The sequence below is a fragment of the Zea mays genome, chromosome 3, assembly GCF_902167145.1.
Source record: "Zea mays cultivar B73 chromosome 3, Zm-B73-REFERENCE-NAM-5.0, whole genome shotgun sequence".
Classification (NCBI taxonomy): Eukaryota; Viridiplantae; Streptophyta; class Magnoliopsida; order Poales; family Poaceae; genus Zea; species Zea mays.
This window is the reverse complement of record NC_050098.1, coordinates 9,838,455-9,908,499: the sequence shown is the minus strand read 5'-3', so window position 1 is coordinate 9,908,499 and position 70,045 is coordinate 9,838,455. Positions and strand designations below refer to the sequence as shown.

Below are 70,045 nucleotides of genomic sequence, written 5' to 3'. Positions count from 1 at the left end.
CGCGATCGAAGAAGAGAATGAAAGACCAGCTGGGTAGCATTAATTCACCGAGGGAATGGAAATGGGGAGCGAGAGGGGCATACCAGCTGGAGCGGATGAGGTCCCTCCAGCCGGGGCTGGTCAAGTTGCGAGGCCCCGTCGCGTGGAACTCCCACGACACAGCAGCAGCAGGAGGAGGAGGAGGCTTGCCGGCGGCGTTGCTCCCCATCTCTTCTTCTCGCCGCTGAGAAGAGCGGATGGATTGGCGGGGAAGGAAAGGCGAGCCGCGTCCCCTGTGACTGTGAGGGCACGGGAACTGCCGCCGATCCGAGGGGGAAGGAGGAGAAGCCGGGACCAAATCAGAAAAGTCAGAATTAAAACAGATCATAAGAGCATGATGAAGGGAATGTATATGGTGCCACCAAACTACCTGGCTCAATCGAAACAACTAAGGCACAAAAATAAAGGTGGAAGAGTTATTTTAAAAAATAATATTTTTTTAAATCGGAACAACAAATCATTTCATAAATTATTAGCCGAGTTACTTGTTCAAAATAACTAATTTTGTATCTTAATTATTTTTGCGCAAAACAAAGAATGAACTAAATTCAGGTCGGGTGCGGGTCACCCGTGGATTGAAATAGAAACCCACACCCGCAAAACTCTAGATCAAGTGTGGGTGCACCCTTGGTCAAAATCTTCACCCATACTCGCATCCATCGGGTCGGGTGCCTATTAAGTTTCGGGTTTGCAGGTTCAAATTGCCATCATATTTGTCATGTTCTCTTCTAAGACTTTTTTTTTGCACGCATCTTATCTTGGCGACATGATTTTGATTAATTTCTATCCAATCTAGATCTATATCTCAATCTATATTTATATCTATATCTATATCTATGTCTTATATTTCTAAAATTTGTATAAGTACTATCTAAACATACAAGCCACTTACAACATCTTTGACTTATTTCTATATCTACATCTTATATTTTGAAAGCCCACTGCTAGTTATATCGTAGCATACAAGCCAAATATACCATCTTCACTAAATACCATATCCTTCCACTGACTTTCAATCTCTTAATCCAAGTCATCCATATCATCACTACTAAATGCAATTACTGTTTTTAGTATATAATAAATATACGAGGTATCTATATATTTCTATTTATTTTGTCCTTCCATCAGCTTATGAGTTGATATAATTCTATTATTTTATTGGATTTTTCCATGTCATGCCCAATTTTAATAAGAGCGTAAGTACACACATATAACTCATATATATAAAAAAACTAGTCGATTGCCCGTGCGTTGCGACAGCTTACAACAATACCCATGTAAACTATCCACCAAAAAAATTTCAAGATTTTTTATTGATTGTCTTCGCCCTCCGTATAATATTTTTTGATTTGGCTAACTGATGTTATTATTTACTTCATACAATATGTCTTGATGCAACACGGCCAATGAAGTGAGCGATGAGAAGAGAGTTCACAACGACTGACTGAACGAACAGAAATTATAAAATGACATAATTCCACGATACATAGACCAAATAAGAGAAAGTTTGTGAGCTCAAGTTTCTAAAATAAGTCACTTGAACTCAAATTTATAAAAAAGATAGATCAAAATATGGAGTGATTGCTAAAGTCACACATCAATAAAACTGGATCGCTCCATATAAATTATGCTACTTCGTAGCAATTACTAACGTTTAAAACCAACAAATAACCTTTCATTTTACTGTTAGTGTGACAAATCATTGTTGTCACATTTAATTCAGCAACCTCAAACACCATGGAGTCAATTGCGCTAATGTGGTCTCAGAAACGACCTAATGCTTGCAAGAGCCAAGAACGTCATGTCGTGTTTGGGTTGTAGCCTCGGCCCGTAGTGCTGGTCCGGCTTGACACGATTATATTTTTTATTTTAAAAAAAACGTATATACATATACATAATCTATATTCAATATTAAAAACATCTGAGTATGATGTTTTACTGGTTAGACAACTTTACCTAATGTATGTCGCCCTTCTTCAATCACGGCATGGGTTCAAACCCCACTTCTTGCACCATTTTTTAACATTTTACGTTGATTTAATCAAATGGGCCGATGTGAGTTGTGGCCCGCGGGGGTTTGGTTCGACCGCCGTTTGGCCATCTATAGGCGTGCAACAGATTAATTTGAAATAGTTGTAATGGGTTATTTGTAAAAAGATGACGCGTGACGACCGTTGAAACTGGTGAAACTGGTGGTTTAAGTATAGTATTATCGGCGTTTCGACCCCGGGGGTCCCTGGACCGACGAGTAAATTGTCGCTGCGTGTCCCAGCCCAGATGGGTCGGCGCGAGACAGAACACAAGGGGAAAAACAGTAAGGGGAAACCGCGGCCTCGTGTTGTCCTACGCCTAGGGCGGATGCACTTGCAGTAGGGGGTTACAAGCGTTCGAGAGGGAGAGAGAGAGAGAGAGAGATTGTCCACCAGCCCGTTCTCCCGCGCGGCCACCTTCTCGTACGAGGGCCCTGGACCTTCCTTTTATAGATGTAAGGAGAAGGCCCAGGTGTACAATGGGGGTGTAGCAATGTGCTAACGTGTCTAGCAAAGGGAAGCCAGAGTCCTATGTACAGGCCGACGTGGCTATCGGAGAGGTGCTAGAGCCCTGTTCATGTGATGTCGTGGCCGTCGGAGGAGCGCTTGAGCCCTGTGGAAGCACAGCTGTCGGGGCTGTCGGGTCCTTGCTGACGTCTCCTTGCTTCCGTAAGGGGCTGAGAACCGTCGTCGTCATGGAGCACGCGGGGTGCCATCATTACCTGTTTTACCGGGGCGAGCAAGATGGGACGCCGGTCTTGTTCCCCGTAGCCTGAGCTAGCTAGGGGTAGGGTAATGATGGCCCCCCTGTGACGTGGTCGGTTCGAGCCCGAGGTCGGGCGAGGCGGTGACTCCTCCGAGGTCGAGGCTGAGTCTGAGCCCTGGGCTCGGGCGAGGCGGAGACCGTCTTCCGAAGTCGAGGTTGAGTCCGAGCCCTGGGGTCGAGCGAGGCGGAGTCCGTCGTCCGAGGTCGAGGCTGAGTCCGAGCCCTGGGGTCGGGCGAGGCGGAGTCCGTCGTCCGAGGTCGAGGCTGAGTCCGAGCCCTGGGGTCGGGCAAGGCAGAATCCGTCGTCCGAGGTCAAGGCTGAGTCCGAGCCCTGGGGTCGGGCGAGGCGGAGTCCGTCGTCCGAGGTCGAGGCTGAGTCCGAGCCCTGGGTCGGGCGAGGCGGAGTCCGTCGTCCGAGGTAGAGGTTGAGTCCGAGCCCCGGGGTCGGGCGAGGCGGAGACCGTCATCCGAGGTCGAGGTTGAGTCCGAGCCCTGGGGTCGGGCAAGGCGGAGCTTCCTATGGCGCCTGAGGCCGGACTTGGCGGTTGTCAGCCTCACCCTGACGGGTGGCACATCAGTCGGAGCAGCGCATGCGGCGCTGTTTTCTTGTCAGGTCAGCCAGTGGAGGGGCGAAGTGACTGCGGTCACTTTGGCTCTGTCGACTGAAGAGCGTGCGTCAGGATAAGGTGTCAGGCGGTCCTTGCATTGAATGCTCCTGCGATCCGGTCGTCTGGCGAGGCGATCTGGCCAAGGTTGCTTCTCCGCGAAGCCTGCCCGAGCTGGGCCTCGGGCGAGTCGAAGGTGTGCCCGTCGCCTGATGGGACCCTCGGGCGAGATGTGAATCCTCCTGTGTCGGTGGTCTTTGCCCGAGGCTGGGCTCGGGCGAGGCGAGTTCGTGTCCCTTGAGTGGACGGAGCCTTGACCTGAATTGCGCCCATCAGACCTTTGCAGCTTTGTGCTGATGGGGGTTACCAGCTGAGATTAGGAGTCTTGGGGGTACCCCTAATTATGGTCCCCGACAGTAGCCCCCGAGCCTCGAAGGGAGTGTTGGTACTCGCTTGGAGGCTTTTGTCGCAGTTTTTTTGCAAGGGGACCGACCTTTCTCAGTTGTATTTCATTCCGGCGGGTGCGCGTGAGCGCACCCGCCGGGTGTAGCCCCCGAGGCCTCGGAGGAGTGGTTTGACTCCTCCGAGGTCTTAGCGCTTTTCGTGACGCCTCGGCCGGTCTGGTTGTTCCCTCATGCGAACTGGTCGTTGCCCGGGTGCATAGTCAGGTTCCGAGTTCTCGGGCTGGTATGTTGACGTTGTCAACGGTTTGGCCGGAGCCGGGTTTGCGAGAGAAGCCCCCGAGCCTCCACACAGAGCGAGAGGACGGTCAAGGACCGACTCGGCTTTTTTCATACGCCCCTTCGTCGCCTTTTCGCAAGGAGGAGGGGGGAAAGCGCCATGTTGCCCTCGGAGGGCGCCGAACATGGTGTCTCCAGTGAGTTGCTAACGGGTGATCCGAGTGGACGCCCGTGCCCCGTTCGATAAGGGTCGGCTAGTGGCCCAGAGGCGCGCTCCAAAAGTACCTGCAGGTGATTTGCCGGACCCGGTCCCGTTTGATAGGGTCCGAGGGCTCGATGCCTCCCTCTGATGGGATTCCGTTACAGAATCGTTCCTGCTGGTCTCGAAAATGTCCTAGGGTACCTCGGGAGCGTAGCCCGAGCCCCGGCCATGTATCGGACGTACCCAGAGTGATCCCTCGCTCTGCGTGCTCTGAGGCGGCTGTCGAACCCTTCGGGGGCCAGCCTACGAACCCCTGATCAGTAGTGGGCGCGGAGCCCGAGTGGCCTGAGGCGGCTGTCGAACCCTTCCGAGGGGCCAGCCTTCGAACCTCTGACCAGTAGTGGGCGCGGAGCCCGAGTGCTCTGAGGCGGCTGTCGAACCCTTCCGAGGGGCCAGCCTTCGAACCTCTCATCAGTAGGAGGGCTCGGGGCCCACTTCCTTCGCGGAGAAGGATCCCTTTCGGAGTATCCCCTTTCCCGGTCCCTGTAGCAACAGAGAGAAAGGGGAAGAGGAAAATGTTACGAAATTGAATGACGTGGCGCACCTTTTTTGACGCGGTCATCATGGCGGAGGTGAAGCATCGCCCGCTTTGCTTGCCAAAGGTGTCGCCTGCCCTGCCGCAGAGTTAATGCGACGGGACGAGTGGTTCGCGGGGCAGCCGTTGCGCGAGCCGTTCGAGGAACGGGCGTTTCGCCATCGAGTTTTGAATTTCGCGGCGGGTTCGGGCGAAGTGTTGAACGGGTCTCGCCCGGGCCTTTATATATTCGGAAGAGGGACCAGTGGTGGTTCTTTACTCTGCTGCTCGCCTCTCGCTTAGGTTTCCGCAACCTGAGGGAATAGCTAGAGAAAGAAAATCGTGCACCTTGTCCGCTCCGCTGCCACCTCCTTCGCTTGGGGATGGCCGACCGGGTAACCGTCGTTCCGCCGCGCGACCCGTGGCCTTTCTCCACCGTCACGGTGGATGATCTGGAGGCCCTTGTTGCCGATGGTTTGCTTCGTCCCCTCTCCGGTGACCCGCAGCCGGAGTGGATGGCCCCTCCGAGCGGAGCCGCCCTGTCCCCGTCGTCAGGGTATGTGCTGAGTTTCGTCTCTTTCCATGAGTGGGGGTTCGGAGTGCCAGCAAGTCGTTTCATGCGGGCTATTCTGCATTTCTACGGGGTGGAGCTGCACAATCTCAGCCCCAACTCCGTCGCGCAAGCAGCCATCTTCACGGCGGTTTGCGAAGGGTTTTTGGGGATTGACCCCCACTGGGATCTGTGGACCCATCTCTTCTCCGCGGAGCCTTTTGCCTTGACGACGGGGGAAAAGAGAGTCTGCATGGCGGTGCGGGCCGGTGGCTGCATCCTCCAGTTGAGGCAGGCGCGTGCGCCACAGTACATCCCCGCCATCCTTGTGTCTTCGAACAAGGGGTGGCAGCGCCGGTGGTTTTACCTTCGGAACGACGACGGGAGGCTCCCGTCGTTTTCTCAACGAGTGGTAAACGCCGCCGGCAGCAACTGGCGCTATGGGGCCCCGCACGACAAACAGAAGAATCTCCAGCCTCTTCTGGAGGCCTTGCAGGAGCTACGAGACGAAGGGCTTACCGCCGCGGGGGTGGTTGCCGCCATCCATCGCCGGAGGGTGCTCCCCCTTGACGGAGCGGCGACTGCTGCTTTCGGAGATGACGCCGGGGGTTGACTTGGAGGGTTCGCAGATGTCCTCGGTCCCCCTCCTCGCCGATGACCTCCACAGGCGGGTAGCCGGCACGGTAGGAAGGCTGGACGCCGGTGCCCTTACCCATCCCTCGATGCGTCCCGAGCGCGGATGCATATCCCTGGTGAGTGTCCGCTCTTTCTTCCTTCTTGTGTCAGATTGCCCTTGGATCTCACAGCCGAGATTCCGTCCGTCCCCAGGAGTTGGGGTTTCACAAGCCTTCTCTGCCACTGGTCTCGGAGGACGCGGTGGACCGAGTCGCGCGGAGGGTCGCTGCGGAGAAGAAGAAGGAGAAGAAAGACGCAGAAAAGGCTCGAGCCCGCGAGCGGATGCGGGCTCGGGACGCCTTGGAGAGGCGTCGTCGGAAGCAGGAGAGGAACGGGCTCCCGAGGGAGCCATCGCCGGAGACGCCTGGCGACGATGATGACGAAGATGACGACATGGCGGCCCGCCTCGGCCTCAGCCCAGATCTGCGGCTGGGCCAGGGGTCGTCGATCCAGCCCCCGAGTGGGCTGGCGCTGTCAGTATCCAGGGCCGGGGCATCAGGGTCCCGGTCCGAAGAACAGGGGCAGGCCGAGGGGGTACTTGACCCCTTGGCCGAGGTGGTCCCGGTCCGAAGAACAGGGGCCGACCACAGGGGGTGCCGATGCCTTGGAGGAGGGGGGCGCAGAACCGTAGCCTGTCCTGGGGAGCGGCGACCTCATCCTCGCGCGGCGAGGTCCCAATGAACGGCGTGGGGAGAGGCTCCAGTTCTGGACCCGTGGTGCCTCGAAACCCCTCTTTGTTCTTGACGATGAGCGAGAGGAGCAGGCTTGGGACGAGCTTCGTGAGTGTGCCGAGGCAACGGTGGGGTCGCTTCGGTTGACCCTGGAGGTCCTTTCCAGGGACGTTCCCAGGATCCTCCAGGTAAGGATTTCAGGCATACCTTTCATGTGATCAAGGCATTCTTTGTGACGCCCCGCTTCCCTTCCTCAGGATCTGACGGATCTGAGCACCGCCAAGTCGTCGTTCATCCGCCGCGAGGCCGACGTCTGGGGTTCGCTATGGTTCCTGAGGACCACGCTTGTCGAGGCTACCGAGCGCCTCTCCCAACGGAGCGCCGAGGCGGCGGACCTTCGGTTGCTCTGTGATGAGCTGGGGGCAGAGGCAGCGGCGGCGCATGCAGAGGCGCAACGGCGGCAGTTGGAGCTTGGCCAGGTCATCGATGAGCGGGACCAATCTCGGGGCCGGGCCGCCGAGGCTGAAAGCTAGGCTGAGGCCCTTGGAGGCCAGCTAGCCGAGGCGTCTGCTCGGGCCGGAGCCCTTGCGGCGGACCTGGCCGTGGCTGTCGGGTCTGCTCAGTCCGCCCAAGCCGCAACCTCGGAGCAGCGTGCTCGGCCCGAAGGTATGTCTTGGCTGTTTTTGAGATTTTGATTCAGCTTCATTCTTCAACTCATGTTTGAAGACTTCTGCTTTGGCTATTTGCAGAGCTCGAGTCTGCCCTCAACGAGTCCGCTAAGGCACTTGCACAGGCGGCTGAGCAGAAGGAGGCCGACCGCGTGGCCATGTCCGAGGTTGTCTCGGCCTTCTGCCAGATCTTTGGTCTTGACGACGTCCCCTCGGGGAGCTCCCCCCAGAGTCGCCTGCAGGCCTTGGGTGACCACGCGCGCGACAGACTTCGCGAGGCGCTGCGTCATGGTGTTAGGTGGGCCTTCGTCGTGCTCGCTTCCCACTACGATGTGGATCTAGAGCGGGTCAGCGAGGGGTACTGCCTTTCCGACGAAGATGAAGCTGCCCTGGCCGAAGTTCAGAGGCTTGATGCGGCCGCCACGGGCCCAAGCGTGGTGTTGGCGTCCACTTTCGAGGCAGAGATCCTTCCGCTTGCGCCACCGTCCGAGGGCGGGGCGGATCTCGCCGAGGGTGGAAACGAAGCCGAGGGTGCAGCTCCTCCCTCGGGCGATGCATGATTCTGCCGGAGCAGTTTATTTTGAATATGTATGTGTCTTTCGCGGCCGCCGAGGCCTGAATACTTTATCGTTGTGATATAAAGTTGTGTCTCTTTTCCTCCAGTTTCGCGTATCCGGACTTGTTCGTCAGTAGCAGGATCGCTTACCCAAGTAAGAGTTATTTTTCGCGGTAGGTGACGAGTGAGGTATCCGTATCCCGGAGGCATAGGAGTCCCTCGGCTCGGTCGGCCTTGCCATTTACATGCACTCTTATTCGTTTCTCGGGGTTCTGTTACTGATATAGCCGGAAAACACGAAAGTCGTTTTGGTGGAAGACTTTTTCCGAGGAAAATCTTGACGCAGAGGGGGTTCCCCCCTTCTAGCCCCCGAGGGAGGGTCGGGCTTTGCCGAGGCAAGGCTGACCCTTCCTTGATGGTTAGACTTTATTTGCGTATGTAAACGAGGTGTATGAACGACTTGAAAACATCTTAAGGGTAGAAGCGACGTAGTTGTCGGATGTTCCAAGCATTGCTGTAGACCTCGCCTTGACTGTTGGCCAGCTTGTATGTTCCGGAATTCAAAATCTTGGCGATGATGAATGGCCCTTCCCAGGGAGGCGTGAGCTTGTGGCGCCCTCGGGCATCTTGTCGTAGCCGAAGCACCAAGTCCCCCACCTGGAGGTCTCGAGACCAAACCCCTCGGGTGTGGTAGCGTCGCAGGGACTGTTGATACCTTGCCGAGTGTAGTAAGGCCATGTCCCGAGCCTCTTCCAGCTGGTCCAGTGAGTCTTCTCGGTTGGTCCGGTTGCTTCGGTCGTCGTACGCCCTCGTTCTCGGGGATCCGTATTCTAAGTCTATGGGCAAGATAGCCTCGGCCCCATAGACTAGAAAGAACGGCATGAAGCCCGTGGCTCGGCTTGGCGTCGTTCTCAGACTCCAGACCACCGAGGGGAGCTCCTTCATCCATCGCCTGCCGAATTTGTTGAGGTCATTGTAGATCCGTGGCTTGAGTCCTTGCAGAATCATGTCGTTGGCACGCTCTACCTGCCCATTCGTCATGGGGTGAGCTACGGTGGCCCAGTCCACCCAGATGTGGTGGTCCTCGCAGAAGTCCAGGAACTTTCTGCCAGTGAACTGGGTGCCATTGTCGGTGATGATGGAGTTTGGGACCCCAAAGCGATGGATGATGTTGGTGAAGAACGCCACCGCCTGTTCGGACCTGATGCTGTTTAGGGGTCTGACCTCGATCCACTTGGAGAATTTGTCGATGGCGACTAGCAGGTGCGTGTAGCCCCCGGGTGCCTTCTGCAAGGGACCGACGAGGTCCAGACCCCACACAGCAAACGGCCAGGTGATGGGTATTGTTAGCAGAGCCTGAGCGGGCAGGTGGGTCTGCTTTGCGTAGAATTGACACCCTTGGTAGGTGCGTACAATCCTAGTGGCGTCGGCCACCGCGGTTGGCCAGTAGAAACCTTGTCGGAAGGCGTTTTCAACAAGGGCTCGAGGTGCTGCGTGGTGACCGCAAGCCCCCGAGTGTATTTCTTGTAATAACTCCTGACCTTCAGTGATGGATATGCATCGCTGGAGGATGCCTGAGGGGCTGCGGTGGTAGAGCTCCTTTCCGTCACCCAGCAAGACGAACGACTTGGCACGTCGCGCCAATCGTCGAGCCTCGGTTTTGTCGAGGGGTAGCTCTCCTTGGTGGAGATACTGCAGGTACGGGGTCTGCCAGTTTCGATTAGGCGGGACCCCATTCCGCTCTTCCTCGACGCGCAGTGCCTCACCCTCGGGGGCCGAGGGTGCCTCGGGCTGAGCCGAGGGCGCCTCGGGCAGGGCCGAGACCTTCTCGGGCTCGAGCGTGTCGTCGGTCTTGACTGAGGGTTGATGTAGGTCTCGGGAGAAGACGTCCGGAGGAACCGTTGTCCGCCCCGAGGCTATCTTAGCCAGCTCGTCTGCAGTCTCGTTGTATCGTCGAGCGATGTGGTTGAGCTCGAGCCCGTAGAACTTGTCCTCCAGGCGCCGAACCTCATCACAGTAGGCTTCCATCTTCGGGTCGCGGCAATGGGAGTTCTTCATGACTTGGTCGATGACAAGCTACGAGTCGCCCTGAGCGTCGAGACGCCGGACCCCTAGCTCGATGGCGATGCGCAACCCATTAACCAGTGCCTCGTACTCGGCCACGTTGTTGGGCGCCGGGAAATGGAGGCGCAGCACGTAGCGGAGGTGCTTCCCGAGGGGTGAGATGAAGAGTAGGCCCGCGCCCGCTCCTATTTTCATCAACGACCCGTCGAAAAACATGGTCCAGAGTTCCGGTTGGATTGGAGCTGCTGGAAGCTGGGTGTCGACCCATTCAGCCATAAAGTCCGCCAAGACTTAGGACTTGATGGCCTTCCGAGGAGCGAACGAGATTGTCTCGCCCATGATTTCCACCGCCCACTTTGCAATCCTACCCGAGGCCTCTCGGCACTGGATGATCTCTCCCAGAGGGAAGGATGACACCACAGTCACCGGATGAGACTCGAAGTAGTGTCGCAACTTTCGCCGCATCAGAATTACCACGTACAGTAGCTTCTGGATTTGCGGGTAGCGGATTTTGGTCTCGGGCAGTACTTCACTGATGAAGTAGACCGACCTCTGGACGGGCAATGCGTGCCCTTCTTCTTGTCTCTCGACTACGATCGCGACGCTGACCACCTGAGTGGTAGCGGCGACGTAGATCAAGAGGGCTTCTCCGGCAGCGGGGGGCACCAAGATGGGCGCGCTTGTAAGGAGCGCCTTCAGGTTCCCGAGGGCTTCCTCGGCCTCGGGGGTCCAAGTGAAGCGCTCGGCCTTCCTTAAGAGGCGGTACAGAGGTAGGCCTCTTTCGCCGAGGCGCGAGATGAAGCGGCTCAGAGCCACAAGGTGATAGTCGCCTAGAGGGGGGGTGAATAGGGCGAAACTGAAATTTACAAAATTAATCACAACTACAAGTCGGGTTAGCGTTAGAAACAATAATGAGTCCGAGAGAGAGGGGGGCAAAACAAATCGCAAGCGAATGAAGAGTGTGACACGCGGATTTGTTTTACCGAGGTTCGGTTCTCGCAAACCTACTCCCCGTTGAGGAGGCCACAAAGGCCGGGTCTCTTTCAACCCTTACCCTCTCTCAACCGGTCCCGCGGACCGAGTGAGCTTCTCTTCTCAAATCAAAACCGGGAACAAAGCTTCCCCGCAAGGACCACCACACATTCAGTGTCTCTTGCCTTGATTACAAGTGAGCTTTGATCACAAGAACAAGTGAGAAAGAAAAGAAGCAATCCAAGCGCAAGAGCTCAAAAGAACACGACAAATCTCTCTCGCTAATCACTAAAGCCTTGTGTGGAATTGGAGAGGATTTGATCACTTGAGTGTGTCTAGAATTGAATGCCTAGCTCTTGTAAGTGGTTGAGAAGTGGAAACTTGGATGCTATGAATGGTGGGTGGTTGGGGGTATTTATAGCCCCAACCACCAAACTAGCCGTTTGGTGGGGCTGACTGTCGTATGGTGCACCGGACAGTCCGGTGCACACTAGACATGTCCGGTGCGCCAGCCACGTCACCAATGTCGTTGGGTTCCGACCGTTGGAGCTCTGACTTCTGGGCCCGCCTGGATGTCCGGTGGCGCACCGGACATGTACTGTAGAGTGTCCGGTGCGCCAGCATGGGCGTGCCTGCCTTCTGCGCGTGCTGGCGCGCATTCAATGCGCTGCAGGTAGCCGTTGGCGCCGAAATATCCGTTGCACCGTTGTTACACCGGACAGTCCGGTGCACACCGGACATGTCCGGTGAATTATAGCGGAGCGAATTCCCGAAGCTGGCGAGTTCCTGAGACACCCTTCCTTGGAGCATCGGACACTGTCCGGTGTACACCGGACAGTCCGGTGAATTATAGCGAAGCGCCTCTGGATTTTCCCGAAGGTGACGAGTTCGGCTTGGAGTCCTCTGGTGCACCGGACACTGTCCGGTGGCACACCGGACAGTCCGGTGCGCCAGACCAGAGGTGCCTTCGGTTGCCCCTTTGCTCTTTTGTTGAACCCAATTCTTGGTCTTTTTATTGGCTATGTGTGAACCTTTGACACCTGTATAACTTATACACTAGAGCAAACTAGTTAGTCCAATTATTTGTGTTGGGCATTTCAATCACCAAAATCATTTAGGAAATAGGTGTAAGCCTAATTCCCTTTCAATCTCCCCCTTTTTGGTGATTGATGCCAACACAAACCAAAGCAAATATGGAAGTGCATAATTGAACTAGCTTGCATAATGTAAGTGCAAAAGGTTGCTTGGAATTGAACCAATATAAATACTTAAAAGATATGCATGGATTGTTTCTTTCAATTTTTGACATTTTGGACCACGCTTTGCACCACATGTTTTGTTTTTGCAAATTCTTTTGTAAATCCTTTTCAAAGTTCTTTTGCAAATAGTCAAAGGTAAATGAATAAGATCTCGAGAAGCATTTTCAAGATTTGAAATTCTCCCCCTGTTTCAAATGCTTTTCCTTTGACTTAAACAAAAACTCCCCCTAAATGAAATCCTCCTCTTAGTGTTCAAGAGGGTTTTGAGATATCAATTTTGAAATACTACTTTCTCCCTCTTTTGAACACAATAGGGTACCAATTTGAAATTTCCAATTGAAAACATTTTTAAAAGTAGGTGGCGGTCCTTTTGCTTTGGGCTCTTACTCTCTCCCCCTTTGGCATGAATCGCCAAAAACGGAATCATTAGAGCCCTTAGAATTACTTTCTCACCCTTTGATCATAAATAAATGAGTAAAGATTATACCAGAGGCGGAGTCCTTTTGCTTGGGACTTATGCTCTCTCCCTCAAAGATGGAGAGTTGCCCGGAGTGACGGCGAAGGATGAGTTACGGAGTGGAAGCCTTTGTCTTTGCCGAAGACTCTAATTTCCTTTCAATACACCTATGACTTGGTTTGAAATATACTTGAAAACACATTAGTCATAGCATATGAAAGAGACATGATCAAAGGTATAAGTTAGCTATGTGTGCAAATTAGCAAAAGAAGTTCCTAGAATCAAGAATATTTAGCTCATGCCTAAGTTTGTTAAAAGTTTGTTCATCAAGTGGCTTGGTAAAGATATCGGCTAATTGATCTTTAGTATTAATGTAAGAAATCTCGATATCTCCCTTTTGTTGGTGATCTCTTAAAAAAGTGATATCGAATGGCTATGTGTTTAGTGTGGCTATGTTCGACGGGATTATCCGCCATTTTGATTCCACTCTCATTATCACATAGAAGAGGAACTTTGGTTAATTTGTAACTGTAGTCCCTAAGGGTTTGCCTCATCCAAAGTAGTTGCGCGCAACAATGTCCTGCGGCAATGTACTCGGCTTCGGCGGTAGAAAGAGCAACGGAATTTTGCTTCTTTGAAGCCCAAGACACCAAGGATCTTCCCAAGAACTGGCAAGTCCCCGATGTGCTCTTCCTATTGATTTTACACCCCGCCCAATCGGCATCCGAATAACCAATCAAATCAAATGTGGATCCCCTAGGATACCAAAGCCCAAACTTAGGAGTATAAACTAAATATCTCAAGTTCTGTTTTACGGCCTTAAGGTGAGCTTCCTTAGGGTCGGCTTGGAATCTTGCACACATGCATACGGAAAGCATAATATCCGGTCGAGATGCACATAAATATAGCAAAGAACCAATCATCGACCGGTATACCTTTTGATCAACGGATTTACCTCCTTCGTCGAGGTCGAGATGCCCATTGGTTCCCATGGGTGTCTTGATGGGTTTGGCATCCTTCATCCCGAACTTGCTTAGAATGTCTTGAGTATACTTCGTTTGGCTAAGGAAGGTGCCCTCTTGGAGTTGCTTCACTTGAAATCCTAAGAAATACTTCAACTCCCCCATCATTGACATCTCGAATTTTTGTGTCATGATCCTACTAAATTCTTCACATGTAGACTCGTTAGTAGACCCAAATATAATATCATCAACATAAATTTGGCATACAAACAAGTCATTCTCAAGAGTTTTAGTAAATAGAGTAGGATCGGCCTTTCCGACTTTGAAGCCATTATCTAAAAGAAAATCCCTAAGGCATTCATACCATGCTCTTGGGGCTTGCTTGAGCCCATAAAGCGCCTTAGAGAGTTTATAAACATGGTTAGGGTACTCACTATCTTCAAAGCCGGGAGGTTGCTCAACATAGACCTCTTCCTTGATTGGTCCATTGAGGAAGACACTTTTCACGTCCATTTGATAAAGCTTAAAGCCATGGTAAGTAGCATAGGCCAATAATATGCGAATTGACTCAAGCCTAGCTACGGGTGCATAGGTTTCACCGAAATCCAAACCTTCGACTTGGGAGTATCCTTTGGCCACAAGTCGAGCTTTGTTCCTTGTCACCACACCATGCTCATCTTGCTTGTTGCGGAACACCCATTTGGTTCCTACAACATTTTGGTTAGGACGTGGAACTAAGTGCCATACCTCATTCCTAGTGAAGTTGTTGAGCTCCTCTTGCATCGCCACCACCCAATCCGAATCTTGGAGTGCTTCCTCTACCCTGTGTGGCTCAATAGAGGAAACAAAAGAGTAATGTTCACAAAAATATGCAACACGAGATCTAGTAGTTACCCCCTTATGAATGTCGCCGAGGATGGTGTCGACGGGGTGATCTCGTTGGATTGCTTGGTGGACTCTTGGGTGTGGCGGTCTTTGTTCTTCATCCTCCTTGTCTTGATCATTTGCATCTCCCCCTTGATCATTGCCGTCATCTTGAGGTGGCTCATTTGCTTGATCTTCTACTTCATCATCTTGAGCTTCATCCTCATTTTGAGTTGGTGGAGATGCTTGCGTGGAGGAGGATGGTTGATCTTGTGCATTTGGAGACTCTTTGGATTCCTTAGGACACACATCCGCAATGGACATGTTCCTTAGCGCGATGCACGGAGCCTCTTCATTACCTATCTCATCAAGATCAACTTGCTCTACTTGAGAGCCGTTAGTCTCATCAAACACAACGTCACAAGAAACTTCAACTTGTCCAGTGGACTTGTTAAAGACTCTATATGCCCTTGTGTTTGAATCATATCCTAGTAAAAAGCCTTCTACAGTCTTAGGAGCAAATTTAGATTTTCTACCTCTTTTAACAAGAATAAAACATTTGCTACCAAAGACTCTAAAATATGAAATATTGGGCTTTTTACCGGTTAGGAGTTCATAAGATGTCTTCTTGAGGATTCGGTGTAGATATAACCGGTTGATGGCGTAGCAGGCGGTGTTGATCGCCTCGGCCCAAAACCGATCCGAAGTCTTGTACTCATCAAGCATGGTCCTCGCCATGTCCAATAGAGTTCGATTCTTCCTCTCCACTACACCATTTTGTTGTGGCGTGTAGGGAGAAGAGAACTCATGCTTGATTCCCTCCTCCTCAAGGAAGCCTTCGATTTGACAGTTCTTGAACTCCGTCCCGTTGTCGCTTCTAATTTTCTTGATCCTTAAGCCGAACTCGTTTTGAGCTCGTCTCAAGAATCCCTTTAGGGTTTCTTGGGTTTGGGATTTTTCCTGCAAAAAGAACACCCAAGTGAAGCGAGAATAATCATCCACTATTACAAGACAATACTTACTCCCGCCGATGCTTATGTAAGCAATCGGGCCGAATAGATCCATGTGGAGTAGCTCAAGCGGCCTGTCGGTCGTCATGATGTTCTTGTGTGGATGATGGGCTCCAACTTGCTTTCCTGCCTGGCATGCGCTACAAACCCTGTCTTTCTCAAAATGAACATTTGTTAGTCCTAAAATGTGTTCTCCCTTTAGAAGCTTATGAAGATTCTTCATCCCAACATGGGCTAGTCAGCGGTGCCAGAGCCAACCCATGTTAGTCTTAACAATTAAGCATGTGTCGAGTTTAGCTCTATCAAAATCTACTAAGTATAGCTGACCCTCTAACATACCCTTAAATGCTATTGAATTATCACTTCTTCTAAAGACAGTGACACCTACATCAGTAAAGAGACAGTTGTAGCCCATTTTGCATAATTGAGATACAGAAAGCAAATTGTAATCTAATGAATCTACGAGAAAAACATTGAAAATAGAATGGTCAGGAGATATAGCAATTTTACCCAATCCTTTGACCAAACCTTGGTTTCCATCCTCGAATGTGATAGCTCGTTGGGGATCTTGATTTTTCTCATAGGAGGAGAACATCTTCTTCTCCCCTGTCATGTGGTTTGTGCACCCGCTATCGATGATCCAACTTGAGCCCCCGGATGCATAAACCTACAAAACAAGTTTAGTTCTTGACTTTAGGTACCCAAACGGTTTTGGGTCCTTTGGCATTAGAAACAAGAACTTTGGGAACCCAAACACAAGTTTTGGAGCTCTTGTGTTTGCCCCCAACATACTTGGCAACTACTTTGCCGGATTTGTTAGTCAACACATAAGATGCATCAAAGGTTTTAAATGAAAAGCTATGTTCATTTGATGCACTAGGAGTTTTCTTCTTAGGCAACTTAGCACGGGTTGGTTGCCTAGAGCTAGATGTCTCACCCTTATACATAAAAGCATGATTAGGGCCAGAGTGAGACTTCCTAGAGTGAATTCTCCTAATCTTGCTCTCGGGATAACCGACAGGGTACAAAATGTAACCCTCGTTATCCTGAGACATGGGAGCCTTGCCCTTAACAAAATTAGACAATCTTTTAGGAGGGGCATTAATTTTGACATTGTCTCCCTTTTGGAAGCCAATGCCATCCTTGATGCCAGGGCGTCTCCCATTATAAAGCATACTACGAGCAAATTTAAATTTTTCATTCTCTAAGTTGTGCTCAGCAATTTTAGCATCTAATTTTGCTATATGATCATTTTGTTGTTTAATTAAAGACATGTGATCATGAATAGCATTAATATCAACATCTCTACATCTAGTACAAATAGATACATGCTCAACGATAGATGCAGAGGGTTTGCAAGATTTTAATTCTACAACCTTAGCATGTAATATATCGTTTTCACTTCTAAGGTTAGAAATAGTAACATTGCAAACATCAAAATCTTTAGCCTTAGCAAGCAATTTCTCATTTTCAATTCTAAGGCTAGCAAGAGAAACATTCAACTCATCAATTTTAGCAAGTAAATCAACATTATCATCTCTAGGATTGGAAGTTGAAACGTTACAAACATGAGAATCAACCTTAGCTAACAAATTAGCATTTTCATTTCTAAGGTTGTCAATAGTTTCATGGCAAGAACTTAGCTCACTAGAAAGTTTTTCACATTTTTCTACTTCTAGAGCGTAAGCATTTTTGACCTTAACATGTTTCTTATTTTCTTTAATAAGGAAGTCCTCTTGGGTGTCCAAGAGATCATCCTTCTCATGAATAGCACTAACCAATTCATTAAGTTTCTCTTTTTGTTGCATGTTGAGGTTGGCAAAAAGAGTGCGTAAGTTATCTTCCTCATCACTAGCATTTTCATCACTAGAAGACTCATATCTAGTGGAGGATTTAGATTTAACCTTCTTCTTTTTGCCGTCCTTTGCCATGAGGCACTTGTGGCCGATGTTGGGGAAGAGGAGTCCCTTGGTGACGGCGATGTTGGCGGCGTCCTCTTCGTCGGAGGAGTCGGTGGAGCTCTCGTCGGAGTCCCACTCGCGGCATACGTGGGCATCGCCGCCCCTCTTCTTGTGGTACCTCTTCTTCTCTCTCCTCTTGCCCTTCTTGTCGTTATCCCTGTCACTGTCATTTGATAATGGACATTTAGCAATAAAGTGACCGGGCTTACCACACTTGTAGCAAACCTTCTTGGAACGGGATTTGTAATCCTTCCCCTTCCGTTGCTTGAGGATTTGGCGAAAGCTTTTGATGATTAAAGCCATCTCCTCGTTGTCGAGCTTTGAAGCGTCGATTGGTTGTCTACTTGGTGTAGACTCCTCCTTCTCCTCCGTCGCCTTGAATGCCACCGGTTGTGCTTCGGATGTGGAGGGATCATCAAGCTCGTTGATCTTCTTTGAGCCCTTGATCATACATTCAAAGCTCACAAAGTTCCCGATAACTTCCTCGGGAGTCATTAGCGTGTATCTAGGATTACCACGAATTAATTGAACTTGAGTGGGGTTAAGGAAGATGAGTGATCTAAGAATAACCTTAACCACCTCGTGGTCATCCCATTTCTTGCTCCCGAGGTTGCGCACTTGGTTCACCAAGGTTTTGAGCCGGTTGTACATATCTTGTGGCTCCTCCCCTTGGCGAAGACGGAAGCGACCGAGCTCCCCCTCGATCGTTTCCCGCTTGGTAATCTTGGTGAGTTCATCACCCTCGTGCGCGGTCTTGAGTAGATCCCAAATCTCCTTCGCATTCTTCAACCCTTGCACCTTGTTATATTCCTCTCTACTTAGAGAGGCGAGGAGTATGGTTGTGGCTTGGGAGTTGAAGTGCTCGATTTGGGCTACTTCATCCTCATCATAGTTTTCATCCCCTACGGATGGTACCTGTGCACCAAACTCAACAACATCCCATATACTTTTGTGGAGCGAGGTTAGATGAAATCGCATTAAATCACTCCACCTAGCGTAATCTTCACCATCAAAAGTTGGTGGTTTGCCTAATGGGACGGAAAGTAAAGGTGTATGTTTAGAAATGCAAGGGTAGCGTAGGGGAATCTTACTATACTTCTTATGCTCTTGGCGCTTAGAAGTGACGGACGCCGCGTCGGAGCCGGAGGTGGATGCCGATGAAGAATCGGTCTCGTAGTAGACCACCTTCCTCAATCTCTTTTTCTTGTCCCCACTCCGATGCGGCTTGTGGGAAGAGGATTTCTCCTTCTTCTCTTTGTGGTGTGAAGAAGATCTCTTCTCCTTCCCTTTGGAGGAGTCCTTCTTTTTCTCCTTCCTCTTGGTGCGGGACTCTTCCGATGAAGTGCTCCCGTGGCTTGTAGTGGGCTTTTCGCCGGTCTCCATCTCCTTCTTGGCGTGATCTCCCGACATCACTTCGAGCGGTTAGGCTCTAATGAAGCACCGGGCTCTGATACCAATTGATAGTCGCCTAGAGGGGGGTCAATAGGGCGAAACTGGAATTTACAAAATTAATCACAACTACAAGTCGGGTTAGCGTTAGAAACAATAATGAGTCCGAGAGAGAGGGGGGCAAAACAAATCGCAAGCGAATGAAGAGTGTGCCACGTGGATTTGTTTTACCGAGGTTCGGTTCTCGCAAACCTACTCCCCGTTGAGGAGGCCACAAAGGCCGGGTCTCTTTCAACCCTTACCCTCTCTCAAACGGTCCCGCGGACCGAGTGAGCTTCTCTTCTCAAATCAAAACCGGGAACAAAGCTTCCCCGCAAGGACCACCACACATTCGGTGTCTCTTGCCTTGATTACAAGTGAGCTTTGATCACAAGAACAAGTGAGAAAGAAAAGAAGCAATCCAAGGGCAAGAGCTCAAAAGAACACGGCAAATCTCTCTCGCTAATCACTAAAGCCTTGTGTGGAATTGGAGAGGATTTGATCACTTGAGTGTGTCTAGAATTGAATGCCTAGCTCTTGTAAGTGGTTGAGAAGTGGAAACTTGGATGCTATGAATGGTGGGTGGTTGGGGGTATTTATAGCCCCAACCACCAAACTAGCCGTTTGGTGGGGCTGACTGTCGTATGGTGCACCGGACAGTCCGGTGCACACCGGACATGTCCGGTGCGCCAGCCACGTCACCAATGCCGTTGGGTTCCGACCGTTGGAGCTCTGACTTCTGGGCCCACCTGGATGTCCGGTGGCGCACCGGACATGTACTGTAGAGTGTCCGGTGCACCAGCATGGGCGTGCCTGCCTTCTGTGCGTGCTGGCGCGTATTCAATGCGCTGCAGGTAGCCGTTGGTGCCAAAATATCCGTTGCACCGTTGTTACACCGGACAGTCCGGTGCACACCGGACATGTCCGGTGAATTATAGCGGAGCGAATTCCCGAAGCTGGCGAGTTCCTGAGACGCCCTTCCTTGGAGCACCGGACACTGTCCGGTGTACACCGGACAGTCCGGTGTACACCGGACAGTCCGGTGAATTATAGCGAAGCGCCTCTGGATTTTCCCGAAGGTGACGAGTTCGGCTTGGAGTCCTCTGGTGCACCGGACACTGTCCGGTGGCACACCGGACAGTCCGGTGCGCCAGACCAGAGGTGCCTTCGGTTGCCCCTTTGCTCTTTTGTTGAACCCAATTCTTGGTCTTTTTATTGGCTAAGTGTGAACCTTTGACACCTGTATAACTTATACACTAGAGCAAACTAGTTAGTCCAATTATTTGTGTTGGGCATTTCAATCACCAAAATCATTTAGGAAATAGGTGTAAGCCTAATTCCCTTTCACAAGGCATCCCATGACCCTCTGTACTCCTTTCAAGTCCTTGATGGGCCCCATGTTGGTGATGGCCGCGATTTTCTCCGGGTTGGCCTCGATGCCCTGCTCGGAGACGATGAACCCCAGGAGCATGCCCCGGGGGACTCCGAAGACACACTTCTCGGGATTGAGTTTTACGCCTTTCGCCTTGAGACACTTGAATGTCGTTTCAAGGTCTGAGAGGAGGTCGGAGGCTTTCCTCGTCTTGACTACGATGTCATCGACGTAAGCCTTGACCGTTCGACCAATGTGCTCTCTGAACACGTGGTTCATGCACCTTTGGTATGTCGCACCCGCATTCCTCAAACCAAATGGCATAGTAATGTAGCAATACATGCCAAAAGGTGTGATGAAAGAAGTCGCGAGCTGGTCGGACTCTTTCATCCTGATTTGGTGATACCCTGAGTAGGCATCGAGGAACGACAGGGTTCCGCATCCAGCAGTGGAATCCACGATTTGATCGATGCGAGGCAGAGGGTAGGGAACTTTCGGACATGCTTTGTTTAGACCAGTGTAGTCTACACACATCCACCATTTCCCGTCTTTCTTTCTCACAAGCACAGGGTTGGCTAGCCATTCGGGATGGAATACCTCTTTGATGAACCCTGCAGCCATCAACTTGTGGATCTCCTCGCCTATGGCTCTGCGCTTTTCTTCGTTGAATCGGCGCAGAGGCTGCTTCACGGATCGGGCTCCAGCTCGGATATCCAGCGAGTGCTTGGCGACATCCCTCGGTATGCCAGGCATGTCCGAGGGACTCCACGCAAAAACCTCGGCGTTCGCGCGGAGAAAGTCGACGAGCACTGCTTCCTATTTGGGGTCGAGCTCGGAGCCGATCCGGACTTGCTTGGAGGCGTCGTTGCTGGGGTCGAGAGGGACGGACTTAACCGTCTCAGCTGGCTCGAAGTTGCCGGCGTGGCGCTTCGCATCTGGCACCTCCTTGGAGAGGCTCTCTAGGTCGGCGATGAGGGTCTCGGATTCGGCGAGGGCCTCGGTGTACTCCACGCACTCCACATCGCATTCGTACGCGTGTCGGTACGTGGAGCCGACGGTGATGACTCCGTTGGGGCCCGGTATCTTGAGCTTGAGGTAGGTGTAGTTGGGGACGACCATGAACTTGGCGTAGCATGGTCTCCCCAGCACTGCGTGGTAGGTTCCTCGGAACCCGACCACCTCGAACGTGAGGGTTTCCTTTCGGAAGTTGTAGGGAGTCCCAAAGCAGACGGGCAGATCGAGTTGCCCAAGGGGTTGGACGCGTTTCCCGGGGATGATCCCGTGAAAAGGCGCTGCGCCGACCCGGATCATGGACAGATCGATCTGCAGGAGCCTGAGGGTCTCGGCGTAGATGATGTTGAGGCTGCTGCCTCCGTCCATGAGGACCTTAGTAAGCCTGACGTTTCTGATGACGGGATCGACAACGAGCGAGTACTTCCCCGGGCTCGGCACGCGGTCGGGGTGGTCGCCTTGGTCGAAGGTGATGGGCTTGTCGGACCAGTCTAGGTAGACTGGCGCCGCCACCTTCACCGAGCAGACCTCCCGACGCTCTTGCTTGCGGTGCCGAGCCGAGGCATTCGCCACTTGCCCACCGTAGATCATGAAGCAGTCGTGGACCTCGGGGAACTTCTTCTGCCTTGTGGCCCTCCTTCTTGTCGTTGTCGTGGGCTCTGCCACCTTCCGCCGGTGGCCCGACCTTGTGGAAGTAGCGCCGAAGCATGACGCACTCCTCAAGGGTGTGCTTGACGGGACCCTGATGATAGGGCACGACTCCTTGAGCATCTTGTCGAACAGGTTGGCGCCTCGAGGAGGCTTCCGAGGGTTCCTGTGCTCGGCGGCGGTGACAAGGTCTACGTCGGCGGCGGCGCATTTCGCTTGTGACTTCTTCTTGCCCTTCTTCTTGGTGCCGCGTTGAGCGGACGCCTCGGGGACGTCTTCTGGCTGGCGCCCCTGAGGCTGCTTGTCCTTCCGGAAGATGGCCTCAACCGCCTCCTGACCAGAGGCGAACTTGGTGGCGATGTCCATCAGCTCGCTTGCCCTGGTGGGAGTCTTGCGACCCAGCTTGCTCACCAAGTCGCGGCAAGTGGTACCGGCGAGGAACGCGCCGATGACATCCGAGTCGGTGATGTTGGGCAGCTCGGTGCGCTTCTTTGAAAATCGCCGGATGTAGTCCCGCAGGGATTCTCCCGGCTGCTGGCGGCAGCTTCGGAGATCCCAGGAGTTCCCAGGGCGCACGTATGTGCCCTGGAAGTTGCCGGCGAAGGCTTTGACCAGGTCGTCCCAGCTGGAGATCTGCGCAGGAGGCAGATGCTCCAGCCAGGCTCGGGTGGCGTCGGAGAGGAACAGGGGGAGGTTGCGGATGATGAGGTTGTCATCGTCCATTCCACCCAGCTGGCAGGCCAGCTGGTAGTCCGCGAGCCACAGTTCCGGTCTTGTCTCCCCCGAGTACTTGGTGATGGTAGTCGGGGCTCGGAACCGGATTGGGAACGGCGCCCGTCGTATGGGCCCGGCTGAAAGCTTGCGGACCGGGTAATTCGGGCGAGGGGCTCCGATCCTCCCCGCTGTCGTAGCATCCCCCACGCCTGGGGTGGTAGCCTCGGCGCACCTTCTCGTCGAGGTGGGCTCGACGGTCGCGGCGGTGGTGCTCATTGCCGAGGCGACCCGGGGCCGCAGGCGCTGTGTCCCGCGTGCGCCCGGTGTAGACCGAGGCTTCCCGTATGAATCAGGAAGTCGCGGCGCGATGCTCTGGGGGGGTACCCCTGCCTTCGGGAGGCAGAACTTTCGGCCCGTTGGACCGCGGCATCCTCCAGGAGATTCTTGAGCTCTCCCTGGATACGTCGCCCCTCGGTGGTGAATGGTTCCAGCATCGCTCGGAGTAGTATTGCTGCTGCTGCCAGGTTCTGGCCGACCCCACTGGAAGCCGGGGGCAGCCTCGCCCTGGCATCGTTGGCGATGCAATGTTGGACGTCCTGGGCTAGATGATGCGCTTCTCCGGCCGGTGCTCGGCCTGCCCCCTCCTGCCCGATATTCTTTCGAAGCTACACAAGTTATCCTGCTTCCTCGTCGAGCCTGGCTTGCATCTCACGGATTTGCTCGAGCTGTGCATCCTGACCCCCCGCAGGGACTGGGACCACAGCTAGCTCCCGAAGGATATCAACGCGAGGCGTAGGCCTAGGGGGATCGCTGTCCTTCGGCATACCAAGATGGTTGCCTTCGTCGAGACCCCCTAGATCGATGTGGAAACATTCACGACTTGGGCCACAGTCCTCGTCGCCGAGGCTGTGGCTACTATCGGAGCAATCGGAGAGGCAGTAGTCACATGCGGTCATGAAGTCCCGCATGGCACTGGGGTTACCGAGCCCGGAGAAATCCCAACTATAGTCGGGCTCGTCATCTTCCTCGGAGCCCGGGGGCCCGTAGGTCGAGACGGCCGTCAGTCGGTCCCAGGTTGACTGCATATGATACCTCGGAAGGTTCGGATATGTTTTTATGAAAGCATCCACTGAAGCGGGGTCGCTTGGCGGGTCGAAGCTAAATCTAAAAGGCACAGGACGAAAAATGGACGGTACCTCTTGATCGACGGATGGTGACGAAGTCACGTCAGGGACGGACTGCACCGTCATCTCAGGTACGAGGCTAATGCCCAGCAAGTCCTTCGCGAGCGTGCTGGCGTCATCCGTCTGCTTGGGGTTGGCGTGTTGCGGGGAAACGACGCTTGTCTTCGTCTCAGATGCGAGGTCAACGCCCGACGTGTCCCCCATTGGGGCGCCGGCGCCGTCGACTCGCTCGACAGCCGACGAGGTGCCGCCTCCTGCTTGGCCATGCCTGCCCCGCCTCCTCCTCCATCGGCGGGGAAGGTGACGGGACAGACCCGGATGTTGCTCTTCTGCCACGCGGGGAAGACGTCGTCGATTCCGCCGCCGGCGGGCGGGCTGACGACCACCATTGTCGTTGTCGCGCGGCGGAGGAAGGAGTATAATGTCGTAGCTGCCGTCGAGGGACATGAACTCGAGACTCCCGAAACGGAGTATCGTCCTGGGTTGGAGAGGTTGCTGGAGACTACCCATCTGGAGCTTGACGGGAAGTTGTTCGTCAACACGCAGCAGGCCCCTACCTGGCGCGCCAACTGTCGGCGTTTCGACCCCGGGGGGTCCCTGGACCGACGAGTAAATTGTCGCTGCGTGTCCCAGCCCAGATGGGTCGGCACGAGACAGAACACAAGGGGGGAAACAGTAAGGGGAAACCGCAACTTCGTGTTGTCCTGCGCCCAGGGCGGATGCGCTTGCAGTAGGGGGTTACAAGCGTTCGCGAGGGAGAGAGAGAGAGAGACTGTCCGCCAGCCCGTTCTCCCGCGCGGCCACCTTCTCGTACGAGGGCCCAGGACCTTCCTTTTATAGATGTAAGGAGAAGGCCCAGGTGTACAATGGGGGTGTAGCAATGTGCTAACGTGTCTAGCAGAGGGAAGCCAGAGTCCTATGTACAGGCCGACATGGCTGTCAGAGAGGTGCTAGAGCCCTGTTCATGTGATGTCGTGGCCGTCGGAGGAGCGCTTGAGCCATGTGGAAGCACAGCTGTCGGGGCTGTCGGGTCCTTGCTGACGTCTCCTTGCTTCCGTAAGGGGCTGAGAACCGCCGTCGTCATGGAGCACGCGGGGTGCCATCATTACCTGTTTTACCGGGGCGAGCCAGATGGGACGCCGGTCTTGTTCCCCGTAGCCTGAGCTAGCTAGGGGTAGGGTAATGATAGCTCCCCTGTGACGTGGTCGGTTCGAGCCCGAGGTCGGGCGAGGTGGTGACTCCTCCGAGGTCGAGGCTGAGTCCGAGCCCTGGGGCTCGGGCGAGGCGGAGACTGTCTTCCGAAGTTGAGGTTGAGTCCGAGCCCTGGGGTCGGGCGAGGCGGAGTTCGTCGTCCGAGGTCGAGGCTGAGTCCGAGCCCTGGGGTCGGGCGAGGCGGAGTCCGTCGTCCGATGTCGAGGCTGAGTCCGAGCCCTGGGGTCGGGCGAGGCGGAGTCCGTCGTCTGAGGTCGAGGCTGAGTCCGAGCCCTGGGTCGGGCGAGGCGGAGTCCGTCGTCCGAGGTCGAGGCTGAGTCCGAGCCCTGGGTCGGGCGAGGCGGAGTCCGTCGTCCGAGGTAAAGGTTGAGTCCGAGCCCCGGGGTCGGGCGAGGCGGAGACCGTCGTCCGAGGTCGAGGTTGAGTCCGAGCCCTGGGGTCGGGCGAGGCGGAGCTTCCTATGGCGCCTGAGGCCGGACTTGGCGGTTGTCAGCCTCACCCTGACGGGTGGCACATCAGTCGGAGCAGCGCAGGCGGCGCTGTTTTCTTGTCAGGTCAGCCAGTGGAGGGGCGAAGTGACTGCGGTCATTTCGGCTCTGTCGACTGAAGAGCGTGCGTCAGGATAAGGTGTCAGGCGGTCCTTGCATTGAATGCTCCTGCGATCCGGTCGTCTGGCAAGGCGATCTGGCCAAGGTTGCTTCTCCGCGAAGCCTGCCCGAGCTGGGCCTCGGGCGAGTCGAAGGTGTGCCCGTCGCCTGAGGGGACCCTCAGGCGAGACGTGAATCCTCCTGGGTCGGCTGTCTTTGCCCGAGGCTGGGCTCGGACGAGGCGAGTTCGTGTCCCTTGAGTGGACGGAGCCTTGACCTGAATTGCGTCCATCAGACCTTTGCAGCTTTGTGCTGATAGGGGTTACCAGCTGAGATTAGGAGTCTTAGGGGTACCCCTAATTATGGTCCCGACAAGTATAGAATTGTTTTAAAAGTCACGTATGAACACGCCGAATAGATTTCTAATTCTGTAAATAATTAAGAGCACTAGAAATTAGTGTTAATGTAGTTTTGGTGGTTGAACCCTCGTACGAAGAATGCTTGAGACATATTTACTAGTAGCACTTAATTTGTATCGCAGTTTATTCGAGTTTCTAAAGTACAAAGTTGTATATCTAAATCCAAAAACTATTTAAACATATCGGCCATGATCTAGAAGTGGTGCTACACGTACGGCTCCAATGATAAACTCCAATACAACTAGATTATCTAATGCCTCACAATCCATTAGTTCATGACAAAAGGAAAATAACTATAGACTAAAGGCTGTCTCCAACAACATCCTCTAAATTTCACCCTCTAAAAAAATATTCTTTGTCTTTTACAGATCACTCTAAAAGTTTTTGTCTTCTATATCTTCACTTTCTCCAACAATATCCTCTATATCTCATCCTCTATATTAAATAATCAATTAAAGTCACAATTTCAGTGTCCCCTCCACGTGGGTCCCATTCGTTCAGAGCCTACAGCCTCGTACCACTCCGCCTTGTCATCTTGCGGCTTAGAGCGATAGAGGATCCGTCAAATATAGCAGCTGAGCAACGTCCGGTATATTTTAGCGTTTGGTTTAGCACTTGCTGCTGGAGCGGTACCGGACGCTGTCGTCCGCTAGATATATCAGACAGGAGACTTTACAGGAGCTTGCTGGAGGTAGCCTAACGTTGGTTGTACTTCAGTCGTATGGATGGATCGTATGTGAAGCATTTCTGATCTACAATACATACATCACATTCTAGACTCTAATGATGTGTGCTCCATGACTTATAACTAAACAACGTTCCAACATGAGACATGCGTCATCCGTAAGTTGAACAATTCCTAAATTATGATAAGACCCGTGGATATGTACCTACCACAAACACGTTTCTACGATGATGGAAGTTACACGAGTGATAGCATTTGACAAGAGGCTCCATTTGACAATTACATTCCTCGTTGGATTCTTAACCAATGCTAACATATAGCTCATGCTAACGCTACGATTCCGGGGAATATAGAGTAGAGATCAACGACAACGGCAACGCGAGTGAGGGAGAGGAGCGACAGGATCATGAGGGAGGGGTGAGACTAGGGCTACGGGTCGTGGAGGGAATGAGGAATGATCCAAATAATATCGTTTATGAATTTGAGTGAGTAAGAAAGATAATGTTATATAACGATTTAAATCGTTGGTTTTGATGTTGTGTTAAATCTGGATGCAATTTGTTTGGTGGATTTAGTGAAGGTTATGGTTGTGGAGGTGATTTGGTTGGGTGAGTTTTGCAAAGTTAAAATTGATGGATTACGTAGCGGTATATATTTTTTAGAGGACAGGATGTGAGAGCACCTAAAGGGGGTGAATAGGTGATCCTATAAAATTCAACACTAATAGCCACAAAACTTGATTATGAAAGTTAGAACGGCTAAGTGCTTGAAGCGAGTTCTTGAACACAGATAATCAAAGGTAAAGCACACAAGAGACACGCAATTTTTATCCCGTGGTTCGGCCAAGTAATACTTGCCTACTTCCACGTTGTGGCGTCCCAATGGACAAGGGTTGCACTCAACCCCTTTCAAGTGATCCAATGATCAACTTGAATACCACAGTTTTTCCTTTCTTTGACTTTCTCCCGTTTGCGAGGAATCTCCACAACTTGGAGTCTCTCGCCCTTACAATGATGATCACAAAAGAAGCACAAAAGTAAGGGAGGGGAGAGCAACACACACAAGACTCAAATCATAGCACAATCACTCACACAAGTCACAACTTGAGCTCAAAACACAACCCACGGAGTTCACAACTCAAATGGAGCTCAAGTCATTATCTCAAAGAATCAAATGCGCAAAGTCGGAGTCTTGGAGGCTTAGAATGTTTCTTGAATGCTTGGGTGACTCCTCCATACGCCTAGGGGTCCCTTTTATAGCCCCAAGGCAGCTAGGAGCCGTTGGAGGCCAACAAGGAAGGCCAAAGTTGCCTTCTGTCGGGTGGTGCACCGGACAGTCTGGTGCACCACCGGACAGCCACTGTTCATGTCCGGTGCGCGATCTCCTTCCTATTTTGGCGCAGACGACCGTTGCAGATTCGTGGCAGTTGGTGCACCGGACACTGTCCGGAGCACACCGGACAGTCAGGTGCCCCCTGCCGACCGTTGCGCTGGCGGCCGTTGGCTCACCGGACAGTCCGGTGAATTATAGTCGTATGCCGCTGTCGGGGACCATAATTAGGGGTACCCTCAAGACGCCTAATTCTCAGCTGGTAACCCCCATCAGCATAAAGCTGCAGAGGCCTGATGGGTGCGATTAAGTCAGGGATCAGTCCATACGAGCGACTCGATCACGCCTCGCCCGAGCCTAGCCTCGGACAAGGGCAGCCGACCCTGAGGGATTTCCGTCTCGCTCGAGGCCCCCCTTTAACGGCGGACACGTCTCCGGCTCGCCCGAGGCATTGCCTTCGCTGAGAAGCAACCCTGACTAAATCGCCGCACCGACCGACCGAGTCGCAGGAGCATTTAACGCAAAGGTGGCCGGACACCTTTATCCTGACGCGCGCCCCCCGGCAGAGCCGAAGTGACCGCCGTCACTCCACCCGACCCAGGGCTCGGACTCGGGCTCAGCCCCAGAAGACGACGAACTCCGCTCCGCCCGACCCAGGGCTCGGACTCGGGCTCAGCCCCAGAAGACGACGAACTCCGCTTCGCCCGACCCCAGGGCTCGGACTCCGCCCTGGCCTCTACTGAACAACCTCCGCCTCGCCCGACCCGCAGGCTCGGGCTCGGCCTCGGCCATGGAAGACAGACTCGACCTCGGCTTCGGAGGAGCCTCCACGTTGCCCGACCTAGGGCACAGGCCCGCCACGTCAACAGGAAGCGCCATCATCACCCTACCCTGAGCCGACTCGGGCCGCAGAGAACAAGACCGGTGTCCCATCTGGCTAGCTCCGCCAGATAGGCAATGATGGCGCCCCACTAGCCCTGTGACGACGGCGGCTCTCAGCTCCCTTACGGAAGCAGGGGGACGTCAGCAAGGACTCAACCGCTCCGACAGCTGTCTCTCCGCTAGGCTCCGTTGCTCCTCCGACAGCCACGACATCACACCAGCAGGGTGCCAAGATCTCTCCGGCTGCCACATTGGCATGTACTTAGGGCGCTAGCTCTCCCTCCGCTAGACACGTAGCACTCTGCTACATCCCCATTGTACACCTGGATCCTCTCCTTACGCCTATAAAAGGAAGGACCAGGGCCTTCTTAGAAAAGGTTGGCCGCGCGGGGACGAGGGCGGGACAGGCGCTCTCTTGGGGCCGCTCGCTTCCCTCACCCGCGTGGACGCTTGTAACCCCCTACTGCAAGCGCACCCGACCTGGGCGCGGGACGAACACGAAGGCCGCGGGATTTCCACCTCTCTCACGCCCGTCTCCGGCCACCTCGCTTTCCCCCCTTCGCGCTCGCCCACACGCTCGACCCATCTGGGCTAGGGCACGCGGCACACTCACTCGTCGGCTCAGGGACCCCCCGGTCTCGAAACGCCGACAGTTGGCGCGCCAGGTAGGGGCCTGCTGCGTGCAGACGAACAGCTTCCCGTCAAGCTCCAGATGGGCAGTCTCCAGCAACCTCTCTGACCCGGGACGGTGCTCCGTTTCGGGAGTCTTGAGTTCATGTCCTTCGACGGCAGCTACGACATGATACTCCTTCCACCGCCGCGCGACAACGACAATGGCGGCCGACAACCCGCCCGTCGGCGGCGGAATCGACGACATCTTCCCCGCGTGGTGGAAGAACAACATTCGAGCTCGCCCCGTCCTCTCCCGCGCCAATGGAGGAGGAGGCGGGGCAACCTAGGCCAAGCGGGAGGCCGCGCTTCGTCGGCTGTCGAGCGAATCGGCGTCCCCAGCGCCCCAACGGAAGGCACGCCGGGCGTTGACCTCGCGTTCGAGACGAAGGCAAGCGCCGTCCCCTCGCGACACACCAATCCTGAGCAAGAGGACGACGCCAGCGCGCTCGCGGAAAGCTTGCAGGACGTCGCCCTCGTACCTGAGACGACGGTGCAACCAGTCCCCGACGAGACTATGTCGCTCCTCGTCGACCAAAAGGTACCGACTGATTCCCATCCTACGTCATTTCGACTCGGCCTCAACCCGCCTGGCGACCTCGCTTTGGCGGGCGCTCTCGTTGAGGCGAGTGCAACCCCTCTGGGGTTTCGTATGCGGTCGCCTTGGGACCGATTGACGGACGTCTCGACCTATGGGCCCTCTGGGTCCGAGGAAGATGACGATCCCAGCATCTGTTGGGATTTCTCTGGATTTGGCAACCCCAGTGCCATGCGGGACTTTATGACCGCATGTGACTACTGCCTCTCCGACTGTTCCGACGGTAGCCGCAGCCTTGACGGCGAGGACTACGGCCCAAGCCGCGAATGTTTCCACGTCGAGCTAGGGGATCCCTCCGAAGGCAACCATCTCGGCATGCCGGAGGACGGTGATCTTCCTAGGCCAGTGCCTCACGCCGACATCCCGCGGGAGCTAGCTATGGTCCCCGTTCCGGTGGGGGGTCACGACCCACAGCTCGAGCAAGTCCGCGGGGCGCAAGCCAGGCTCGACGAGGGAGCAGGAGCGCTTGAGACGATCCGCCGGGACGTCGGGCAGGTATGGGCGGGCCAACCCCCGGACGGAGAAATACGTCACCTGTCCCAAGGTTTCCAGCACCGCGTCGCCAACAACGTCAGGGTCAGACCGCCACCCGCATCCAGCGGGGTCGGTCAGAACCTGGCAGCCGCAGCGATGCTCCTCCGCGCGATGCCGGAGCCATCAACCACCGAGGGTCGGCGAATCCAGGGAGAGCTCAAGAATCTCCTGGAAGGCGCTGCGGTCCGACGGGCCGAGAGCTCTGCCTCCCGAAGGCAGGGATACCCCTCGGAACCTCATGCCGCGACTTCCCGATTCATGCGGGAAGCCTCGGTCTACACCGGGCGCACGCGCAACACCGCGCCTGCGGCCCCGGGCCACCTCGGCAACGAGCACCATCGTCGCGACCGTCGGGCCCACCTCGACGAGAGGGTGCGCCGAGGCTACCACCCCAGGCGTGGGGGACGCTATGACAGCGGGGAGGATCGGAGCCCCTCGTCCGAACCACCCGGTCCGCAGGCCTTCAGTCGGGCCATCCGACGGGCGCCGTTCCCGACCCGGTTCCGACCCTCGACTACTATCACAAAGTGCTCGGGGGAAACGAGACCGGAACTGTGGCTTGCAGACTACCGCCTGGCCTGCCAACTGGGTGGAACAGACGACGACAACCTCATCATCCGCAACCTCCCCCTGTTCCTCTCCGACACTGCTCGCGCCTGGTTGGAGCACCTGCCTCCGGGGCAGATCTCCAACTGGGATGACTTGGTCCAAGCTTTCGCCGGCAATTTCCAGGGCACGTACGTGCGCCCCGGAAATTCCTGGGACCTCCGAAGCTGCCGACAACAGCCGGGAGAGTCACTCCGGGACTACATCCGGCGATTCTCGAAGCAGCGCACCGAGCTGCCCAACATCACCGACTCGGATGTCATCGGCGCGTTCCTTGCCGGCACCACCTGCCGTGACCTGGTGAGTAAGTTGGGTCGCAAGACCCCCACCAGGGCGAGCGAGCTAATGGACATCGCCACCAAGTTCGCCTCTGGCCAGGAGGCGGTCGAGGCTATCTTCCGAAAGGACAAGCAGCCCCAGGGCCGCCCATCGGAAGAGGCTCCCGAGGCGTCTACTCCGTGCGGCACCAAGAAGAAAGGCAAGAAGAAGTCGCAATCGAAACGCGACGCCGCCGAAGCGGACCTTGTCGCCGCCGCCGAGTACAAGAACCCTCGGAAGCCCCCCGGAGGTGCTAACCTCTTCGACAAGATGCTCAAGGAGCCGTGCCCCTATCATCAGGGGCCCGTCAAGCACACCCTCGAGGAGTGCGTCATGCTTCGGCGCCACTTCCACAGGGCCGGGCCACCCGCAGAGGGTGGCAGGGCCCATGACGACGACAAAAAGGAAGATCACCAAGCAGGAGAGTTCCCCGAGGTCCGTGACTGCTTCATGATCTACAGTGGGCATGCGGCGAATGCCTCGGCTCGGCATCGCAAGCAAGAGCGCCGGGAGGTCTGCTCGGTGAAGGTGGCGGCGCGAGTCTACCTAGACTGGTCCGACAAGCCCATCACCTTCGACCAAGCTGACCACCCCGACCGCGTGCCGAGCCCGGGGAAATACCCGCTCGTCGTCGACCCCATCATCGGTGACGTCAGGCTCACCAAGGTCCTGATGGACGGGGGCAGCTGCCTCAACATCATCTACGCCGAGACCCTCAGGCTCCTGCGCGTCGATCTGTCCTCCGTCCGAGCAGGCGCTGCGCCCTTCCACGAGATCATCCCTGGGAAGCGCGTCCAGCCCCTCGGACGACTCGACCTCCAAGTCTGCTTCGGAACGCCCTCCAACTTCCGAAGGGAGACTTTGACGTTCGAGGTGGTCGGGTTCCGAGGAACCTACCACGCGGTACTGGGGAGGCCATGCTACGCGAAGTTCATGACCGTCCCCAACTACACCTACCTGAAGCTCAAGATGCCGGGCCCCAACGGGGTCATCACCGTCGGCCCCACGTACAAACACGCGTTCGAATGCGACGTGGAGTGCGTGGAGTACGCCGAGGCCCTCGCCGAGTCCGAGGCCCTCATCACCGACCTAGAGAACCTCTCCAAAGAGGTGCCACACGTGAAGCGTCATGCCGGCAACTTCGAGCCAGCGGAGACGGTTAAGGCCGTCCCTCTCGACCCCAGTGGCGACACCTCCAAGCAGATCCGGATCGGTTCCGGGCTCGACCCCAAATAGGAAGCAGTGCTCGTCGACTTTCTCCGCGCAAACGCCGACGTCTTTGCGTGGAGTCCCTCGGACATGCCCGGCATACCGAGGGATGTCGCCGAGCACTCGCTGGATATTCGGGCCGGAGCCCGACCCGTCAGGCAGCCTCTGCGCCTCAGTCGTCAAGGAAGAGTCGGCCTCGCCTCGGCAGAGCCCGACCCTCCCTCGAGGGCTAAAAAGGGGGAACCCCTCTGCGTCGAGATTGGGTGTACTCCTCCGCATCAAAAATTTTCGATCAAAAAGGGGTTTTTGCGTTCTCCCGGCTATGTCAGAAGCAGGGTCCCGAGGAGCGAACGTGGGTACATGTAAGTGGCGAGGCCGACTGAGCCAAGGAACTCCTGTGCCTCCGGGTCAGGGACACCTCACTCATCACCTGCCACGAAAAATGACCCAACTCGGGAAGCCACCCTATTATTGACAAGCTAGGCCGGACACGCAAATTGAAAGAAAGGAGAGTACGACTTCATGCAAGAAAGACAAAGTGTTCAGGCCTTAGTGGCCGCAGTGAGACGCACATCCAACAGAAACTGTTCCAACAAGAGTTAGGCGCCGCCTTGGGAAGGAGCCGCGCCCTCAGTTCCGTCCCCACCGTCGGTAAGGTCCATCTCGGCTTCCGGTGACGGCGCAGGGGGAAGGATCTCCACCTCAAAGGTGGTCGCCAGCGCCGCGCTCGGACCCGCGGCGACCGCGTCGAGCCGCTGAACTTCTGCCAGGGCAGCTTCGTCTTCGTCAGGAAGACAATACCCCTCACTAACCCGTTCCAGGTCCACAATGTAATGGGAAGCGAGCACGGCGAAGGCCCGCCTGACGCCGTGGTGTAGCGCCTCGCGGACTCTGCCGCGCGCGTGATCACCCAAGGCTTGAAGGCGGCTTTGAGGGGAGCTTCCTGAAGGGACGTCGCTGGAGCCAAGGATCCGATAAACGTCCGAGACGGCCTCGGACATGGCCGCGAGGTCAGCTTCCCTCTGCTCGGCAGCTCCGGCAAGCGCCTCGGCGAGCGCCTTGGCGGACTCGTCAAGGGCGGACTCGAGCTCTGTGAACAACCAGAAGAAAGACCTCAAGCACAAGCAGAGGAAACAGACAAGAACAAGAACCAGGGACGGCCAAGGCGTACCTCCGGCTCGGGCACGCTGCTCCGAGGCCGCGACCTGGGCTGCGGCTAGGTCGGCCGCGAGGGTCTCAGCCCGGCTTTCGGCCTCGGCAGCCCGGCCTCGAGATTGGTCCCGCTCCTCGACGACCTGGACGAACTCCGACCGCTGCCGTTGCGCCTCCGCGCACGCTGCTGCCGCCTCGGCTCTCAGGTCAGCGCAGAGCAACTGGAGGTCCGCTACCTTGGCATCCTGCTGAGAAAGGCGCGCAGTAGCCCCGACGAGCGAGGTCCTCAGGGATCGCAGCGAGCCCCAGACATCGACCTCGCGGCGGATGAACGACGACTTGGCGGCGCTCCGATCCGTCAGATCCTGGGGGAGGAAACAGGGTGTCACGACGAACGCCTCACTCACGGAAAGGAAAAGGTATGCCTGAAACCGTTACCTGGAGGATTTTGGGGACGTCCCTGCAGAAAACCTCCAGCGACGACCGGAGCGACCCCACCGTTGCTTCAGCACGCTCGCGGAGCTCATCCCAGGACTGGTCCTCCTGTTCATCGTCGAGAACGAAGACAGGGTCCGAGGCCTCGCGGGTCCGGAATCGGAGCAACTGGCGCCGGGCCTCGGGGCTTCGCCGCACAGCGATGAGGCTGCCGCCCGGCTGGACGGATCGTGCGTCCGCGCCCACCTCTTCCGAGGCACTAGGCGCCGACGCATCAGCCATCCCGACGCTGGCAGCAACCGGTTGCTCTCCGGCTGGGATGGCGGCGACTTCGGTAGCGGCAGGCGCCGGCACGACAGGCGGGCTCGGGACCACGTCGGCGTCAGCCGCCTCCCCAATCACGATGGCCGCCTCGGCAGAAGAGCCAGCCTCGGGAACCTGCTCCCTAGAGACAGGCAACGCCCGAGCCCCCTGCGGTGAAACGCCCTGCGAAAGGGTCGGCTGAACGACAAGGCCCGGGGCGGCACTGGCCGCACAGTCCGGCGCTGTCTTAAGGGCCTTCCGGGGTGCCAGGTCGGTCTGGCCATGGCTTCGCTTGCTGGATAAAAAAAAGGGGGGAAGAAAAGGAAAATCACGGCCGAGACATATGAATGGAAAGCCAAGACGAAGACATTCCGAGATACTTACCCACTTCGGGCCATGATCCACCGCGCCTGGGGGGAGGTTTCTTGGATCCCGGCTCCCGAAACAGCCGCCGAGGTCCGCTTCGCCGGCAACTTCGGCGCCACCCTTGCTTTGGACGCCTGGGGAGCAGATTGCCCGGGCGCGGTCGTGATGACTTGAGGGTCACCCCCATGCGCTGCCGGTACGAGCGGCGGCCCCTGGGGAGCAGACGCCCTGACCTGGCCCTCCGGAGCCACCTCAGCTCCTCCGGCCGAGGGGTCAGGTGACCTCTCGGGTCGCCCCCGTGCCTCGGGCCGGGACCCCGATGCCCCAACTCCGGGGACTGACGGAGTCGGCCCGCTCGGGGGCTGGCTCGACGGCTCCTGGCCACACCCCAAGCCGGGGCTGAGGCCGAGACGGGCGGCCATGTCGTCCTCCTCCTCATCATCGTCGTCATCGTCGTCGTCGGGCGTCTCCGGCGACGGCTCCCTCGGGAGTCCTTCCCTCTCCTGCTGGCGACGGCGCTTCTCCAAGGCGTCCCGAGCCCGCCTCCGCTCGCGGGCCCGGGCCTTCTCCGCGTCCTTCTTCTTCTTCTTCTCCTCCGCGGCGACCCGCCGCGCTGCTCGGTCCACCGCGTCCTCTAGGACCCGTGGCAGGGAGGGCTTGTGCCACCCCACCTCCTAAAGAAGGGGAGAAAGAAACTCGATCATAAGAACCAGGAGCAACCCGATGTATGAAGAAGGAAGGAGCGAACACTCACCAGAGTTACGCACCCCTGGTCGGGGCGCATCCGAAGCTGGGAGTAGGCGTGGGAGTCCGGCTTCCCCATCGCAGCCGACACCCGCCATTGGAGGGCGTCGAAGGGAAGAGGATCAGGGGACATTCGTGAGCCCTCCCAGTCAGCCTCCGGGGTCATCTCCCAAAGCGGCAGCCGCCGCTCCGCCAAGGGAAGCACCCTCCGACGGTGGATGGCGGCAACCACTCCCGCAGCGGTGAGTCCCCCCTCCCGCAACGCCTTCAGGGCCTGGAGAAGGGGTTCGAGGTTCTTCTGTCTCTCGTGCGGGGTCCCGTGACGCCAGGCGTCGGTGGCAGCGGTGACTACTCGCTGGGAGAACGGCGGGAGCAACTCACCGTCATTCCGGAGGTAGAACCACCGGCGCTGCCACCCCTTGTTCGAGGACGCGAGGATGGTAGGAATGTACTGCGACGCCCGCGACTGCCTCAGCAAGAGAGTGCAGCCACCGGCCCGCACCGCTGCACGGACCTTCCTCTCCCCCGTCGGCAAGGCGAAAAGCTCGGCGAAGAAGAGATGAGTCCACAAATTCCAATGGGGGGGCGATCCCCAAATACCCTTCGCACACCGTTACGAAGATAGCGGCCTGCGAGATGGAGTTGGGGTGAGGTTATGCAACTCCACCCCATAGTGGAACAGGATTGCCCGCATAAAGCGGCCCGTCGGCACGCCGAATCCCCGCTCGTGGAAGGAGACGAAGCTCACGACGTACCCCGGCGGTGGGGATGGAGCGACTCCGCCCACGGGAGGAATCCATTCTGGTCGCTGCTCATCGGTGAGAGGGCGAAGCAAACCCTCGGCGACCAGCTCCTCCAGATCACTCGCCGTCACCGTGGAAAAGGCCACGGATCGCGCGGGGAGATTATGGTCACCCGATCAGCCATCACCAAAACGGAAGGGATGGCGGCGCAAGGGGCAGGAAGGGCAGTTTTCCTCTTCTCTGGCGAATGTTTCTCGGGTTGCGAAAACCTAAAGGAAGAGGCAGGAAGCGGAGCGAAGAACCGTCACCAGACCCCCTCCCGAGTATATAAAGACCAGGGCGAGACCGTTTCCAGCGCTCCGCTCGGACCGGACGCAGGATTCAAAAAACGCGAAGCGAAACAGCCGTTCCTCGAACGGCTCGCGCACGCGCAACGGCCGCCCCGCCAACCACTCGCCCCGTCGCATTAACTCCGCGGTGGAACAGGCGGCGCTTCTAGCAGGAGAAGCGGGCGACGCTTCGCCTTCGCCGTAATAACCGCGCCAAAAAAGGTACGCCACGTCGTTCGATTTCGTATCCTTTTCCTTTTTTTCTCTTTCTCTATCTCTTGCAACAGGGACCGGGAAAGGGGGATACCCCGAAAAGGATCCTTCCCTGTGAAGGAACCGGGCTCCGAGCCCCCCCTACTGATCAGAGGTTCGAAGGCTGGCCCTCCGAGGGGTTCAACAGTCGCCTCAGATCGCGTGGGCCCTACACCCACTACTGGTCAGAGGTTCGAAGGCCGGCCCCCCGAAGGGCTCCACGGCCGCCTCAGGCTACTCGGGCTCTGCGCCCATTACTGATCAGGGGTTCGAAGGCTGGCCCCCGAAGGGTTCACAGTCGCCTCAGACACCGAGCGAGGGATGACCAGGGGTACGTTCGATACATAACCGAGGCTCGGGCTGCGCTCCCGAGGTACCCTAGGACATTTCCGAGACCAGCGGGAGCGATCTTGTAACGGAATCCCATCAGAGGGAGGCATCGAGCCCTCGGACCCCGTCGCCAGGGGACCGGGTCCGGCAGATCACCCGCAGGTACTTTTGGGCGTGCCTCTGGGCCCCTAGCCGACCCCCAACGAATGGGGCACGGACGTCCACTCGGATTACCCGCTTGCAGCTCACCGGAGACACCATGTTCGGTGCCCATCGAGGGTAACATGGCGCTCTCCCCCCCTCCTCCTTGCGGAAAGGCGACGTAGGGGCGTATGTAAAAAAGCCGAGTCTGTCCCTGATCGCCCTCTCGCCCTGTGCGGAGGCTCGGGGGCTGCTCTCGCAAACCCGGCTCCGGCCGAACCGTTGACAGCGTCAACATACCAGCCCGAGAGCTTGGGCCCCGACCGTGCACCCGGGCTACAGCCAGTTCGCATGAGGGAACAACCAGACCAGCCAAAACATTACGCAAGGCATTAAGACCTCGGGGGAGTGAAACCACTCCTCCGAGGCCTCGGGGGCTACACCCGGCGGGTGCGCTCGCGCGCACCCAACGGAACAAAATGCAACCGAGAAAGGCTGGTCCCCTTGCAAAAAAGTGCGACGAAAGCCTCCAAGCGAGTGCTAACACTCCCTTCGAGGCTCGGGGGCTACTGTCGGGGACCATAATTAGGGGTACCCTCAAGACGCCTAATTCTCAGCTGGTAACCCCCATCAGCATAAAGTTGCAGAGGCCTGATGGGTGCGATTAAGTCAGGGATCAGTCCATACGAGCGACTCGATCACGCCTCGCCCGAGCCTAGCCTCGGACAAGGGCAGCCGACCCCGAGGGATTTCCGTCTCGCCCGAGGCCCCCCTTTAACGGTGGACACGTCTCCGGCTCGCCCGAGGCCTTGCCTTCGCTGAGAAGCAACCCTGACTAAATCGCCGCACCGACCGACCGAGTCGCAGGAGCATTTAACGCAAAGGTGGCCTGACACCTTTATCCTGACGCGCGCCCCCCCGGCAGAGCCGAAGTGACCGCCGTCACTTCGCCGCTCCATTGACCGGTCTGACAGAAGGACAGCGCCGCCTGCGCCAGTGCCACTTGACAGAGTGAGACTGACAGGCAGTCAGGCCTTGCCAAAGGCGCCATAGGAAACTCCGCTCCGCCCGACCCAGGGCTCGGACTCAGGCTAGGCCCCGGAAGACGGCGAACTCCGATCCGCCCGATCCAGGGCTCGGACTCGGGCTAAGCCCCGGAAGACGGCGAACTCCGCTCCGCCCGACCCAGGGCTCGGACTCGGGCTAGGCCCCGGAAGACGGCGAACTCCGCTCCGCCCGACCCAGGGCTCGGACTCGGGCTAGGCCCCGGAAGACGGCGAACTCCGCTCCGCCCGACCCAGGGCTCGGACTCGGGCTAGGCCCCAGAAGACGGCGAACTCCGCTCCGCCCAACCCAGGGCTCGGACTCGGGCTAGGCCCCGGAAGACGGCGAACTCCGCTCCGCCCGACCCAGGGCTCGGACTCGGGCTCAGCCCCAGAAGACGACGAACTCCGCTCCGCCCGACCCAGGGCTCGGACTCGGGCTCAGCCCCAGAAGACGACGAACTCCGCTTCGCCCGACCCCAAGGCTCGGACTCCGCCCTAGCCTCTGCCGAACAACCTCCGCCTCGCCCGACCCGGAGGCTCGGGCTCGGCCTCGGCCATGGAAGACAGACTCGACCTCGGCTTCGGAGGAGCCTCCACGTCGCCCGACCTAGGGCACAGGCCCGCCACGTCAACAGGAAGCACCATCATCACCCTACCCCGAGCCGACTCGGGCCGCAGAGAACAAGACCGGTGTCCCATCTGGCTAGCTCCGCCAGATAGGCAATGATGGCGCCCCGCTAGCCCTGTGACGACGGCGGCTCTCAGCTCCCTTACGGAAGCAGGGGGACGTCCGCAAGGACTCAACCGCTCCGACAGCTGTCTCTCCGCCAGGCTCCGTTGCTCCTCCGACAGCCACGACATCACACCAGCAGGGTGCCAAGATCTCTCCGGCTGCCACATTGGCATGTACTTAGGGCGCTAGCTCTCCCTCCGCTAGACATGTAGCACTCTGTTACATCCCCATTGTACACCTGGATCCTCTCCTTACGCCTATAAAAGGAAGGACCAGGGCCTTCTTAGAAAAGGTTGGCCGCGCGGGGACGAGGGCGGGACAGGCGCTCTCTTGGGGCCGCTCGCTTCCCTCACCCGCGTGGACGCTTGTAACCCCCTACTGCAAGCGCACCCGACCTGGGCGCGGGACGAACACGAAGGCCGCGGGATTTCCACCTCTCTCACGCCCGTCTCCGGCCACCTCGCTTTCCCCCCTTCGCGCTCGCCCACGCGCTCGACCCATCTGGGCTGGGGCACGTGGCACACTCACTCGTCGGCTCAGGGACCCCCCGGTCTCGAAACGCCGACAGCCGCCAAATTCTCCCGAGAGCGGTCTGTTCACCGGAGGCCAGCCTGGTGCTATTCGGTGTGCCAGACTGAGCTGTACTTCGGCTGTACACAGCCAAGTCACTTGCAATCCTTTTCTTCTTTTCTTTTCTCTGTTTCTAACACTTCGACAATATATGTTAGTACTCAAAACAATGTACTAAGTCTAGAAACGTACCTTGTTACATGATTTGCACATTTTGCTTGTTTGACACATAATATCTCACTCCCTATGTGTTGGACACTTAATCACTAAAATATTATAGGAATGGCCCAAGGGCACATTTCCCTTTCAATCTCCCCCTTTTTGGTGATTTATGCCAACACATCAAAAAGCAATGCAAAACATGCAACATCGATTCAAATTGAAGACCAAATTGTTTTTTATTTTAATTTAGCATATTTGGATCATTCTTTGCCACCACTTGGTTTGTTTTTGCAAATCAAATTCATTTTCCTATCTCTAAGTCAAACTCACTTGTTTGGGCATAAAGAGAGATACTCCAAGAGTTGCATTGATCAAGATCCAAAAACTCCCCTTTTTTCCCATAATCGTAAATTCTCCCCACAAGAGACCAAATTTTGTAATAAGAGTATTTTGACAAATCAAAAAGTTCTAACTCTATTGTTTTCAAAATTCACAAGTGACAGCTGATCCATTTGCTTTGGCCTTAATTTCTCCCCCTTTGGCATCAAGCACCAAAACGGGATCATTTGTGGCCTTTTAACCCCATTGCCTCACCAAAAAATGGCAATTAAGAGCAAAAGGCAATAAAAGCATAAGAATGAACTTGGAGGAGTACACTAATACCGGAGTGCAGTGGAAGTCTTTTTATGGTCCAAGTTCACCTTTCCCTTTCAATGCACCTTTGAGACTACATCAAGTAACTCAAACACATGGGTTAGTCTCAAAGGGTCAAGTTGTAGCACTTCTCCCCCTAAATATGTGCATCATTCACACATGGACTTGTGAGGTCTGGGGATCCCTTGCACAACTTGAGCACCATAAATAAGCAACAAATTGCATAAATGTATAAGTAACATGATCAAAGGCATAAAACACATGTATGCTATAGATCAATCCAAGTTACGCGAATCTAAGACATTTAGCTCACTACGCAACCTACAAAAGGTCTTCTCATCTAATGGCTTGGTAAAGATATCGACTAGCTGGTTCTCGGTGCTAATATGGAAAACCTCGATATCTCCCTTTTGCTAGTGGTCTCTCAGAAAGTGATGCCGGATGTCTATGTGCTTAGTGCGGCTGTGTTCAACAGGATTATCTGCCATGCGGATTGCACTCTCATTGTCACATAGGAGTGGGACTTTGCTCAGATTGTAGCCAAAGTCCAAGAGAGTTTGCCTCAACCAAAGTAGTTGCGCGCAACACTGTCCTGCGGCAACATAATCGGCCTCAGCGGTGCATAGGGCAACGGAGGTTTATTTCTTTGAACTCCAAGACACCAGGGACCTTCCTAGGAATTGGCACGTCCCTGATGTACTCTTCCTATCAACCTTGCATCCAGCATAATCGGAGTCTGAGTATCCAATCAAGTCAAAGGTAGACCCCTTTGGATATCAGATCCCGAAGCAAGGCGTAGCAACTAAATATCTAAGAATTCGCTTAACGGCCACAAGGTGACATTCCCTAGGGTCGGATTGAAATCTAGCACACATGCATACGCTAAGCATAATATCCGGTCTACTAGCACATAAATAAAGTAACGACCCTATCATAGACCGGTATGTCGTTTGATCAACGGACTTACCTCCTTTGTTGAGGTCGGCATGTCCATCAGTTCCCATGGGTGTCTTTGTGGGCTTGGCGTCCTTCATCCCAAACCGCTTGAGAAGATCTTGAGTGTACTTCGTTTGGGAGATGAAGGTGTCGTCCTTGAGTTTCTTCACTCGGAACCCAAGGAAGAAGTTCAACTCGCCTATCATTGACATCTCAAACTTTTGAGTCATCACCCTGCTAAACTCCTCACAAGACTTTTGGTTAGTTGAACCAAATATTATGTCATCAACATAAATTTGGCACACAAAAAGATCACTGTTGCAAGTCTTAGTGAAAAGAGTGGGATCGGCTTTCCCAACCTTGAAAGAATTAGCAATTAAGAAATCTCCAAGGCATTCATACCATGCTCTTGGGGCTTGCTTAAGTCCATAGAGCGCCTTAGAGAGCTTACACACATGGTCGGGATACCTGTCATCCTCAAAGCCAGGGGGTTGTTCCACGTACACCTCCTCCTTTATTGGCCCGTTGAGGAAAGCGCTCTTCACATCCATTTGAAACAACCTGAAAGAGTGGCGAGCGGCATAGGCTAATAATATTCTAATAGACTCTAGCCTAGCCACAGGAGCAAATGTCTCCTCGAAATCCAAACCTGCGACTTGGGCATAACCTTTTGCCACAAGTCGAGCCTTGTTTCTTGTCACCACTGCGTGCTCGTCTTGCTTGTTGCGGAACACCCACTTGGTTCCCACAACGTTTTGCTTTGGACGTGGCACCAGGCTCCAAACTTCATTTCTCTTGAAGTTATTGAACTCTTCCTGCATGGCCAACACCCAGTCCGGATCTTACAAGGCCTCTTCTACCCTGAAAGGCTTAATAGAAGAGACAAACGAGTAATGCTCACAAAAGTTAGCTAATCTTGAGCGAGTAGTTACTCCCTTGCTTATGTCACCCAGAATCTGATCGACGGGGTGATTTCTTTGAATCGTCGCTCGGACTTGAGTTGGAGGGGCCGGTGGTGCTTCTTCCTCCATAGCTTGTTCTTCTTGTGCTCCCCCTTGATCACACGCCTCTTCTTGAGGAACCTGTCCATCATCTTGAGTAGGGGGATGCACCATTGTTGAGGAAGAAGGTTGATCTTGCTCTTGTTGTTCCTGTGGTCGCACATCTCCAATCGCCATGGTGCGTATTGCGGCCGTTGGAACATCATCTTCATCTACATCATCAAGATCAACTTGCTCTCTTGGAGAGCCATTAGTCTCATCAAATACAACGTCGCTAGAGACTTCAACCAAACCCGATGATTTGTTGAAGACTCTATACGCCTTTGTATTTGAGTCATACCCTAGTAAAAAACCCTTCTACAGCTTTGGGAGCAAATTTTGAATGTCTACCTTTCTTCACCAAAATGTAGCATTTGCTCCCAAATACACGAAAGTAAGAGACATTGGGTTTGTTACCGGTAAGGAGTTCGTAGGAGGTCTTCTTGAGGAGACGATGCAGATAGAGCCGGTTTATGGCGTGGCAAGCTGTGTTCATAGCTTCCGACCAAAACCGCTCGGGCGTCTTGAACTCTCCAAGCATCGTCCTTGCCATGTCAATAAGTGTCATGTTCTTCCTCTCTACCACACTGTTTTGTTGTGGTGTGTAGGGAGTGGAGAACTCATGTTTGACCCCTTTCTCCTCAAGATACTCCTCAACTTGTAAGTTATTGAACTCAGACCCGTTGTCGCTCCTTATCTTTTTCACCTTGAGCTCAAATTCATTTTGAGCCCTCATTAGAAAGCGCTTTAGGGTCCCTTGGGTTTCTGATTTATCCTGCAAAAAGAATACCCAAGTGAAGCGGGAAAAGTCATCTACAATTACAAGACCATACTTACTTCCCCCGATGCTAAGGTAGGCGACGGGTCCGAAGAGGTCCATGTGAAGAAGCTCCAATGGTCTTGATATTGTCATCACATTCTTTCTGTGATGAGTGCTTCCCACCTGTTTCCCTGCCACAAGCTGCACAAGGTCTATCTTTTTCGAAGCAGACATTGGTTAGTCCTAACACATGTTCTCCCTTTAGAAGTTTATGAAGGTTCTTCATCCCAACATGTGCTAGATGGCGATGCCACAGCTAGCCCATGCTAGTCTTAGCTATTAAGCATGCATCTAGATCGGCCTCCTCTTTCGAAAAATCAACTAAGTAGAGTTTGTCGTCTAATACACCCTTAAACGCTAATGAACCATCACTCCTTCTAAAGACAGAAACATCTATATTTGTAAATAGACAATTATAACCCATGTTACATAATTGACTTACAGACAATAAGTTGTACCCGAGCGATTCAACTAAGAACACATTTGATATAGAATGCTCGGATGTAATGGCTATCTTCCCCAATCCTTTAACCTTGCCTTGGTTCCCATCTCCAAAGATGATCGAATCCTGGGAATCCTTGTTCTTGAAGTAGGAGGTGAACATCTTCTTCTCCCCCGTCATGTGGTTTGTGCATCCGCTGTCGATAATCCAGCTTGAGCCCCCGGATGCATAAACCTGCAAGGTAATTTACACTTGGGTTTTAGGTACCCAACTCTTGTTGGGTCCTGCAAGGTTAGTCACAATAGCCTTTGGAATCCAAATACAAGTCTTGTCTCCCTTGCATTTGGATCCCAACTTCCTAGCAACTACTTTTTCGTTCTTACAAAAAATTGCAAAAGAAGTATTACAAGCATGGTAAATAGTAGAAGGTTCATTACATACTCTCCTAGGCACATGATGCACAACATGATTTTTCCTAGGCTTACTTCTACCATGCACAAAAGTAGAGCTAGAAGCAAACATAACATGTGAATTACGATCATAACTCCTATGAGCATTTCTAGAATATTTTATATCATTATAAATGAAAGCATGATTCCTTTGAGTACTACTAGCCATAGGAGCCTTCCCTTTCTCCTTGTTGAGAACAGGAGCCTTTTGGCTTGTTAAGTTCTTGGTTTCCTTTTGAAAACCAAGTACATCCTTAATAGAGAGGTGTCTACCCATGGTGTAGACATCCCTAGCAAATTTTAATTGATCAAAATTAATTTTGCAAGTCTAAAGTTGAGCATTAAGACTTGCCACCTCATCATTTAATTTGGTAATAGACATAAGGTGTTCATCACAAGCATCAACATCAAAATCTTTACATCTATTACAAATACTAACAAGCTCTACACATGAACTAGATTTGTTTGCTTCTTCTAGCTTAGCATTTAAATCATCATTAATACTCTTTAAACTAGATACAATTTCATGGCAAGTAGATAATTCAGAAGATAGCATTTCATTCCTTTTAATCTCTAAAGCAAGAGATTTTTGCACACTAACAAACTTATCATGCTCCTCATATAAAATGTCCTCTTGCTTTTCTAACAATTTATCCTTTTTCATTTAGTGCATCAATCAACTCATTGATTTTATCTACTTTAGCTCTATCTAAGTCCTTAAATAAATCAGTATAATCTACTTCATCATCACTAGAATCTTCATCACTAGAAGTAGAGTACTTGGGGGAATCTCGAACACTCACTTTCTTTTCCTTGGCCATGAGGCAGGTGTGGTGTTTGTTGGGGAAGAGCGAAGATTTGTTGAAGGCCGAGGCTGCCAGTCCTTCATCGTCGGAGTCAGATGAAGAGCAGTCTGAATCCCATTCTTTACCAAGGTGTGCCTCGCCCTTCGCCTTCTTGTAGACCTTCTTCTTCTCCCTCTTCCCGTGCTTTTCTTGTTCCTGGTCATCATCATTATCGGGGCATTGTGCTATGAAATGATCAGTCTTACCGCATTTGAAGTAGGAGCGCTTTCCCCTTGTTTTGTTCTTGTTGGGGTACTCCTTGTGTCCTTTCAATGCGGTCTTGAAGCGCTTGATGACAAGCGCCATCTCATCTTCGTTGAGGCCCGCGACCTCTACTTGTGCCACCTTGCTTGGTAGCGTCTCCCTGCTGCTAGTGGCCTTAAGTGCCACAGGTTGAGGCTCGTAGACGGGTAGTGGACCGTTTAGTGCATTGTCCACATATCGAGCCTCCTTCACCATCATGCGCCCGCTCACAAAATTCCCAAGAATCTCCTCGGGCGTCATCTTGGTGTACCTGCGATTCTCACGAATAAGGTTGACAAGATGGGGATCAATTACGGTAAATGACCTTAGCATTAGTCGAACGACGTCGTGGTCCGTCCATCTTGTGCTTCCATAGCTCCTAATCTTGTTGACCAGGGTCTTGAGCCTGTTGTATGTTTGAGTTGGCTCCTCTCCCCTGATCATGGCAAACCTTCCCAGCTCGCCTTCCACCAGTTCCATCTTTGTGATCATGGTGGCATCATTTCCCTCATGTGAGATCTTGAGGGTATCCCAGATTTGCTTGGCATTATCCAAGCCGCTCACCTTGTTGTATTCATCCCTGCACAAAGATGTTAGCAAAACAGTGGTAGCTTGTGCATTTTTATGAATTTACTCATTAATAAACATCGGGTTATCCGTACTATCAAAATGCATTCCATTTTCAACTATCTCCCAAATACTAGGATGGAGAGAGAATAAATGACTACGCATTTTGTGACTCCAAAAAGAGTAGTCCTCTCCATCAAAGTGTGGAGGTTTACCAAGTGGAATTGAAAGCAAATGAGCATTGGAATTGAACGGAATACGAGAATAATCAAATGAATAATTTTGATTAACCGTTTTCTTCTTTCAAGAGGAGTCGTCATTGTCGTGTGGTGAAGAAGACGAGGCATCACTGTCGTAGTAGATGGTCTTCTTGATGCGCCCTTCTTCTTTCCATCTCATTTCTTATGACTCGAGCCTGAGTCGGTTGGCTTGTCGTCTCTAGGCTCGTTGAGGAAAGACTCCTTCTCCTTGTCGTTGACCACCATCCCCTTTCCCTTATGATCCATCTCTTCGGGCGATTAGTGCCTTACGTGAAGAGAACGGCTCTGATACCAATTGAGAGCACCTAGAGGGGGGGTGAATAGGTGATCCTGTAAAATTCAACACTAATAGCCACAAAACTTGATTATGAAAGTTAGAACGGCTAAGTGCTTGAAGCGAGTTCTTGAACACGGATAATCAAAGGTAAAGCACACAAGAGACACGTGATTTTTATCCCGTGGTTCGGCCAAGTAATACTTGCCTACTTCCACGTTGTGGCGTCCCAATGGACAAGGGTTGCACTCAACCCCTTTCAAGTGATCCAATGATCAACTTGAATACCACGGTTTTTCCTTTCTTTGACTTTCTCTCGTTTGCGAGGAATCTCCACAACTTGGAGTCTCTCTCCCTTACAATGATGATCACAAAAGAAGCACGGAAGTAAGGGAGGGGAGAGCAACACACACAAGACTCAAATCACAGCACAATCACTCACACAAGTCACAACTTGAGCTCAAAACACAACCCACAGAGTTCACAACTCAAATGGAGCTCAAGTCACTATCTCAAAGAATCAAATGCGCAAAGTCGGAGTCTTGGAGGCTTAGAATGTTTCTTGAATGCTTGGGTGACTCCTCCATGCGCCTAGGGGTCCCTTTTATAGCCCCAAGGCAGCTAGGAGCCATTGGAGGCCAACAAGGAAGGCCAAAGTTGCCTTCTGTCGGGTGGTGCACCGGACAGTCCGGTGCACCACCGGACAACCACTGTTCATGTCCGGTGCGCGATCTCCTTCCTATTTTGGCGCAGACGACCGTTGCAGATTCGTGGCAGTTGGCGCACCGAACACTGTCCGGTGCCCCCTGACGACTGTTGGCGCGGGCCACGCGTCGCCCACGGATTGCGCGGCCGATCGTTGCGCTGGCGGCCGTTGGCTCACCAGACAGTCCGGTGAATTATAGCCGTACGCCGTCAAATTCTCCCGAGAGCGGCCTGTTCACCGGAGGCCAGCCTGGCGCACCAGACACTGTCCGGTGTGCCAGACTGAGCTGGACTTTGGCTGTACACAGCCAAGTCACTTGCAATCCTTTTCTTCTTTTCTTTTCTCTGTTTCTAACACTTAGACAATATATGTTAGTACTCAAAACAATGTACTAAGTCTAGAAACGTACCTTGTTACATGATTTGCACCTTTTGCTTGTTGGGCACATAATATCTTACTCACTATGTGTTGGACACTTAATCACCAAAATATTATAGAAATGACCCAAGGGCACATTTCCCTTTTAGGATGATACCTCCCCCCATTTCATTATGAAGTACGAACAAAGTTTGATAACGACAAACAGCCAGACCGGCAACATACGAAGATACTGACTAAAGACCTAACCAGATGAGAGGCCCCATTAGTCGTGTGCCTACAATTAGACTACCAATCTAAAAACGTTTGCACGCACTTAGCAAATCATAAAAGCAACTGGGCCTCAACATCAACAACAAAAGAGCATTACATGACTCTTTAAGATAGGACATGGCCTACAAGTTCATAACAGACAAAAACAAAAGCAGCTAACACTCCGACCAAGACATATTAGCAGAAAGACAAAAGCCTTCTTTTTATTCTAACTCAGGTCATGCCAATCCGTTTGTAAATGCTTGCCCATCCATACCCCCGATTGAAGATATCTTTAGTTAGCCTTATGATTAGTTGGTTTCCTACCTCCAACATCTTTGTTTGCATATCTGTCTAAATTGTGTCGCGAGATTCCATCCAGAAACATCATAGAAACAACACATTAGAAGGGCCATTGATATACTTTTCAGCAAAGCATCTTTCATTTCTATCTCTCCACAGAGCCCACAAAACTGCACTACAACCAACCAACAATAATGAGGGTTTTTCTACTTAATGAAGCTGCCCAACCACTCATAAACATTGTTCCAATGTTTTTAGGAATGAACATACAATTTAAAGCAATACTAATCACATGCCAAGTAAACACTGCAACTTGACAATTGAAGAAAATATGACCAGTTGATTCCGTGATCCCACACCAGCAACAGCCAATGTTTCCTTTCCAATTTCTTTTTTGAAGGTCGGTTTTTGACAGAACTCTGTCTCTTATCAACAACCACAAGAAAACTTTAATCCTTTGAGGAATCTCAGCCTTCCAAATCATCCTGTAAGGTGCTTTTTCCAAGGAAGCTCTCCAATTTTTATACATTGATTTGTTAGTAAAATCTTTCTTTTTTGACATCCAGATTGGTTTATCATCTGATTTAGAGATACAAACCTTGTTACAAATATTAACCCAATCCTCAAGGTCCTCATATCCCCTTCCAACTAACCTTCTTCTGAAGGTCAAGGAATTAAAATTGGATGACAGAACCGAATAAACCGAAATATTTTTTATCCATGGACAAATCAAAAAAACCTTAACTAAGAATGCAATGGTTCATAATATGTGGCAACTGGTTCCCTCTTTAGATGTTTAATTTATGCACTAGTAGGAAGCAACATATAAAACAAGTCGTAAATTAGTGTCGATGTATGGGGATCATGAATTAGCCTTAACTAATGTCGTAGGTAAACCTTTCGAAAGTGACTAAAACAAAAAAAATCTTTTGCAATTCATGTACCTCTGGCTTCCCTGGTACTCCTTATATCTTAAAATAATTGAATTCTTATTTTTCTAAAAAAGTGAACTATTTTTAACTTTAATTAAATATATAAAATATTGATATTTCTAGTATATAATTAATATTTTAGATAGATCTTTAAATTTTTTTAAAAAATAATTTTAATTAAAATATACATATTATTTATATATAATTAAATGTAGAGAAATGATAAATATTTATTTTAACTAAGAATTGAATTTTTTATATATTTTTACATATATTTTGAATAAAATGAGTCGGCCAAATTTAAGGTCTGTTTGTTTCCGCTTATAGATTATGGGCATGTATGGATCTACAAAACTAAAACAAAGTGACTAGACTAAGTGAATACAATTTAGTTACCACTTATTTGGAACAAGTGACTAAACAATCATTAATAACATTAAATGGCGTGCACTAATGCCATGGCGTGGCCAACACCACCGCTTGCTACATAGTCGCCAAGGGCCTAGGAGTGGGTTGCATGAGGGGGAAATTGGGGATCATGGGCAATAAAAAAAGGAACTTTAGCCTGTTTTAGCTCTTCCTTGAGAGCTAAAGGAGCTAAAACATTTTAGTCACTTTTAGTCCTTTATGTTTGAAAGTTTAGTTTCTAAACTGACTAAATTTTAGTCACTTTGTTTTAGTCCCGTGGATCCAAACAAGCCCTATATAATTTGGATTATAAACTAGATTATATAATTTAGATTATAATCTATCTAGATTATAATTTGCATGTATCTGTTTGGTAGTCTAGATTATAAATATGTAGATTATTGTTCTCTAGGATACAAATTCAACAATATCCTTGTTTATCTATTCGACTTTTTTATGGTTCCTTCTGTTTTTTCTTAATGGTATGAAATCATACTCCGAGCGACTTGTGAGCTAGCTACCTCTGACTAGTTTTTGCACAGATACGATGGTTTTATTCCTTGTTTAGGGCTAGTTTAGAAACACTATTTTCCCAAAGGATTCCTATTTTTCAAGGAAAATGAACTAATTTTCCTTAGGAAAATGGGGTTTCCAAACTATCCCTTAGTAAAGAGAAAGGGGAACAGAAATATAATTTGTATAGCTTGATGGTTGACGAGAGAAGGGATGAGACTGATGATGGATCGTTGGTGTGGCGTTCTATCTTCATGCGTGCTCGTGTTCAGTGTGGTGTAAGAGAATGAACGAGCTTGTTGACGACCCCAACGCGTCCCACATCTCGGCGCTGGCGCTAGATCGATGGGAATCACAGCGGGAGGAAAGTGGTGGCGGGTAGGATTGGGGACTTGGGAGGGGGCGGCTGGATGGAGACAAGCCATGAGAAGGGCTACAGATGGAGGCGTGAAAGAGGAAAGAAGAATAGCAAATATTGTAATTTTTATTACCATAACTATATGTAGTTGGTATTTTGCCAAATATAATCTAAAATGAACTATTTTAGGAGATTACGAGATTATCATGATCTGGACATATAATCTAGATGTTTATTTATCTACTAAATTTTTATGCCATATTATATAATTTGGTTAGATTATAATCTAAAATAAACAGATGATAATTAAATAAAGTCAAACGACATGTAATAAATTGGGATACACAGAGTAGAACTTTTTCGAGGCCGGCAGGGGTGATCGGCTGGCTACCTGACTTTTCCGCACCTGCCGGCTGCGGCACAGGCGAAAAGCAGGCACTGACCAAAGGACCCCACACCAATGGGCCCCAGCTGTAATTGGGAACCTCGTACTTGCCATCCAATCCGACAGGTGTGCGTTGAGAGCGGCGGTGCGGCCGGCGCGTGTCGAGATCTCGGACAGATTTCAGTTCTCGGGGCAACGGCCGCCGCGTCAGTTGGCCCCACAACTGCACCCCATTTCGAATTCAAACCACCTCCTACGGCCCTTCAGCCCTCTTCCTGCTCCCCCTCCTCGTCTCCTTCCATCGAAGCTTCTACGCCCTCGCCGAAGGCCCTTGCCCGGGGAGCGCGAGGCGCAGTCATGACGGAGCCGCGCAGGGTGTCGTTCCGCGACGGCTGCCTCGCGTCGCGGAAGGCCGAGGAAGCAGGTACTGACCTTACGCATCTCCCGTCCCTTGCTCTCTCGGCCTTCGATCGGTTCACGCATCGGTCTGTGTCCCTCTTGCGTGCTAAGATGTCCAGGGGTTTCTCGGTTTCGACCGTTGTTTTTGTTCGGGGATTAGGTGGGGTTTCCCTCTGCGGTCCTCATGAATATTCTTCTACGGTAACTGGGTGTGGTATTCGCCCATAATAGAGTCGGTCCACATCTTGATCATCTGAAAGGCGTTCTTCAATCTTATGGTGACTTGAAGGATGCCCCTGATGTTCTTATGGAGATAGTAGGATACCTGGTGTTCTTTGTTTCTTGTTCTGTTGGTTAAACAAGGCTTTTGAGATGTATGTCCCTACTCTCTAGCTTGATCTTGAGTTCGTGACTGAAGTCTACAACTCTGCTTCTACAAGAAACGAAGCGAGTTATGAGCGATTCTTCAATGCCAGGGCAGCGTTGCCCTCTCTCTATTAGTGTTTGGTTCGAGGAACGAGGAATGAGTTGATCTACCATTGTTTTGCTTCGTTTGATTTGTGGAATGAAATATATGATCTATCATCACCTTATTTCTCATAAGATAATAATAAGTATGAAATCATTCCACCAAACTAGAAATGGACTTACGAATTACGATGCACCACCTCATCTAGAACAGGGTGATTCCTAAACCAAGCACCCTATATATATTTATGCAACAATATGGTTTTGATACTTGTCCAGTTTCATGGCTTTACTAAGTTCAATCTGTGAATGCCATGCTACAGATGAATTGAAGTTTCTTCAACGGAACGTGCAGTTTCAGGTTTTGCCACTGCGATAGTGCAATATTCATTTTGCTTACTCTTCTTCCTTCCTCTCTGCAAGCATGGAGGCGGCATCAGGCTGCAGCCTGGCTCCAAGCAATGGTGGGCTCCTTGGGCCTGCCTCCTTATCCGTCGGAGCAAGAGTTTGTTGCTTCTCTAAGGAATGGCATTGTCCTATGCAAGGCAATCAACAAGTTACAGCCTGGTGCCGTGACAAAGATTATCACAAATGCCCCCAGCAATAGCCAGCCGTTGACGGCTTTTCAGTATTTCGAGAACATCCGCAACTTCTTAGTCGCTGTCAACAAACTGAAGCTGACGAGTTTTGAGGCATCTGACTTAGATAAGGTTAGTAACATTTGCTCATGAAACTAAATAACTAATGTTGACCTCGCGATGCTTAGTCGCTGCAATACGGCTGTTTCTGCAGGACAATCTTGATGCTGGGACGGTTGGCAAGATTGTTGACTGTGTCATTTCATTGAAGTCTTACCATGAATGGAAGCAAGCCGGCGGAGCCAATGGGCCTAACAAGTACATGAAATCACCTCTTGCAGTGCGTTCTTCGCAGATTCAATCCGAAAATGTTGCTTCGGGACCTTCTCCCTCCCTAAAGCGTCTAGACTTGACTGAGGTTGATGCTGACACACAGACATTTCAAAATCTAGATCCTAACATGAAAGGTTTGTGCCACATTTCTCCTGGCTTGCTTGACACACTTTACACCTTTTTTTTTGCTGATTTGATTGATAAGTCAGTCATGTCACCTGTATTCATGATACTTTTACTGGATTTGCAGCTTATGATGTTGCTATCCTGTATAATCAGTATTTTCGACAAACTTGATTGTTTTTTGCAGATTGTGCATTTGCAGACGCAGTGGAGAAACTTCAGAAAGTTATAGTAGATTCTATGTTGAGTTCTAAGGAAAATATTGACCAAGACATTCTGAAAAAGGTGATTCTGAATATAATAAGTTATCCCATGTTTTTTTAATATATTGTACTCTTCATGTAAGGTGCCAGACTGACAAGGATTGATCTTACTTTCAGGTTCCATCAAAGCTTATTGGTGCTGTTTTAGCAAGCCAACTGGGAAAAGAACAGGTAAATTAAAATATATATTTTCTTTCTATTGTGTGAGTGATTTCGTGAATTGGATCTGTACAAAATGCCTAGCATACTTTGGTCTGTGGAGAAGGCTATTTACATCACAAAATAATCCCTGTTATGCAGTTCAAACATCTTCAGCTTTTATCTCCGGAAAAGCTTATAGCGGAGAATGAGCCAACTCATTGTATTGAGGTACAGTTTTGCATTCATCTTTAGTGGGGAAAATGTATTAGAATAGGAACCCATACCCTAATCAGGGGTTGGGAGTGGTATTAAATAGGCAGAGTAACTGGGCCAAGGCCCATTACACAGGGGTATAATGGTCATTACACAGGGAATAGCACAAACCCTAGACGGGTAGTCTAACACCCCCCCGCAGTCACAACTCTATCCTGTACAGATGTTGAGACTGGATCGGAAGTCTAAAAAGACACTCGACGGTAACCCCTTGGTGAAGATGTCGGCGAACTGAAGCGTGGTGGGGACGCTGAGAACGCGGACGTCACCGGCAGCGACACGCTCGCGGACGAAGTGCAGGTCGATCTCCACATGCTTCGTGCGCTGATGCTGCACGGGGTTGGTGGAGAGGTAGACCGCGCTGACGTTGTCGCAGTAGACGAGGGTGGCGCGCTGGAGGGGACTGTGGAGCTCGTGGAGGAGCTGGCGCAGCCAGGAGGCCTCGGCCACGCCATTGGCCACGGCACGGTACTCGGCCTCAGCGCTGGAGCGAGAGACGACGGGCTGCCTCTTGGCGGCCCAAGAGACGAGGTTGGCGCCCAGGAAGACGGCGTAGCCGGAGGTGGACCGGCGCGTGTCGGGGCAGCCAGCCCAGTCAGCGTCGGTGTAGACCACGAGCTCCGACGTCGGGGATGGGCGGAGTAGGAGACCGTAGTCGAGGGAGCCGCGGAGGTAGCGTAGAATCCGCTTGAGCGCAGTGAGATGTGGCTCCCGCGGAGTGTGCATATGCAGGCACACCTGCTGGACGGCGTAAGCGATGTCGGGCCTGGAGAACGTGAGGTACTGGAGCGCGCCGGTGAGGCTCCGGTAGGACGTCGCGTCGGCGACCGGAGGCCCGTCGTCCTCAGAGAGCTTCGCCTGAGTGTCGACAGGCGTGGAGCAGAGCTTGCAGTCAGACATGCCAGCCCGCTCCAGGATGTCGATGGCGTACTGGCGCTGGTGGAGGAAGAGACCCTGGGGCCGACGTTCGGCGGTGATGCCGAGGAAGTGGTGGAGGGGCCCCAGGTCCTTCATCGCGAACTCTCGCTGAAGGGCGACGATCGTGCGCTGAAGGAGGTCGGCGGTGGATGCCGTGAGCACAATGTCGTCGACGTAGAGCAGGAGGTAGACGGTGTCGTCGCCGCGCCGGTAGATGAACAGGGACGTGTCCGACTTGGCCTCGACGAAGCCGACAGAGGCCAGGTAGGAGGCGAAGCGGCTGTACCAAGCCCGTGGCGCCTGCTTGAGGCCGTACAGGGATCGGTTCAGCCGGCAAACCAGGTCCGGACGGTCAGCGTCGACGAAGCCGGTGGGCTGGCTGCAGTAGACAGTCTCCGTCAGAGTGCCATGGAGGAAGGCATTCTTGACATCGAGTTGATGGATCGCCCAGTCGCGGGAGAGGGCGAGGGAGAGGACGGCGCGAACAGTGCCGAACTTGACGACAGGGCTGAAGGTCTCGTCGTAGTCCACTCCGGGGCGCTGGGTGAAGCCCTGAAGGACCCAACGGGCCTTGTAGCGGTCGAGGGAGCCGTCTGAGGTTAGCTTGTGGCGAAATAGCCACTTGCCGGTGACCACGTTGGTGCCTGGTGGACGCGGCACCAGGTCCCAAGTGTGGTTGGCCAGGAGGGCCGCGTACTCCTCCTCCATAGCGCGACGCCAGTGTGGGTCGGCGAGGGCAGTGCGAACGGAGGAGGGTACCGGGGAAGCGTCGGGTGGAGTGCTGGTCGTAGCGGCTGCCAGGATGAGCCGGTCGACGGGGCGGAGAACGCCAGCAGCGCGTCGAGTCACCATCGGGTGGACGTGCCCGGGGTCGCGATGGATGGCGACCGGGTGGTATACGGATGACTCGGAGTGAGCCACCGGAACGTCGGGAGCGGCTGGAGGGGCCGGCTCACGGCGGTGATAGACGACGGCGGGGTCGGCGAAGCGGGCCGCGCTCGTCGATGGGCACGCGTCGGGGGGTGCCGAGGTAGTGGCGTGGCCGCGGCGATGGTAGACGAGGGCGGGGTTGGCGAATCGAGCCGGAGTCGACGGGGCCGCGCGTGGCGCAGGCGGGGTCGACGGGGCCGCGCGTGGCGCAGGCGGGGTCGACGAGGCCGCGCGTGGCGCAGGCGGGATCGACGGGGCCGCGCGTGGCGCAGGCGGGGTCGACGGGGCCGCGCGTGGCGCAGGCGGGGTCGACGGGGCCGCGCATGGCGCAGGCGGGGTCGACGGGGCCGCGCGTGGCGCAGGCGGGGTCGACGGGGCCGCGCGTGGCGCGGAAGAGGTCGTGGGGGCCGCACGAGGAGCAGGTAACGGCGCAAGACGGGGAGCCGAAGGTGGGGGAGGAATCGGATCGGACTCGAGGAGGGAGTCAAGATCGGTGGGTGGGGTGGAGCCAGCAAGGGGAAACACATCTTCGTCAAAGACGACATGACGAGAGATGATGATGCGGTGGGAGGTGAGGTCCAGACACCGGTACCCCTTGTGGTCAGGGGAGTAGCCAAGGAATAGACAGCGGGTGGAGCGAGGAGAAAGCTTATGTGGAGCGGTAGCGGAAGTGTTAGGGTAGCAGGCACAGCCGAACACGCGAAGGTGGTCATAGGAAGGGGCTGTGCCGTAAAGGGCGAAGTGGGGGGTAGGGTGGCGTACCGCCTTCGAGGGAAGACGGTTGAGGAGGTGGGTGGCAGTATGCAGGGCCTCTGCCCAGTAGCTGGCAGGGAGAGACGCCTGGAAGAGGAGACAGCGGAGCATATTAGTGGTGGTGCGGATCATGCGTTCGGCTCGGCCGTTCTGGGCAGAAGTGTAGGGGCACGAGAGACGCAACTGGACGCCATGAGTGAGGAAGAAGGAGCGAGAGGCGTTGTTATCGAACTCGCGGCCATTGTCACACTGCAGAGCACGGACCGGGCGACGGAACTGAGTGGATACCCAGGTGAAGAAGTGTGTGAGGGTGGTGAAAGTGTCCGACTTCAACCGAAGCGGGAAGGTCCAGAGAAAATGGGAAAAATCATCCAAAATCACCAGATAATATTTATAACCAGAAAGACTGAGTACAGGGGAGGTCCAAAGGTCACAATGAACCAGATCAAAAGCCTGCTCAGCCCGAGAAGAAGAAGTAGTAAATGGGAGACGAGTATGTCGGCCTAACTGACAAGCATGACAGAGACCCTCAAAATGTCCCCTACTACATGAAAGATCGAGACTACTGGTAATCTTGGTCATGACGTCGGGTCCAGGATGGCCGAGACGTCGATGCCATGTGGTGGAGGAGGTGGTGGAGACCAAGGCAGGAGGTAGAGGGCTGGAGCGTGTAGAGAGGCCCCGAGCTGTCACAGCGGGCGAGAAGGGTCCTGGTGGCCAGATCCTTCACAGAAAAACCAGAAGGGTCAAACTCAATGGAACAGGAGTTGTCAGTGGTGAATCGACGAACAGAAAGAAGATTGTGGGTGATGTGGGGAGCTACGAGAACATCGTTGAGGTAAAACGGCCCAGGGAGAACCGAGGCACCTACTGAGGTGACTGGCAGAGTGGAACCGTTTTCAACGACGATCGAGGATGGGTGAGAGGGGAGGGGGGAGTGAGAGCGAGAGAGCGTGCCTGCCGTGGGAGTGGTGTGGTACGAGGCACCGGAGTCGATCACCCAGTCGGAGGGGGGTGGGGTCATTGCCATGGTGCTGAAGGCAGCAGCAAGGGAGGCGCTGTCCCAACCACCGGCCGGCGGGGACCAAGGCGTCGAGGTGGGGGTCCCCGGGGGCAGGAGCGCGGGCGGAGCCTGGGGCACGACGGGAGCACCATACGGAGGTGCGCCGTAGTGAGGTGTAGTCAGGAGGGCTGGCGCCAGAGGACGGGGGGTACTCGGTGCCTGGCCCGGCCACATGGCGATGGTCCCGGTCCAGGGGTTATAGAATGACGGCCACGCGTGGCCGCCACCCCGGCCGGAGGGACCACCACGAGAGGAGCCGCCGCTCCCACGGCCGCCCTTCCGGGAGCGACGACCCCCGTCGGTCGTGGAAGTCGGACGAGGGGCCGCCGGGACGGTAGGAGGAGGGCGGGTGGGAGCCCCAGTCGACGGAGGACGGGTGGCCTGGCCCCCTGAAGGCGGCTGACCACTGGTGGGGGCGCTGTAGAGAGCCGAGGCAGGAGTGGGTGCCTCGTTCGCCATGGTGAGCTCCTCGAGGAGAAGCTCGTTACGCACGGCGTGGAAGGTGGGGAAGGGCACGCTCCTCTTGATGAGAGCCTTCAGGTGGCCGTAGCGGGGGCTGAGGCCACGCAGGAGGTTCAGCACCAGGGTACGATCGGCAACGGGCTCGCCGAGATCGCGGAGAGAGTCAGCCAGGCCCTTCATCTGGCGGCAGTACTCTCCCACGGAGAGGTCCCCCTGAGAGAACAGGTGAAACTGGGCGTCGAGGTGGAGTGCCCGCGCGTCCCGATTCCCGAGGAACTGGTCCTCGAGAGCGAGCCACGCCTGACGAGCCGTGTCCGCCTGGTCGCGGATGATGTCCTGTAGCTCAACGGTGATGGTGCCGTGGAGCCACGAGAGGACGACACTGTCCATGAGGCACCAGGAGGGAGTCGGCGGAGCGTCGAGGTCGTCGAGGACGTGATCGGCGAGGGCATACCGCCGCAGTGTGAGGAGGACCTGTCCTCGCCAACGGGGGTAGTGGGAGGACGCCGGGTCCAACACCACGGACACGAGGGCCCGGATGTTGTGAAGTCCGGCGGCTTGAGCGTGGAGAGCACCGATGTGGTCGACGTCGAGGCCAGTGGCGGGTATGGCCTCAGGAATCGCCGGGGGGTCCTCACGAGCGACCGGCGGGCGGCCGAGGAGGAGGCGCTGCGCGGTGGCCATCTGGGTGGTCAGAGCGGCGCCCAGGGCACGTTCGTGCTCCAGGGCGAGGGACGTGGCACGCTCACGCTCCCGCGAGGCAGCCACAGCGGCCTGGATCGTAGCGAGGGCGGCGACGAGTGAGGGGTTGTGCTCGGCGGGTGCCGGTATGGTGGGAAACCCCGGCGGAGAGCCACGGCGCAGGGCCATGGGAGTGGCATCACGGAGGGGCCCGAGGCCGTCGATGTACGGGACACTGCTGCGGGGGGCAGTGAGACTGGGCAGGGGAGGTCCGACGGCCGAGGGAGAGGTGAGGCCGGCGTGCAGGGTGGAGGCCGCGCTCAGGGGTGCGGTTCCTGCGGCCAGGCCCGTTCCAGGCGTGGCGGCGGCCCTGCTCGCGGCTCCTGCGTCCAGGCCCGCTCCAGGCGCAGCAGCGGCGGCCGGGTCCGTGCCGGGAGCGACCGCGGCGGCGTCCGTGTAGGGGAGGTGGCCGGCGGCCATGGGGGCAGCACCGAACGGCCGGCTGGAGAGTGGCGGTACGCGCTGCAGCGACGTGGCCGAGCGGGGCAGGGCGGCAGAGGACGCACGGCAGAGAAGCAGGGAGGAGCGGGTGGGAGCGCGCGGACCTGTGCACGCCGGAGAAGGAGGGGGCGCGGCCGGAGAGAGGGAGCAGGGGACCGGCGGCGGCGGCGCAGGGGAGAGGGGCGCGCGGAACCGGCGATGCAGCAGGGAGGGAGCGGGAGGAGAGGCCGGCGCAGGGAGCTCCGGCGGCTGGGGAAGAAAGCCCGGCGGCGGCCGGGCAGGGAGCCGGCGGCGGCTGGGCAGGGAGCCGGCGGCGGCAGGGAGGAGCCCCTGGCGGCTGGCGGCTGGGCAGGGAGAAGACCTAAACCTAACTAAGCTGATACCATATTAGAATAGGAACCCATACCCTAATCAGGGGTTGGGAGTGGTATTAAATAGGCAGAGTAACTGGGCCAAGGCCCATTACACAGGGGTATAATGGTCATTACACAGGGAATAGCACAAACCCTAGACGGGTAGTCTAACAAAATGTATATAGTTTTTAAATCAGAAGAGGTTAGAAGAATTGGCTTTGCTTATGCTATTTACCTGTGATGATGCAAATCTCTAAGGGCTAGTTTGGAAATTCAAATTCCTACCGGGATTGAAGGGCAATGAGGGGGAAATTAGTTTATTTTCCCCTCAATCCCTTTTAATACCGGAGGGGATTTGAGTTTCCAAACTAGCCCTAAACATGGTGTCCATAAGGATTTTCTTTGTTTAAAGTACAGAACTGGAGACTGTTTTGTAGTTTGTAAATTTTTGCACAGATAACATGTGTTGTAACAGGATTCTGAACTTATAGATGCTGTCTTCCCGGTCCACAGCATGGTTTCATTTTTATTAACTACTGATACTGGATTCTTACTAGCATACTTGATGTCCAAGACGCAGAATAAATATTTTTTGCTCAAGGAATACGGGAACATAACGAACTCCTATTATGTATACACATGTTATTAGGGTGAAGCAAAAGACTTATCATGCTTCTGTGAATCTAATTTTTTTCCTAGCACTTGTTCTGATGAAGTAACATTTTTCCTTGTAGCATCCCAACTCACCGATTGAGAGCAAACAATTGCTGTTGCAAGCACATGAAACTGAACTTTTGGTGAGATTTCATACTGCATTTTTGTATCATATCCAAATTTTATTTTTGGTGTTCAAAATTTTATGTTTCTTCTGGTCGGCACTTGGTAACTTCTGCAGGACCTCAAGAAAATGTTTCAAGATGTTAAAGTCAACTTCAGGTCTTTGCAGACCCAATTTCGAGATGACATGGCCAAATTAGGTACACTGTTTGCACTAGACATAACATTCTCTTAGCACTAGAAGTAGTGATGTGGGTTAAACTCTGCAACTTTATATTTACAGGTGAAAATATCCAAGATCTTTCCAAAGCTGCCCTTGGTTATAACCAAGCCGTAAAAGAAAACAGAAATTTGTATAACATGCTTCAAGAACTGCGAGGTAACACATGATCTATTTCACTGTTTTTTGTTGTTATTTAAGTCATTGTTTGAGAGATGTCTGAAAATTTATTTGTAGGAAATATCCGAGTCTTCTGCCGGATAAGGCCACTTCTTCATTCAGAGTCTATTTCTTCAATTGAACATGTTGGAACCGATGGCTCAGTGATGGTCTGTGATCCAGTTAAACCACAAAGTGCACATAAAATATTCCAGTTCAACAAAGTTTTTGGGCCAACAACTACTCAAGGTAAATCAATTGTAGTTCAATATATCTTTCTTTAGTTTTACATCATCACTCTCAACCTTGTCCAGATGAAGTGTATAAGGAGACACAACCTTTGGTTAGATCCGTCATGGATGGATATAATGTATGCATATTTGCTTACGGTCAGACAGGTTCCGGCAAAACCCATACAATGGTATAAGGCAAACCATGTTTTATACAGTGATTTTTTAGTTTTCTAGGAATATATTTTGGTCACATCTAATGGGTCTTCTATCTCTGTATTTTGGTGATTAGTGTGGCCCATCTGGTGGGCTGTCCAAGGATTATGGAATTAATTACATGGCCTTGAATGATCTCTTCAACATATCAACTTCTAGAGAAGATGTCAAGTACGACATACGGGTGCAGATGGTTGAAATATACAATGAACAAGTTCGTGATCTTCTAAATGAGGACAGATCAAGCACAAAATATCCTTTCACACCTTACATATTATTCTTGTTAATTTTGTCAAAACATGATAATTTTTGCTTTTGTGTTAGTTCCTGACATTGAGTTCACATTAGATATAAGGGCTTCCTTGAACAATGGTCTATCCAACCTTCCAGATGCAAAGATCTGCCCAGTGCAGTCCCCTTCTGATGTTATCAATTTGATGCAGTTGGGTGAAAAGCACCGAGCTTCCGGATCAACAGCAATGAACCATAGGAGCAGTCGTTCCCACAGGTTGCAACAATTACACTAACATTGTCTTGAGGCTACTTTTCCAGTGATGTTTGTTTTCTGTTGTTCTTTTATACTTGATGCAATTAACTCCGGGTGCTTTCTTGCAGTATCTTAACTGTCCATGTAAATGGAAAGGACATTGCTGGCAATGTGAGCCGTAGCAGTTTGCATTTGGTAGATCTTGCAGGAAGCGAAAGGGTTGATAGGTCAGAAGCCACAGGAGACAGATTAAAAGAGGCTCAGCATATTAACAAGTCACTCTCCTGCCTTGGAGATGTCATCAACGCATTAGCTCAGAAGAACTCTCACATTCCTTATAGAAATAGTAAACTCACCCAACTACTACAAAGTTCATTAGGTATATCTGGCTGCACATTATAAAATGATCTACCAATTTTGTGAACATTAATCAACAACTTATTAGGTGGTTCAATGGTTCTACATCTCTGACCCATCTTTTTAGCATCATAATTTAACTTCATGGCTTCATCATGCCTGAAGTTGGCTGATGCCAGTTGTTTTCTGTTCGAGTAAAATTAAGCTTGCTATGTCATTTTTTTCAAATTCAAACTATATATGCAACTCTAACTTCTCTATACATTTTGCAATATCAATGAGTGACAGGGGGGAATGCAAAAATGCTAATGTTTGCCCACATAAGTCCGGATGCAGAATCTTGTGCAGAAACCCTTAGTACACTAAAATTTGCTCAGAGGGCTTCTACTGTAGAACTTGGGACTGCACTCGCAAACAAAGAAAGCAGTGAAGTAAGAGAGCTTAAGGAACAGGTAACTTTCTGGTCCGGTACAATCCAGTGGTCAACAATGATGTTGCACTCTGAGCTTTGGTCTTTATATTTTTGGGTGAAACATCTGATAGAACATTTTTCCTCGAAACAACACGTGTTTATCTCTGTCACACTCATGTCGATTGAATCCTTGCTGTTTCATGATCTTATATTTGACTATATATTACATTTTATTCCACATGCCGAAAGGTCTGAAAAGTTAGCCTTTCTTCAGGTAGATACTCTGAAAAAGGCATTAGCAAGTAAAGAACTGGAAAAAACAACTCTTAAAGTGAAGGGAAGTGCAACCACGAGTGAGAGAACAAAGCAAGTACTGGATTGCACTCCCCCTAGGCCACGGAGATTAAGCCTAGAGAATGCTAGTGATAAAGCCAGGATGCCAGAAAGAAAGATACTGAAATCCCCTCGTTCAGCTGTGGGTATAACCCACGACAAGGAATGCAACACTGATGCCTTCCGTCACGCCAACCACCACGAATCACTAATACAGGTGCATCTTGCTCTTAGCATATTTCATATCATTCAATGCTGTGGCAGCTGACATTTTTTCCTTGCCCATTGTGATGGAAGATGTCAGCGGCATGCGCTGAAGTTCTTGTTAGAGAGGAGGAGAAGATAATTTGTACAGTTGATACAGTGGAATTTTGTCAGCTACCCACTGAAGCTTATAATCTACTTAAGCAATCAGGATTAAATACTCCAGAGGCAGCACCTTGTAGGTCAAGGAACCTGCGCACTGAAGCAAGTTGCGGTGATGCTCTTTCTTCCACTACCAAATTGGAGAAAATAATGGCAGGTACTGCAGTGAAGAAGGGATCTCAACTAAAGAAGTCAATTCAAAGCAGCATAGGGAGATTGATTCATGGTACTGAAAGAAGGTACGCCCTAGGATACATGATTAGGCTATCCGCACTCATACTATCATATTTCTCTACTCTAAAAAAATATTTTATCCTAGTCACCGAGATTCTCTATTCTATCTATCAATTTTCCGCAGTCACAATTACTCTATATATCTATCATATACCAACTATCATATATTATATCATATTTTTTCCGCACTTTTCTATTTACACCGGCATGCTGCCCCATTCCGCCTTTGGCCTGCCTCTACCTTGGTTTAGTGTAGGTGAGAGAGAACTCTGCATTTGAGGTTGGTGGACTTGGAGATAGAGTTAGAGGTGTACATTTGGGTCGAGTCTGGTGAGCTAGCCCGAAGCATGAAAAAAAGCACGACACGGTCCAAAATAATTTTGGATCGGGCCGGTCCAAAATTATGCATCGGGCCGGACTTGGTCCGAGGTCGCGGCCCACGGGCAGGCACGAGCACGGCCCGTTTACGGAGGCACGAAATAGCCCATTTACATGCACAAAAAGGCCCATATTCATTTGGTCACCAGCTTCTAATCATGGAAATCATTCACTCCAATTTAGGTAGCCTCATGTTTAATCATGGAGATGAGGTGTCAACCACCCATTGGTTTCATGTTCTTTGGTTTTTTAATTATAAAGCTTGAAATGTTAATATCTACTAAATGATGTGTTTTGAATTTTGGGCTTTGTTTTGAATTTCGAGATTTGATGTGAATTTTGGATTTTTATATGAATTTTGGGCCTTGTGTGAATTTCGGGCTAGAATTTAAATTTCAGGCTATTTTACAATTTTGGGCCGCCCGAAATAAGTCCGTCACGTTTACTAATAATGTGCTGGACCACGGGCTGAGGGTTAAGTCCATAGGCCGGGCTGGGCTGGCCCGAAATTCAACCGTGCCGGGTCTTTTCGGGCTTGGGTCGGGCCGAGCGGCACCTATAAGTAGAGTGTAGGGTGTATCACTGCAGGACTCTGGTTGACGCTAAAACTTTAGAGGAGCCTTTCCGGTTGCCCATTGTAGACAGCCTTACTGATGATAACAACCTTCCTGTTGCTGCAACTTTGCAGGAACGCGCAGCATTCAGCACAAGGGACTCCAACTAAAATCATAGCTAGCGGATGCCATAATAATGTCTCCCCAGTTACAGCTGATATCAGGTTAAGGAGAAGACAGTCACTGACAGGTATCCCACCACCGCTCCCAACTATGTCACGCAGATCCTCACTTGGAGGGAGGTCGGATACAAGTAAGTTTTCAGGTCCAGTGAATTTAATTTTGCTCTTATGTTTACATTGATCCTTGAAACCATAACTATGTAGAGTACTCTCGCATACTGATTAAATCAGTTTTATAGTTAGGGTTTTTCTGTCTGGATGAGTTAATTAAAATTTAACCATTGCCTTGTGATTTGATGGAAGGTATAAGAAATAGTCAAACCACCAGTGCATGTGCTGCCAGCAAGTACAAGCCACTGCCATTCTCCTGGATCCCATGGCCTGAACAAGATCAATGCCCATTCTTACTAATTAGTTTCCCTGCTTGCTAATTAGTTTCCCTTGGATAGAGAAATCATTATCAAGGGCGGATTCTTTTTAATGCCCTTAAAATTGTACATGCTAAACCACAGTTGACTCTCTAGAGTGTGTTTTTTTGTTTGTAACAGCACTAGGGATGTTCACCGGTAAAACAAATTCCTGGTGCTGAATATAAATCAGATTTAGTTTACTTTTGATTATGTACTCTGTTGTTATGAAACAAAGGATGCTTTGTCTGATCCTCCCATTTTATTGTACTGAAAGTGCGTTTGCATTTGCTTTATCGTCAGGTTCAAACGACAAAAGAGGTGCAAAAACACCACCTCCCGTGAACTCGGCAGCAAAGGCTAAAAGATGGCTTTGAATCTGAAGCAGAACTGTCAGAAAATTTTGACTCCAAGCAGAGCTCAAGGCAGACACGTATTTGGTGCCATCACTTAACTGTGGTTTTAGGCCTTGGGTGGTGGTTACATTCTTTGTAACAGCTGAAGCATTAGTTGTACAAGGGGGAAGGGTGTGTGTTTGTTGTATTCTGGATTTCTATGATGGAGCATTGGAGCAACTCACTTGTTCGATTTATTATGGGATGTTTGTTTTGAGGAAATCACCCCATCTAAGATGAAGTGGTGCATTATGAGTTCATTTCTTAAATTTTGTGGAATGATCTTATTCTTCGTGTTAGTACTAACTATGGGGGATAAGGTGATGATGGATAAACTTATTCCATTTCACAAACTAAATAAAAAAGGACTAGTTTAATGGACTAGTTTATTCCTCAAACCAAACACCATATTAGTTCTTTGTTCAACTTAACTTAACCGAGAGCGAGCGCTTATAAGACAGTTATTACTTTGGGGACACATGCATAATGGGAAGCAGGTCAGGACGAGTTAGCTCATGTCTACGTTTGTTGTTTTCAAATGGAAAAAACGATACAAGGGAGACTTCTGTTGCTTATCCGGCCACGGCAGAGAATTTTCCATCAAATAGGCAATCCTAAACTGAATTAATCGAGCAAGAAAACGGGATATGGTTTTGTTGAACCCTCTGTGCTCATTCCAATGTGGTTTTTCGTGATTGGCTTAGTCTGCTTTTTCTTCAAGTTCAAACTCTTGTAATTTCGTTGCTGTCAAGCAATGGAAATTCAGCTTTGCCGTTGTGGAAAGCAACACACTTGTTCTATACTATGCACAAACCACTTTGGAACACATGCACAATGCAGCCAATGAAAACAAAAGACATGCACAGATTCATTCATTAGCAACGTCACTTTCATGTTTGTTCTCATTTCTACACATGTCAAGTAACATCAACATCTGTCAACATCAAGTGATTTTAATCTTTGCCTACAGATCTATTGCACTCTATTTTTCTCTCGTCCTGGTACAGAGCTTGTACATATACTGTCAACACAACTGTCTATTTTCCAACTATCTTGAATTTCCTTCCTATGATGTGTATATTCCTCTCTCTCTGGTACACAGCTGTAAGTATGCGTGCTTTACGTGAGTCAGAAATTTGAGGTTCGAGCACAGACCATTACCTTCCGGCAGGAATAGAACAAGTATGATCAGGCCCGTACCTCAACCTATGATGTTAGCCCTGTGACTTCCTTTGGAATCAGAGATAGGAACCCAATCGGCAAGAGAGTACAAATCATCTGTACACCCAAACCCAGAGCAAGATTGTCAAACTGTGCTGTGGAGAGGTTCAAAGCTGATGCCATAGCAGCCCCCAGGAATGAGCCTAGTGTTGAACCAAGGTTGTTGATTGACATGAAGAGAGCAAACAGTGTGCCCTCGATTCCAGGTGGGCAAAGCTGTCCTGACAGGATCAGGAACGGCATCATCCTGCCACACAGAAGCACTCTTGTCAGTTGAGATAAAATGCCATAGAGCTACTCAGTTCACAACCAAAAGAAAGCATACTTGAACTGGTTGATTGCATCAGCCAACGCGGAACCCCACAGCACCATGTACTTATCGGCAATTCCATACTGAACATGTAACCGTGACACCAAAACAATGTCCAGTAGGGTAATTACGGCAAGACCAACATGAGCAAACCTGGAAAAATCAACAGCACATGTTTGAAGTAGCAAACATAACAGCTTTGATTAGATATTTATAAATTTTTACTGTGGCAATGACTTCTAAAAATTTAAAGTTGGTGTCTTGGAACAAGAGTAACTAATAAGTAATAACAAAAACTACAGACATTATTTGTTTACCAAAATAGCAAAGTTGGGCTAAGGGGCTTAATAGTACAACTAAATGCGACCAGCTGTGGCTTATAGAAGCATCAAGCATAGCCTAATGCATATAATGGAAGAGAGGATGTAATCCAGCACACATTCAGTTCAATGCACAAGAGCAATTTGTTTTAGGGGAAATACAGTAGGGGAGGCCCCTACTGTGCAATTTATTTTATTATAGAAGGAAAGAAGAAAAAGGGAGTTACAGGAAAAGAAGACAAAACATGTACAGGTGGGACAAAACCTGTATTATGCAAATATGTAGGAACCAGGCTGGTGCAGGACAAAGGTGTTGAAACTTAGCTCAAAAAAGAATAGGGTGACAAGTTATTCTCAAGTACATTAACCATATATTTGTCAAGACAAATAATACCCTTACAGTAAAGCTACTTTGTCCTGTTAATCTATATGGGACACGATGACAAAAGGATAACTATCAGACATAGAAACTTCAATGAATAACTTACACAAGAATATTCCTGAGCTTCTTCTGTTTAAAATAGCGGTTGTAGGTGTAGGTGCCAAGCATCAGACTGAACCACCCAATCACACGTGCAGTCCCTAGAAAGGATGCCTCCAAATTTAGGTCCTCTGTTTGATAATAGAACATAACTGTGGAGATATTTGGAATTGTAACATTTGAAAAGAAAAACCATGCCATAGGCCTGGAAAAATAACAAAGTACCAATCAGTACCTTCTATCAAATTAGGGGTATACAATGGGGGAAATAGGAAAAGAATATTTGCTTACCGCAGAATATTTGGCTGCTTAAAAGCTGTGCAGAGACTGAAGAAGGCTGACCTCAGAGACAAACATGGCAACGAATTAATTGACCCGTTGTGTTTTTCATTAGACTCAGTTCGCTTTGCCTGTGGACTTCTGTTGTTACTTTTAGAAGTTCCCTTTCGCCTTCTAGTGCCCTCACTAGAGCCTTTTCCAGAAAAAACAGTAACAGAACTCTGGTTGTCTACATACTTATGTTCATCACTGGCGTTGTGGAACCCTTTTGGAGAATCCTCAACAAACATGCAGGAAACTAATTGGAAGAATGGGAGGACTGAGAAAACAATATATATTGCATGTATTGGGAGATTGGATAATGCATATCCTCCCAGTAAACTCCCAAAAATCCCACCTACAGCCATCGATGACCAAGATAATGACTGTAGATCGCCAGCAAACTCCGGCCTGGAAATAAAATTAGTAGGTTTTCACAATACTCCATAGCAGCATGCCAAATAGGGACACAGGAAACATCAAGAAGCCTACCCGGCTGATCGAACTGCTTCCGCAACCATTGCATCTATAACAACATCCGCCATCGCAGATCCCAGATTCTGTACTATGAGCAAGGCAGTGAGCATATTGGCTGAGCTCCTTAAAGCTTGTGATAGTCCTAGGATAAGCCACGGAAGTAGAGAAAGGCAACTAGAAATGATCAAATAGGGTATACGCTTCCTCTGTTTAATTGGAACGCAATCTGACAAGATCCTGCAGAAAACAATTGGCGTATGAGCAGCCAAAAAGTAGGACTTAGATTTCAATAAGAAACGTGAAACAGAATGGATGAAATTATGCATGCGTGGAGACATATGGACATATAGGTTTCTTAAGTAACAAGAAAATATTTTCAAGAAGCATGCAACTCTGGAAGCAGGAAGTTAAATGGAGCATACAGGTTAACCATCTGTCGCTAAAATCATTGCTGCATCGCCAGCAGGTTTCGTTACTAGTTACTAGCAGTAGAAGAAAAGCAATAGAAGATACACAAGGCAACAAAACCATACCCATATATAGGTTTGATGCTCCAAGGGAAATATGCAAGGGAGACCAGAAACTGCGATGTAGAGGGCGATAGCTTCATCACGTCCTTCATTTGGTAGGAGACAGCTGTCCAGACGAAAGACCTGAAACCCTAGAATGTTCGAAGGAACGTGATTGATTTAGCACGCGTGTGAACAGGTTGGGGCTCATTTAGATTTGCAGAAAGGCTAGGCTCTTGGTCTGTTGATTGACTGATGAAACGAGGAGCTCTTGCAGGTAACTAGGTATGCTAAGGAATGTATTTTCCGTGGCCTGTATCAGAACTATATTAGAAGCTAGTAAGGCATTTCTGCGTATGACTATCTGATATGTCATTTCTCCCAAACGGCGTGGTGTGGGATGCGATAAGTTTCAGATCTAAACAATCAACATGCGGACAATTACTAATCGTAATTATACAGGCTATTAAGGGAATAGAAGCCTAGGATCGTAGACTAGGGAAAATGTGAGAGAGAGAGAGAGACCTGGATGAAGTAGATGAGGCAGACGAGGCAGAGGAAGGAGGGCCCGAACGCCGCTGCCATCCGCCCCGGCCACCACAACTGATGATGCTGGGCCGCCGCCATGGCTCCTTGCTTCGCGCTGCGATGTAGGGCTAGGACACGGTATGGATCCACATCCACCGGGGAGGGAGGTAAAGGGAAGCGAAATGAGATGGCGGAGGGGACGAGAGAGGTCAGACGAGGCGAGGGGCCGGGTCTCCTTCCTTCCAGTTCCAGGAACCACCGACGGCCGACACGACACGAGCACGACGCGGGGAGGGGCGACCGGGCGAGGACCGGAACGGCGGACGGCAGTCACGTGCGGGGGTTGGCCGGGCCTGGTTCCTAATGTTGGGCCTTTTGTTGTCAAGCCCAGCGTTTTTTTTTTGTTTGTTTGGAAATGAAAATGCCAGTTGTGTTACGACCCAACTAATAAACCAACTTTGATAAAAAAAACTAATAAACCAACTTGAAGCATCACAGGTTGGAGCTCGTTCATGCCACTCGGGCGCTAATCAAACAGGACCTTCACGTTGTGGTCCAAACCACTACGCGGGGAATTTTTCGTACAGGATTCAAATTCTTTATTTTTTGTCCCAACCACAAAAGTATAGATGATGATAGAGCCATAGAAGGCACAGGGCCAAAGCATTTCCGATGAAAGGGGGGGACTCGGCTCAGTCACAGCACAACACTAATTCGGATCATTCATTTCCCTGGTACAAGAATCATGGCATGCCAGACACAATTATCCACCAAATCTTTTGTACTGACACAAGAGTAAAGTACCACAGCGCAGCAGAACAGGCGATGAGAGGAGCAGCATTTGCTTTATGCACAAGTAGCAGGCAGCTGGGGTAGTAGGAGTAAGGTGTACGG

At 52.0% G+C, this 70,045-nt stretch overlaps 3 protein-coding genes across 4 annotated transcripts in view; 1 reads left to right on the top strand and 2 right to left on the bottom strand.

Moving 5' to 3' along the window:
• LOC100282759 (uncharacterized) overlaps positions 1-349 on the bottom strand; it is a 2,110-nt gene extending 1,761 nt beyond the window's left edge. Inside the window, exon 1 of the mRNA NM_001371882.1 lies at positions 84-349. Within this exon, the coding sequence (NP_001358811.1) occupies positions 84-208 (125 nt within the window). The 5' untranslated portion in view covers positions 209-349. The remainder of the gene's footprint in view (positions 1-83) is intronic.
• Positions 350-51,220: 50,871 nt separating this feature from the next.
• LOC103649672 (kinesin-like protein KIN-14A) lies at positions 51,221-65,256 on the top strand. Its single transcript, XM_008675409.3, has 19 exons — positions 51,221-51,465; positions 52,332-52,618; positions 52,701-52,953; positions 53,130-53,227; positions 53,323-53,376; positions 53,506-53,574; positions 60,015-60,077; positions 60,176-60,257; positions 60,341-60,436; positions 60,515-60,685; positions 60,751-60,857; positions 60,959-61,134; positions 61,226-61,390; positions 61,498-61,748; positions 62,015-62,178; positions 62,413-62,688; positions 62,769-63,076; positions 64,138-64,316; positions 64,896-65,256. The coding sequence occupies exons 1-19, from the start codon at positions 51,399-51,401 to the stop codon at positions 64,967-64,969; spliced, it is 2,940 nt and encodes a 979-aa protein (XP_008673631.1). The 5' UTR covers positions 51,221-51,398; the 3' UTR covers positions 64,970-65,256.
• A 576-nt stretch (positions 65,257-65,832) lies between these two features.
• Positions 65,833-69,676, bottom strand: LOC100216761 (putative folate-biopterin transporter 4). 2 transcript variants are annotated; one of them, XM_008674039.4, is made up of 8 exons: positions 69,149-69,676; positions 68,648-68,775; positions 68,130-68,351; positions 67,611-68,048; positions 67,327-67,524; positions 66,534-66,671; positions 66,188-66,455; positions 65,843-66,089 (listed from the first exon to the last, which is right to left on the bottom strand). In XM_008674039.4, exons 1-7 carry the CDS (start codon positions 69,248-69,250, stop codon positions 66,194-66,196), a joined length of 1,488 nt encoding a protein of 495 aa, XP_008672261.1. In that variant the 5' UTR covers positions 69,251-69,676; the 3' UTR covers positions 65,843-66,089; positions 66,188-66,193. The 2 variants fall into 2 exon arrangements, with proteins under 2 accessions (NP_001346419.1, XP_008672261.1); NM_001359490.1 differs by having other exon boundaries at positions 65,833-66,455; positions 69,149-69,479.
• Between the last annotated feature and the right edge of the window lie 369 nt (positions 69,677-70,045).

Excerpts from the sequence above, each read along its gene's own strand:
- LOC103649672 (XM_008675409.3), top strand. The coding sequence starts at position 51,399 with ATGACGGAGCCGCGCAGGGTGTCGTTCCGCGACGGCTGCCTCGCGTCG. Across the intron at positions 51,466-52,331 it reads GCGGAAGGCCGAGGAAGCAG|CATGGAGGCGGCATCAGGCT; the intron begins GTACTGACCTTA and ends CCTCTCTGCAAG. Across the intron at positions 60,078-60,175 it reads CACATGAAACTGAACTTTTG|GACCTCAAGAAAATGTTTCA; the intron begins GTGAGATTTCAT and ends TAACTTCTGCAG.
- LOC100216761 (XM_008674039.4), bottom strand. The coding sequence starts at position 69,250 with ATGGCGGCGGCCCAGCATCATCAGTTGTGGTGGCCGGGGCGGATGGCA. Across the intron at positions 68,776-69,148 it reads GCCTCATCTACTTCATCCAG|GGTTTCAGGTCTTTCGTCTG; the intron begins GTCTCTCTCTCT and ends CGAACATTCTAG. Across the intron at positions 66,456-66,533 it reads GATGCAATCAACCAGTTCAA|GATGATGCCGTTCCTGATCC; the intron begins GTATGCTTTCTT and ends TCTGTGTGGCAG.